Source organism: Cibotium barometz, chromosome 39, assembly GCF_041138505.1.
Source record: "Cibotium barometz isolate CiBa-2024 chromosome 39, ASM4113850v1, whole genome shotgun sequence".
Taxonomy (NCBI): Eukaryota; Viridiplantae; Streptophyta; class Polypodiopsida; order Cyatheales; family Cibotiaceae; genus Cibotium; species Cibotium barometz.
Window position 1 is genome coordinate 39827827 of NC_141084.1, and position 72089 is coordinate 39899915.

Genomic DNA, 72089 nt, shown 5'->3' on the forward strand with positions numbered 1-72089 from the left:
AAATCCTTTAAAAGGACCACACTCCCCGTGCTGCGAGATAGAGCTAGGTCATACCTACTAATCGTATCCTTGTATCTTACATGGTCAAGGTGTCGACAAGTAGGAAATTATCCCAAGTTAGACTTAATAAACTATCTTAAAGGTTTCCCCTATTTAGGAAGGGGGGACCTTACAATTCGTATTAGAGCCGATCTTAGTTCCTAGGACTTGTTAATTAAGATTATTTTGGAATATTTATTTTACCTAATGTTGATTGATAAAATGACTTACTAGAACAACTTGAATTGGTGATTGAATGATTGTATGAAGAGGGTGATGCCTACTGGAGATTCTTAGTCTTCCACTGCTTCTTCCAGATGGCTTGTCACTCTTCAAATTTTGAGTTCGGTGATACTATGGTGTAGATACTTGAGAGATTGTCCTTCCCTCATACCTCTCGTATCCAAAGAGGGTGGGGAAGAGATTACCTTTGGAATCATGGGCCGAGGTATTTTTTCATCAGAGCAGACCAAACTGGGAACATCACCACCGATTTAAAGTGGATTCGTTGGATCGAAAAGTTGAAGATTGTCCATTTATTTTGGTTCGTGGATACTCCCAGGCCTAATAGTTATGTGACCATAGATAATGGTGCCGACAAAGGAGTCACTCAACATTCCCAAACATGGAACGATAACTCCCACCATCTCATGAATCCATCAAGATGAATGAATTTTTTAGTCTCTTGAAGCTCAGTTTAACCTTGGAAGAATACTATTCTAAATTCATCACTCTCCACACAGAAGTGCCCCTGCCATGACGATTTCCCAGCAAGTGGCTTGTTTCTGGCAAAGCTTGAATGAACCCTTGGATTCCCGCCTCAAAGCAATGAGGCCAAGCACCTTGCAAGATGCTCTTATACGAGCAAAGCCTCTTGGTGAAAGAGCTAAAGTCTAGTAAAGCTAAGCCTCAAAAGAGATCTTACCCTGAAGTAAATTCTAAAGATTAATCTTACAAGAAACCCCAGCAAAATGCTCCCTACTACAATCGAGGGTGGCAAACCAACTGTTTTGTTCCCCCCTCATATCTTCTAGAGAGGCCCCTCTCTATTTCGAATGCAATGAGCTGGGACACTTTAGGGCCAACTGTCCCAAGCTAGCATCATCATTACCTCAAAGTGGTAGATCAAATCAAGGCCGTGGAACCCCCATCCATCAAGGTGCAAGAGGTGGTGGACGTGCAGAGGCCGCGGAGCAGTTGCTCACACCGCTTGTGCTATAAGCAAAGAACCAACTCTGGAGATAGCTGAAGAAGAACGTGCCACCGTCCATGCGGCGGTAGAACATCAAGGTCCAAATCAACAATTTGGTGTTATTTAAACCCCAGCCACTCATCACGGTAAGCCATTCCACCTATTAATTGATTGTTTGCAGTACCCATTCATTTCTTTCTCCAAGGTGCTTACAAAAATTAAACTTAGGTCAAAAACTAGCTAGAAGAATGGTTGTAGAACTAGCTAGTTGGGAAGGAAGTAGTGTCTCAACATTCTGTAGGAAACTTTGATTTTGAATTGGGTAGTGAGAAAACTCATGGTCATTTTAGAGTCCTACCATTAGTAATTTATGATGGGATCCTTGGAATGGATTGGTTAATTTTGCAAACAATGCTAGTATTCATTGTAACCAGGGGAGTATCACTTTTAAAAATGAGCATGGCCAAGTAGTATTAGTTCAGGGAAAGAAAAATGGGGTTGATTATCCCATGATATCTTAGAGCATAGCAGTACTCTTTTTAACACTTGACCTTGAGAAGGTAAGGTCGATGCACCACATAGGTTGCTCCCCCATGAGGGCATGTGCTATTGGGGTAGGTCTAGCCTATGGTCATTTGTATCCCCCATGGTCCCACTTTACGATGAGATTTGGATCACGAATTGAACTTTTTTTCTAGATAAAGATTGAAAAGGTAAAGATCAAGGCAATTAGTGATCTTATTAGTGTTGGGGGTAGGGTTAGGGCGTTGCCAATGGTCTAGGATTTGGAGAGCTTTGTCGAGAAGATCACACCAATCGAATGGGTAATTACGGGGGTGCATCTCACTGCTACTCTTTGATGGGGGGTTCTAGGATTTTCCCTTCTTCTAAGAATTATGATGGGAGCAAGGGGTGATCGGTTTGCAAGGTTGAGGCCTTGGTGAGTCCATTGAGAATGTCCCCGAGTGAGGTAGGTGGTGGGGGGTGGTTGGGAAGATGAGAGAGGGAAGGGTGTGCTAGAGAGGCCAGGTGGGGTAACCCAAGGAGGAGTGGCAGGTGGTGAGGTGAAGGCAAGGAGAGGGGGAGCTGATGTAGAGGGTTGGTTAAAGGGACGGGGTGTTGGAATGATCTTTCTCCTTGCCTTTGGTAGAAGTTCCTAGAGCAAGTGTAGCTAAAGAGGGGCCTGACATTAAAGGACCTTAGTGAGTTTCCTAGGGGCCATCCACCAAAGATCTTGTCTTGTGTTAAGCTTAACATCTCAACAAGTTTTACGCATAACCGGAGCCCCATTTGATCCCTGTAAGATGTTAGAAGTTCAAGGTTGGGAAGAACCAATGTTGCATGCACATAAGCCTTCATGTACTTGATCCAACCCTATGCCTATTAATTAGAAACATTAATGCCAAAATAAATGAATAGACAATAGAGAGGAGAAAGAGATAAACTGTATATGATATGGTACAAAAAGATGTATATGATTGTGGCCTTTGGCCTTCCAAAAGAGGACTCAATTAGGAATTAATGGAATGACTGATGATTGACTAGGAATTAATTGACTGACTGATGATTGACTAGGAATTGCCCCATAAGGGATGCAAATAACTATGGCGATGCTAGCCTAGCCTTATATAGGCTCAATACATGCCTTGTATTTTCCTTGGCAGTGTTTGTGGTGTCCTCTTTGTCTTCCTTTACCTCGAGTGCTAGCTTCATGGATTGATAAAATTAGAGGGCCTCCTTGTATTTCTCCTCAGTGTCTTGGGGGTAGGCCACATGCACCATGATGAGGAGGTGGCACTTGCATGTGTGCATCATTTGTAATCGCTTCCAAATTTTATGGTATAAAACAAGGATGCTGATGGGGGCATAGGCAACACTAGCCTCTATGGTTAGATGGCGATAGTCTCATCCATGGTGTGCCATGGATGATAGTCTCATCCATGGTGTGCCATGTGTCTACATCCACTGAATGGCCATGTTAATGATATTAGTGGAATGAGGGTACGGGCATAACCCAGTGGGAATGAAAAGGTCAATGAAGTCACCTTCGTTCTGGTGGTTGGAGAAGGTAAATACTCGGCACCAGGACTAGAGGTTGAGGTGAAGGATCTGGTGAGGGAAGTGATAGATGGTGGTGGATAGCTCGGTGAAGGAGATGGTGGATAGCTCGGTGAAGGAGATGGTGGGTGGCTTAGTGAAGGAAATGGAAATAATAGTGAGGGTGGTGTGGGAGGCATAAGAGACTTTGGAGAGGCATAAGAGACTTTGGAGAGGTTGGTCGAGAAGGCGGAGGTGGGAATCTCGTCATCGAGGAAGATGTTGTATTGGAGGAGGTCAAGCTAGAGGGTCCTATGCTTTACAGTTCAAGGAGGAGGTTAAGTTGGAGGGTCCTATTCTCTACAGTTCAAGGAGGTCAGAGGATGGTTGGGGAGGGATGGCAAGGTTTGGTAGGTTGACAAGGGAATCCATAAGGCTATTGGGGAGGGATGGTTGGGGAGGGATGGCAAGGTTTGATAGGTTGACAAGGGAATCCATAAGGCTATTGGTCTTTTGTTTGGTTTTTTAGGAGATTGGCATGCGGGTTGGGGGTTTGCCTTCATTTCTGTCATGGTTTATTTGAGCCGAGCAATGGTTTGGTCCTTGGCTTCAAGTACCCTCTGAAAATCATTTTGTTGCTCAAACATCTTGTTGTGGACCTCATCCACAACAAGATGGTTTGGTCCTTGGCTTCAAGCACCCTCTGAAAATCATCCTGCTACTCAAACATATGGTTGTGGACCTCATCCACTCGTCCACACCACAAGTTACTGCCTGTTGCATGCCATGGTCTCAGCCTTCTAGAGTGCAGCGTAGCCAGGGTAAGTTCTTCCCATGTTTGCAATCTGGCTACCCAAGCTTCCTCTCCTTCCATGTGGAGGACCTCTAATCATTGAGGGCGATGGGTAGCATTCTTGTGAGTCTCCAGATGGGTGATGTTCATGCCACAAGGAGTGCTTTACTACTGTCGCATATGTTTGCTCCTTTTGTCTAGCAATGTATGTGGTCATGTGATTGGTAAGGTTTTGGATTGGCAAGAAAAAGGCGACTAAAAAGTTTGGAAGGCATCCTTGATGAGAGTGGAAGAGGACTTGCAAGAAGCTTTCGACATAGGAGAGGTGTCACTAATCGGTTTTAGTAATATTTTTCTCCATGAAAACTGAAAAAAGCTATTACTTTTGAAATTGACTATCCGAGTGGCACTTTCTGGTATTTTATACGAATGGAGCTGTGGGAGGGGCCATTGAAGTGTGCTATCTCTTCTGGGTCTTGGCTATCACTTGGTGCTTGCTAGTGCTAGCTGTGTGGGGGTGTCCATTAGGTTCATTTCCAAGGTAGCAAAGGAGGGAGCTACTAGGGTTTCTCTTTGGTTCGGGGTTGTGTAGCTCGAGGTAGGTGCAAGGCTTCATAGACTATATCGTCTATGAGGGCCAATGTCAAGTTGCCACCTAATCATCACGAATTGTGCTAGTAGAGAGGTAGGTCCACTTCACTTGGTTAGTCTTATGCTAGTGAGTGTTGTGTGTTTGGGCTTTCTAAATGTCATCACCACTATCACTTGTGTGACAATCAAGTCATCAACATAGATGACCACTAGAACAATCCTTTTGTTAGTCTTTCTCACATAACATGAGAAAGTAGCACTGGATATTTTGAATGATGGAGTGCCTTACTTAGTGGTGTTTTGATCACTAGGAAATCAAGGTGATGGGCCCTACCATGGACTAGGTTTTCACCCACCATCCCCCCCATCCTGAGATGTACCTAGAAGGCCAGTGATTAGAGAACCATTTTACATAAAGAGTGTTGGGGGCTTCCTTGTAGACTCTCCTTCACAAGTCTCCTTCCCTCTACTTTCTCATGTTTTTTCTTTCTTCTTTGCACCTTCTCACTGCTTTCCTTGACTCTTTTTTCTGCTTTCTTCAACATATTTGATGAGTTTTTTTAATTGGTATCCTTGTTTATTTGGCAAGGGTGAGGTACATATTTTTGGACCACTTAGTGAGGCTTGAGAGGGATGCGGCAGAGAAATGGGTGAAAAGATATAGGGGGGAAGAGAGCTTGAGCTCTTGCAAGCACACACACACAAACAAGAGAACACACACACACACAAACCCTAGAAGAGAACACACAAGGTGAGAGGCTGAAAATTCTTCTCCTTCTTCACACAACAAAAGAGGTCTACAAAGAAGATAAAGTGACACTAACACACATAATAGAGTATATACAAGTGGTCCATAATGTGAACACGCTAAGAGGAGTGGGTAGATGTGGACTAGTCAGTGTAGTCCAACTATATAATATGTAGGCGAAGATATGTCAGTGCCAGCTACCAAACCCACCAGTGATATAAATGTCGAACGGTCATGCAGGCGCCTTGTGAGTGTTAGCTCATGTTGAGCTTGACATCTCAACACCCCCCTCAAGCTCAACTCCAGCTCATGAACTCCAAGCATATCTCAAAATTTGTGAAGCTTCTCAGCTCCTAAGGCCTTCATGAAAATGTCAATGACCTGATCCTATGTGCTGACGTAGGCCAAGTTGATGTCACCTGCCACCACAAGACTCTCTCCATGATGAAGTGTAATGTACCTCAATGTGTTTCTTGCGCGCATGAAAAACTAGGTTCCTGGCCAACTATATACTGCTAAGATTGTGACAATATATGACAACCTTTCTCTCCACATGTAACGCCAAATCATCAAGCTTGTGTAACCAAGCTACCTCACATGCTGCCACCGTATCTCCTCTGTAGTACTCTGTCTCTGTACTTGACAAGGCAACTGTGGGTTGCTTCTTACTGCTCCATGTTATAGTAGCACTCCCCAATGAAAACATAAATCCACTGGTAGATCTCCTGTCTGAGATGCTACTTTCCCAATCTGCATATGTGTACCCATATAGCTCCAATTGCTGCATAAAACATTGTATAATCAACAGTGGCCCTTAAATACCAAAGCGTGCGTCGCACATTGTCAAGATGTGGTTTGCATGGAACCTATGCATAAACTGGCTCTCTAAGCCACCAATAGTGTAACTCAAATTTGGCTTGTTGATCAGTGACATAGATTAAACTCTGCATAATCTTCCTGTACATAGTGGGATCCTCCAACACATAATCTACATCTACACTAAGCTTGCCATTTTGATCTAATGGCATCGAGATTGTCTTACAATCAGCCATCCCATACTTGGACAACATATCCAATACATACTATCTCTGTGTTGACAACTAAATACCCTTAGGTGTGTGCGAAAGACCTCAATTCCCAAAAAGTAGCGCAGATCTCCTAAATCTTTCATCTCAAACATCCTTTTGAGAAGACTTTTCACATGCTCAATCTCATCCAAGTTGTCACCCCCAACAATAAGATCATCTACATAAATAGTGATGATCACAATACCCTTATCGCTCTTGTGCACATACAAAGAGTGATTTGTATCTGCCATATGAAAACCAATAGTGACAAGATACTCCGCAATCTTGTCATGCCATGCTCGTGGAGCTTGCTTCAGCCCATAGAAAGCCTTATGAAGCTTACATACATACTCTATCCTTAAAACCTAGTGGCTGATCCATATACACCTCTTCTTGCAAGTCACCATATGCAAGAACACATTTTTTTATATCCATTTGATGTAAAAACCAGCCTTTAGTTGCAGCCACCACAATCACAACACTCAAAGTTGCCATCTTTGCAGCTAGGGAAAATATCTCCTCATAATCAATCCCATGTGTATGCGCATATCCTTTGGCTACCAATCTAATCTTATACCTGCTTATGCTACCATCACTGTTATGTTTCACCTTATACACCCACTTATAGTCGATAGCTTTCTTGCCTTCAGGCAATGGCACCAAATCCCAAGTCTCATTTCCATACAATGCGGATATCTCCTCATTCATAGCTTTCTCCCAACACACATTTCCAATAGCCTCATCAAAACATGTGGGTTCTACAACCTGCACAACTTTTGCCATATAAGCATATTGATGTGCCACATAACCATCATTAGTTAACATCTGCATAGGGTTTTTGACACTTCCAGATCTTTGTAACTTTGCATTCATGGCTTCCATAGCCTTCTTCACACTAGGTGTCCTCATTTGCTGGAATCCCAAGCCGAGATGGAGGAATGGGTTTTGGTGGCAACAATAAAAAATGTTTGATGAAAAGCTCAAAGAAACACAGAAGTGGGCTCACCTTACCAAGAAAAATTCAATTGTTTGGGACGGAAACCATACACTTGTGTCATGGCTTCATAGCATTGAAACAAGTAAGTTAAATTCACACTTCTTTTCTTAAATGTTTTTTAATTTTCTTGAAAGCTCCCATATAATTTTCTTCATTTTCTTAGCTACATAGAATGGTTACATTTGAAGGATATGTATCCTCAAGTTTGGTGTCGCGTCATTTCCTTCACAAAGGAAGAAGAGGCAGAGTTTTTTTAATGAACCTTGCAAACCTCAACAAGTATATAAATATTTCGTAATACAGATGTTCAATGTCTTGTATGTAAGCATTCTTTCTAAAGTTATTTTTTTTTCATCAGAGGGGTGACTCGTGTGCATTATCTCCATCAATAAGAGAATGCCCTACAGAAATATCAGGCATACCAAGGGGCTCAACCACTTTCTCTTTTCCTTTATATGATGTATCAACTACATTTTCAAGACTGGTATTATGATGCAGCCTGCCACTCCATGGTCTATCAACAGAACCATTGGATGAGGACTCTCCTGGTCCACTCAATGACTGTGGTTACTGACTTGCATTCTGTGCAATCACATTTCCACTTACATCAGTCCCAACATCTTTTTCAACAGCAGCTACTCATCTCATCAAATACAACATCCCTGCTTACCCTCAATTCATGTGTAGCAAGATTATAACATCTATATCCCTTTTTCTCAAGGGAATATCCAATAAAAACACATTTTTTTGCTTTAAATAGATCCAGCTTAGTACGCAACTCATCTGGCACACGCACATATGCAATACATCCAAAAACTTTCAAGTGAGACAAATTAGGTTTCTTGCCAGTAAACTTCTCCTCTGGTGTTACATCATGTATGGCATGATATAAACTGCTATAGACATAGCCTCAGCCCAATATCTATGCAGCATATTCTTCTCTGCTTAGAGAATTACTTTTGGTACCCACCATTTATCACCCTTATCATGGAAACATTGGTGTTGTTAGGGATTGATTGGGTGGTCCTGATTCTGCAAGGTTAAGAATGCTAGTAGTGTTGGTGTTAGTTGGGTTAGTTTTTGGAGAGTTCACTTGTGTCGGGGGGGGTATTTGACAATAGAGCTTAATCCTAATTAGGTGAGTTTTGTAATGGATCTTGGTCACTTACTCCTATGTGGTCAAGTATAGAATATGCCTCTTTATAAGTGGGGCATGGCTGGAGTGTGGGGAACCTTTGGATGTTCAATGGATCGAATCATTTCTTTGATGGGAGAATGGTTTTTGGTATTGAAGATTGACAAGAAATGGGCTCCTAATCTATCATTAGGAAATTTTATTTAGTATCGAACTGCAAGGTAGCCGTCCGAAGTTCATGAGTCCCAATCTATTTAGCATCGATTGTGCCCCATCTGTCATTAGGACAATGATCCGATGGCTAGTTGCAAGGTAGCAGTTCACGAGTCCTAGTCTAGTTAGCTAGTTAGCATCGATTGTGCCCCATCCATCCTCGTTTGAGGGCATGGTACCTTGTTGTTTGCTAATAGGCATAACCTAGAAATTCCCTTCCAAGGGGTTATTTCCAATGTGAAACATAGTAGTAAATAATCCTATGCATGAGGTTTTGAATGTATCTACTCCTTTAACTCTTGCTTTTGTGGGTGTCAATAACAACGGTTGTTATAATGCACACCAAGTTGCTTGGGACATTAGGTTATATCTAGCACTAGTGTCATTGAGGAGGTCATCATCGAAGAATTTTAGGACCAATAATAGTGTATGGAATGTGTATAGCCCCTTTGAGTGTGGTACTCTTTGGTTACATCACCCAAGACTTTGGTGGCCATGACCTTAAAACTTTGGTGGTACTCTTTGGTTACATCACTCAAGACTTTGGTGGCCATGACCTTAAAACTTTGAGTGTGGTACTCTTTGGTTACATCACTCAAGACTTTGAGTGTGGTACTCTTTGGTTACATCACCCAAGACTTTGGTGGCCATGAACTTATCCCCCTAATCCATATTTTGTGTTTTCTTAGGTTCTGGAACGGATTGGTTCTTTCCCTGGTCTTCTTTTGAGCAAGTTGAAATTGGTCTCTATAATGGTGTCCTCTCCAACCTTGTGGGGACTACTGGATGTTTAGCATCTATTTGTGCTTAGCATACCCTTACCAGTTCTTAGGGTACTTCTAGCGTGCTTTTTTCCTTAATAGGATTGGGATATTCTACCAGATCCTTTGGCAGGTTGCTAGGGTCTATGACTAGTTCTTCCACGTCTTTAGTAGGCTGGGATTCAATTCTTCCTCTGAAAAGGATGAAGAGATGTTGGAAATTGTGTCCTCACTTGATCCATCTTAAACTATCACTCGGTCTTCCCCTTATCCTATCATCTTGGACCTTCATTTTCTAGTCTTAGGAGTAGCTCTAGCATGTTTCAAAATTTCATCAACTAGTAGGACTCGAGCTAGTTTTCTTGCCCTTTAAGTACAGGAATCTGAAGTCTTTGTGGATTCATGAGCGGCGGCTCTCCTCCTAGTCACGATGTTGAGAGGAACCATATAGCCACGATGTTGAGAGAAACCGTTTGTAATAGCCCATTCCTGCTGACACACAGCAAATTAAGGCTTATACTTGGTTTGTACTCTCAAGCTAGGTCTAGAATGGATGCTCTTGATGGGTAATCCTTATACATGTGGTCAATGCCACAACATAAGTGGTAGCAATTGTGGGTTGGTCGGTATGGCTATGATAGTCTTCTTGATGATGGGGCAGTCTATCATCCAATAAGGTCCAATACAATGATGACAACATTGTAGTGGCATACGAGATCCTAAAGCATTATAGTGGCATACGAGATCCTAAAGCATTGTGTGAATGTGTTTCTAGTAAAGACTTGAACATGCCATAACATTTTTGGTGCCACTACTAGGAGCATGATCGTTCTTCTATAGTTTTGCTTCTTGTTTTGGTCTTTGGATCATTCCATAGCAGTGTGGTGAGTAATGTGTTCACTTCCCGCACACGGTTGGAAAGGTGAATGAAGAAGAAGACAAAAAGAAAAAAAAATATGTGTTTTTGCCTTAGTTTTCTTGGATTTGTTGTGAATATTTTTATTTAGTTATTTTTTGTTCTTAGAGCTTGATACTATGCATTTAGAATGCATAGTTGCATACACAATAGTTACAAGTCTAAGAGATTTGTGTATTTATGTAGAGCCTACTACTTTATGCATTTAGAATGCATAGTTGCTACTCTATGCATTTAAAGCAGCAACTATGCATTTAGAATGCATAGGGTAGCAACTATGCATTTATGCAGAGCTTGCTACTCTATGCATTTAGAATCCATAGTTGCATACACAATAGTTACAATAAGAGATTTGTGCATTTATGTTAAAAAAAAAATTGGATAAGCCTAGAGCTTAGATCTACTTTTTTGTTAGATTTGTATTGTTTTTCTTGTAATAGAGCTCAAAGAAAGGGCATGGTATTAGGGAAGACTAATCAACCAAAACACCATAAAAAAAATAAAAGAAATTCTTATTTATTCTTATTTTCACTAATCCACTGGTTTTCACACTTAGTAGAGTGAAGAGATAAGAAATTTAAAAAAATGATATAGTTGGATCTCACTAAATTTAGAATCATAATCCCCATGTTTAGAAGAGCCAAGTTGGAAGTCTAGGGCTTAAAAAATAATCAAAAACTCTAAAAATGATCAAATCTATAAATTCACTAGTTTTTCACACTATTTGGCTTCCATGCACATGAAAAACCAAAGAGACCTTCACATTATCTAGCTTTTATGCCCGTGATGGAAAACCAGAGAGACTTTCATGCAATGTGAAAATCCTCTTGAGATTCTTATCACGATTGTAGGGATTACATGGCCAATAAGGTGTTGATGTGACCAGATAAGCTTATCAAAATTTTAAAGTTTTTTACACCACTTTTTAGTTTTCCACGGTCCTAAAAATGACTTTTTTTCATGGTACATAGCCATTTCACGGTCTATGATTTTTCAAGATATACATTGCGTAGCACAACCGTAATAGTAATGTCTACATAAAAAACCTCAACAAAACTAAAAATATTGATTTTTAAGCATGTAAGGAAAAAGTTAAGCACTCTAAGAAGAAGGAAGAAGAAAGATTGTATCCTCAACAGTGGTGCCAAAAATATTATGGTCCATTTCTACCGTTTCAAGAACTCTCTGTCATTCATGCATGTTAAAATTAGGGTTGTAGAAGCTGAGGTGGATGGAAGTGAAAATAAATCAACATGATTAATAAGATAATTAACATTAATGATGATGTGGTTATGACGTGGTTAACACGAGAGAGAGAGAGAGAGAGAGAGAGAGAGAGAGAGAGAGAGAGAGAGAGAGAGAGAGAGAGAGAGAGAGAGAGAGAGAGAGAGTTGCACACAAGTGAGCATATGTAAATGACCAAAAGACTTAGTTATTTCTCCATTAAAAAATTGGCCTTTATATAGGCACCAAAAGGTTACATCAAAGAAAAGACTCCGTATGTTATGTGAATTTGTTATGTTGAAAGTGGCTTGTTGTTGTGATTGGAGCTAAGATGTAAAAGTTATAAGTATTTTAAGGACATACTTTCCTATAATCCAAATTTGTGATATGAAGTACGTGCTAAGAGTATGCACAAGGAAATGTGTACTTACAGATGTCCAATTCTTAATCGGATTACATCATTAGGTGCTCAACTTTATGTGTGACGTTTCATTAGAAGATCTTGTAAATGAAATTCCTTTTGTAGCTAAGGTTGATTAGAAGAAAGGCATGTTTTCAACCTATTTTAATGACGCCCAAGTGAACAAAGGTGAGCACCCTTACCATGCAACTACCCTTCTATATAGTGGTCAATACAGTAAACATCCACAATATTTGAAGAGTCGGGAATCTTCTTGAATTTTCATTCTCCTCTTACTTTTAAAATGACTTCTATACAAGAGCTCATAATTACAATGGCCGGCCGCCCATTTACAATTGGGGGCTCAAAAGTAGTCTTCCTAGTTTCTCTAGCTCTATGTATAATAGATTACAAAGAGTGTAGCCACGCAAAAGGTTATGTTATCTAGAGTGATTAACATACCCCCCTCCCTAATGCAGGTCCGTCCCTCAGAGCTAGCTGGATCTATCTGTAGTAGATCGAATAGGTTTGGATGAAGTCGCAGCGCGAGGTTGGAGTAGGGGGGGCTCGATGGAAGACCTTGTAGCTTGTCCAGAAGGTGGTCTCCATCATGTCTTCGAAGGTCTGCAGGCACTAGGTGGGCATCCACATGATGCGCTCATATTAGCCAAAGATCTAAGGTTGGGCCTTTGTTGATGTTGAAGGCCAACCCCCTCGCGCCTTCAATGTAGTGGCCCCAATCTGGAAAGGACTCCAGCAACATGATGATCAAGTGTAAGAAGCGGATCGTTGTGATCACAGCTAGGTCTAGGACTTGGTCGTAGTGGGCAGATGAAGCTGTTGAAGCGCCAGATCATCGTGTCTTTAGTACATGGCTGCTGCACTGACGGAGGAGCAAACCAAGGAAAGTTGAATTTAAGCTTAGGGTTCAATTTCTTCTCCTCATGGAAAACATGCCACCCCCACCGGCTTCGTATGGGGAGGTAGTCCGGGCTGATGCGGAGTGCGTGAGGTGCATTGTAGTAAGTCTCCCAGATGAAAGGTTTGAAGAGGAAAGGGCACCTCGAGGTTGGCTACTTGCCCATAAGTTTGAATGTGTTTTGGTGAGCAACGATAGGTGGCCGGTGGTATCCTCCGCGCGCCCTTGGGGGGTGTTCTCACCGCCACTGGTGATGCTTGGCTTCAAGGTAAGGACGCAGGACATGGATGTCCACGTGGTCCGTGATGCGGGTGATGGGATCGGCCTGGAGTTGTCGACCAAGTAGGATGGTAAATCACCTGCCCAAACTCTGTATGGTCAAGTGGGTCCCGCCAATTAAGAGGGTTGGAGCGGAGGGTCGACCTCCGCACGCTCCCGTGGTGGTGGCGGTAGAATCTCTCCCTCTTCAAGGTTTTGTGGGGAGGGCTATTGTGTTGGTGATGGGGGTGGAGGGGTTGTCGAGGTGGAAGCTCCCGTGGAGAGGCTTACGTCAAAGAGGGGTGGGGGTTTTGTGGAGGTGGATGGAATGTAACAGAAGGTGGTGTGCATTCCCAGCCGTAGTGATAAAAGGGGGGTGAAGGTGGTGTGGGAAAATTGATGGGGGGAGAAGAAGGTTGTGGATGGAAGAGTGGGAGGGTGGATGTGCCAGAGGGGGGTGGGGATGGTGGGGGTTGGGGTTGGGGTTGGGTGTTGGAAGAGGGGGGAGAGGAACCGTGTGGTGGAGGGGGAAGTGGGGGAGAAGAAGAGCGTGGAGGTGGTAGATTGCCATGGCAGGCCGGCTTCACTGGCATCCATGGGGCCATGTGCATGGAAGAAGGCTTCGACAGCTGTAGCTTCTTTGGAGGAGAACTCAAGAGGGAAGGCGATGTGAGAGTTTTGGGTATGGAAGGAGGGTTCTCAATGTGGCACACCTCATCTTCCTCCTCTTCAATTTTAGTTGTGTGGGCACTTAGATTTCCATTTATATAACTAGATAAGTCTTTCCAAATTTGAGAATTTCCTTGCAAAAGAGAACTTATCGAGACTTCCATGCACAAGAAGGTTGTGAGGCTAGCTATGTCCCACATGTAATATCTGCACTCATTTGTGTGGGCTAAGTGATTGTAGTAGTGAATGCTAGCAAATTGAGACATTGTTCTCACATTATGGGTCCCATTTGAGGATTTGTTATAGCAAAGCTTGAGTATTTTGGGAAAATAGAGACACATGAAGGAGGTGGGTTCTAAATAATTTATCATTTTGTAACTTGATGAGTTGTGGTTGAAGATACCATGTAGAGTTCTTGTTGTGACTTTAAAGACAAGTGATTTCTTCGCCACCATCAACCTACAATAGTATGGATCAACTAAAGAAACACCCTTTTTTACCCAAATAATAAGAGAAGTACTGGGGTATCCTATCAAAAAATCTATTTACCATGCTTCACTACTATGTATGATATTTTTTAATGATGTAGTTAGTGATCATTGCCAATCATAAGGGAAGTACTAGGTTATCCTTGGTAAAACAAAACTATTTACCATCTGTCATTACTATGTATGATAATCTTTTATGATGCTATAGTTGGTAATATAATTGGTCTTGAGTGTGGCATTATAGTTTTATGTTACTTTACATCCAGACGGTTGTGAGCCAAAATGGTGGCATGTTTCTCAAGTTTCTGCCAAAGATCAAACACATATGCAAGCATAGATGTTGAGGAGGATATGCCAAAGGGATAATTGAAAGTGAACCAAAACAATGAACATTAACCTTGGAAAAAAAGGCAATCAAGATGGTGTACAAGAGAGTATGATTACTAAGCACTTCAAAGATTCAATGATGAGATCAATATATGACTATGATGGGAAATTTTAGCACATTATCTTCACATTGTAATGATGAGTTGTCCTTGAGTGCCTCAATTATAGAACAAACTATAAAACAATAGGCTTAAATATTATAGCATATGATAGAGAACAACATTGATAATCATTGTTTTTTATAATGCTTTTATTACCATGTAACGTTATCCCTTATACTAATTTTATATTATCATATACCGTTACTTTTTTTTGCATTCTATGTTTGTAGCCTTGGAAATTCATATTGTTACTATTACCCTCATTATTTCTTGCATAATAACCCATGTTATTCCCTAGGTGTTTCCAAGGGTTATATACTTTGAGAACATCATCTTGACATGGTAGTGATGAGTTGTCCTCTTGAGTAACCTAACTTTAAAACAAGCTATAGATTTGCAGATATGCAATATAGGCTTAAAAGATCAACAAATAATAGAGAGGATGTATCATGAATGGTTGTTATCTTTTACCAACAAAAGGTGTTACATTTCCTTTCTATTTCTCTTATATTATCATGTACAAAGATCATAGGCATACTAAGCAATGCTTATTATGTTCATCATGCATAGCCTTTATATATGTATCATGATGATGGGTGCAGTAGTATTTCTCCCTCAAACATTGTACTATGTATGAAAGAGATCATACACCATCATTATGAAAGTTAAGTGCTCCAAGGATTTACCCTTGATTTCTTATTAGTTGCTTAATTTCTTACTAAATCATGGGCATACCAGTAAATGCTTATGCTCATCATACATGTCCTTACACATATATATCATGGTGGATGGGTGCATTAGTATTTCTCACTTAGACATTGTACTATTATGAAAGAGATCCTACGTCATCATTATGAAAGTTGAGTGCTCCACGGAATATTTAACCTTAGGTTATTAGTAGCTCCTTTATTTAATATATTTATTTACTTTATAGCCTTTTAAAGAGCCTATTTTTTGCTTTATTTTGTAAGCTCATTTAATACATTAAATAATTAATTTTCTTGTTCCAGTTAAAGGAGGATTATGGAATGCACTCTATAGTTGTATTATGGAGTTTATTCTATAGTTGTATTTGATTGTAAAACCGCACGTGCATGTGTATACACACACGCATGCATGCACACACACACACACACACACACACACACACACACACACACACACACACACACACATGCATGCACACAAACACACATGCTTGACACAGACAAACATTCAATGATAAAAATCATAGTATTTTTTAAATTGTAGAAAGAAAGCTTATACATGTCAACAAGGTCGAATTTCATATTTTTTGCATGTAGTGAATTTTAAAAAATGTAAATATAAATTTGGCCCAATTTTATTGATTATTGAACAATTATCCAATATACACCCATTTTTCATAATTGATATCTCAATGCTAAAGTGTGGCAAACACTTTGAGCCAGCCCAAGATCTTGATACTTACAATCTTTACACTCATGTCACATGATAGTCTTAGAATTTTCTTTATGATATAGAAATGAGCCCACCAACTATGTAAGGAAGGTAAAAAAGATGTTATCCATAAAATTGACAAATCCGCATATCTTTATTATCTTTCAATTAGGGATACATCAAACACAACTCTCTCTCTCTCTCTCTCTCTCTCTCTCTCTCTCTATATATATATATATATATATATATATATATATATATATATATATATATATATATATATCACTTAGGGATATATATATATATATATATATATATATATATATATATATATATATATATATATATCACTTAGGGATATATATAGAGAGAGTTGTTTGATATATAGGAATGTTTAAATGTTTAATTATAAATATTAACACACTTCATGGTATAGAGGTTAACATACAATAATGTGTGAGACAAAATGACACATGTGATTTAAAAAATGTGTATCAACAATGAAAAGTACATGTGTTTACCCTTCCCAAAGGATCAAAATAAGATGAATTCTCACTTATACGAGAAGAAATCTAGTAACTTTTCTTTTGTTATAAAGAAACATTTTAATGAAGAATAAAGACAAAAGGTCACACGTGATTGATTTGCTACTAACAAATGTTTGATGTATTATTTTGATATATGGATAAGGGTGCACAGTGCTCCAAATCATTGGTGGTAAAATGGTGTCTAGTCAAATTTTATGTACAAACAAGGAAAGGAACATGAGAAGATGAGAGCACCATATGTGATGAGAGTGTACAACAATAATATTTGAAAAAGAGTTGTTTTCATGGAGGACTACATATTTTTAAAAATAAAATAGTTCTAAGGTGAACATCATGTAAACCATGAACCCTCGTAAATGGCAATACGAACAAAAGAACTTACATATTGAAAACACCAAAAAATCATAAGGGAACATTATCCAATAACACAATGGGATTTGTAGGTGAAAGCTTTCCTCCAAAATCTTCAAAATGGGATGGTTCAGGATTTAAAATAAAAACTATTTACACTTCTTTTTATGCCTAAAATGGATGGTGTAGCATGTGTGCGAACATTAATGTTGCTAGGTCAACAAAGGCATAGATTTCTCTATTACTTAAAAGGGATTAATGAGAATCTAGCTTCAAGATCTTATGTAATCATGGGCACATATTCCCAAGACATTGGGATTTCTTGAAAAGCAATTTCAAATAAAGGACATAGTCTCTAGATATTTGTTCACGTATTTACTTGTTGCCTTCAATTTTTTAAATAATGCGCGTGAGCATCGAAATGTTAAGCATATGTGGCGCAATAATAATACCTTAACATATAACAATACAACGATCATATGGTCATGTAAAGAAAGCGAATGCAAAATCTCACATGCTCATGCAATCTCCTCAAGGAAACAAAAATCTAAGAATCTACAAAGTGAAAATCATGTTATTATGAGTGTGAGATCCCCAAAACTTTGGCTCCAAAGTTTAAGGAAGGACTTGGTTGAAACTTTTGCTTGTGTTATGATGAGTTTTTTTCCTCTTCATGCTTATTCGCACTTTGCATAATCTTTTCCCAAGCATGTAGGCCATAAATTAATGTGTGCAAGTGCCTTGTTAACGTACATATGCAATGGAATAAATGCAAATTGATTCGATATTATTGGCATCTTCCACAAAGAGTTTAGCATCAAAGTCAATGGATTTAAAAACATTATTTTTGTAAAAATATTATCACTTTTATGTCACTTTAACACTTTAACAAAAGTAAACTCTACAAGGGGGGGGGGGGGAAGCAAGCGATTCACAAGCTTTTCCATCCTTTTAAATGAATTTTGTAATTTAGTAACATATGGAATGAAAGTGCCTACAAGGAAAAAGGTGGAGGTGAGAACTTGGAAGTGAAGGGGGCTTGTGTCTTTAAAGAGATTCAAGGGTGAAAACCATTGTTTTGGCGAGACTAAGGTGAGACATATTGAGCATCTAACTACACCTAATGCAATGAGGCATAACTTAATGACACATGGTGGCCTACACCTCCCCCTCTAATTGGAATATGGGTTTGTTCCCATTTTAAATCATTTCTTGCCATGTGACGCAATGTGGTCCTTACTCTCCTTTCATTTTTTCCTCTTCTTAAACTACATGCACACAAATATATATAATGCTCTTCTCAATCACACACCATCACACAACTACATAGCTTGTTTGGTTCTTAGAAGCTCTAAGAAAAAACTCCATGTGAAAGTTCTAAGAACTTTGCAGTGTTAGCTTGCACACTCTCCTCCCAATTTCCTCTCTTCCATTGCCAAGAATATGGTTAGCAACTTCCTACAAAGCCAAAGATTGACTCTCTTGAACTACATGCACAAAAAATATATATAATGCTTTTGTCAACCACACACCATCACACAAAGACCACTACATGGCTTGTTTGGTTCTTAGAAGCTCTAAGAAAAAACTCCATGTGATATTTCTAAGAACTTTGCAATGTCAGGCTTCCACACTCTCCTCCCATTTTCCTCTCATCCTTGCCAAGAATATGGTTAGCAACTTCCTACAAAGCTAAAGATTGACTCTCTCTCTCTCTCTCTCTCTCTCTCTCTCTCTCTCTCTCTCTCTCTCTCTCTCTCTCGTGTGTATGTGTGTGTGCGCGCGCACGTGCATACACATAGATGTGTGCATGTGACAACAAGGAGATGCAAAAGTTGTAATGGAATGAGGTGTGGAGGGGTATAAGTGGGAGGGTGTCCTACCATTTGGAGAGCCCGTGGAGGAGCCTCTTACCATCTACTAGAGGGTGTTGTCACACAAAGCTAGGCAGCAAACGAGAGAGAGAGAGAGAGAGAGAGAGAGAGAGAGAGAGAGAGAGAGAGAGAGAGAGAGAGATGTGTGCAAGCACGGGAGCCTATGTGTACCATCACTAAGTAAGTCTTAAAGGCCTTCTTAGTTATATGTGAGAGATTATATCCTTCAAAGAAAATGAAATGGTAAGGGTAGCTTGTCTAAGTTAAGGGGCTCATGTTGGTGTGCTAACATAAAAGAGCTTGTTAGAGTAAGGAATATTCAGAGCTAAACAAAAGCGGTACAAATTATAATATCAAGAAATAGGTGTCTTGTTTCTTCAAATGTTTAATTGGCCTCGATAAGTATAATTGCATGTTGGAACTTACATCATTGGTGATAATGTGATTTGGAACTTTCAAACATGGAAAGCTACTAGTAGCAAACGCTTCACTAGGGATTAGTGTAATTGGTGAAAAGGGATTAATGTATATTACTCCTCTTAGTATGCTCATAATTATGAAATATGAGCAAATATCAAGGAGATTTTCAAAGAGACACACTATTTGGAAGCATGCTCTAGCATGAGTGGTATGTGCCAGTGCTCGAAAAAAACATATTTTTTAACCAATCAAAATAAGGACAACTCATAAATCTATCTGGTTTTTGTTTTTGAAATCTCGGCTATATGCCAGTTTTATAACCAAAATATATGAAAAATGATTCCTTAAAATAAGGGCTACTTAAAATCTCAGCACCAGTTTTCCTTAATTCTAGTTGATACAAATACACTATAGTGCCTTTTTTTTAAAGCACTGCTAGTATGGGCATGTAAGTCTTAACTGTAACTCAAAAGAGTCCCATAGCATGTAAGTCTTAACTATAACTCAAAGAGTCGTAAAATAGAAGGTGGCCATACTAGCCGTAATCATTTATAATATAAAAAAACTTTGATGAATCCTACGGATAGTGCATTTTATGTATAAATTTATAGATCAGTAGGCCAAATTACGGTAAATTTTTTTTGTCTATGCCTTTTAAAGAGCAAAGTTAGAGCATGCAATTTCCATTTTATATCAATATGGGTGCCAAATTCTTTTTCGCTATTAATTAATTAGTGAGAGGGGCTCGAACCTTTGAGGTGAAAGCTTTAGATTAATTTGTATTTAAAAAAAATCCTTATGATGCTTTCGAAGGCAGTGGGATTTTTAAAGATGTTTTTGGCTTGATCGTACGTCTGTATACTTTTTCCAGATGTTTCAGGCATGCCTCTTCAGGTGTCTATAAAAAAGGCATGCCTCTTCAGGTGTCTATAAAAAAGGCATGCTATTTGGAATTCACCTCTCTACTAGGCGAATGCCTCCTTCCTCACCTCCTTTTTGTCGTGTGAGAGAGATGTGTAATGCATGTTGTTTAAAATCAAGAAAACTTCTGTTAAAAAATTAAAAACAAAACTTCGATACCCGTTGTCTGAGAGAGTTATGTTGAAGCGAAGACGAACGTAAGAGATGCTATAGCGAAGATGAATGTAGAGAGACACATGTTGAACCTTCAGCGTGATCTTCTAGCATTCAGAATGTTAGGATGCTAAGGTTTAAGGTTTAAAATTTACAATTCAATTAATTAATTAGTGTTCGTTGGACACTAATTAATTACTTGAAGGCATGCCTGTCTATACATATATATGTTTGGAGCTTGGAGGGTTCAAATTTGGACACTAATTAATTATGTTTGGAGCCTGGAGGGTTCAAATTTTCTCAAAGTCTCAACTCTAAAGCATTGTTTGAAAAAAACATATTTTCAACCAATCAAAATAAGGACAACTTAAACTAAAATATATAAAAAATCATTCCTTAAAATAAGGGCTACTTAAAGTCTTCTTAATTCTGTCTGGTTTAGGGTTTAGGGGTTAGGGTTTTTTTGAGCACTCATGAGTAGTGACTACTCTCAAGATAAGAGAGCATATAGAATAATGCTATTCTATATATATAACTATTTTTGTTCCAAAAGAAGAATAATGTTATTCTAGTGTATAAAATAGTAGATACATCAATTTGATATTTTGATATTTTACAGGAACACGAGTAAAGAGCTTTTATGAGAGGGGTCAGATTGAGAGAATGTAAAGAAGCATTGAAGTCTGAAAGGAGAAGCTCCTGGCTCCACGGTCCACCTCTTGTTTCAAATATCTCGATTTAAATAAAGCCAAGCCTACAATTTACAAATTACGAAAAGCATGTGCTCCACTTTTCCAAATTTTCATTTTCATTTCCATTAGAAGAAAATCTAAGCTTCAGTCAACGTGTCAACAGGTAAATTTGCCACGTCAGGGAGAATAAAAAATGAGAATACCCGTATAGGTGTCTGCCACGTGGCCGGACGGCAAGGCATTTAGAAAAGCATTATTTTGTCGTTTACGGCCGCCGTAAAAAGGAATTCCCTCCGAAGTTTTCCGCCTACAAATAAAGGTGGGCCAGCTAGGAGCGTGAGATTCCTTCATCAACTGTACGCGTGTACGGCTGTTGCCAAGCCACGTTGGGCGGCAAATAAACTGCTACGACGAAGAGGCCACGTATTCGATATATTGTTTATGAATTTTCCGAAAAATCAATAATTTTCGCTGAAAAATGCAAAAATTGGGGTGATTTAAATCTTGACCCATCTAATAGGAAAAAAAATTAATCCTACCTCTCTCTAGAGGCTCTCTAGGACGGTGAGGAAGGAGGTGCCCACTGTGTGTGTTTTTTTGTTTTCAAACTTCACTCCTATCTTCTCTCTCATCTTGCTCCCCCTTTTTGTGTGCACTGTGGTGGGCGTAGCGGGAGGGGCCTTCCTTTATTCGCAAACAACAGAATCACATGTTCCGCAAGTGACAAGACCCACTTTTGCTTGCTTTTAAACTATCACGCCATAGTCCGCAACCACACCACACTCTCCCTCTCACCTTCTTGGCACCCATCACCCATCCCTTCCTTTCCACAGCTCCAACTGTCTTTCGGTTCCATAGTCAAGCTTTCCCCACCTCTCTCTCCCCCCTTTACGTTTTCTCTCTCGTCCGGATCGAAATAGAATCCACCATAGCCAGATTCCCTCTCTCAGCTCTTTGTGATCCTGATTGATTGGGTGATAGATTCCCATCTCCTTGCTCTTTTGCAAGCCCGTGACCCTTGGCAATTGCTAGTGGGCGATGTACCCTTGATGCATTGAGGCTGAGCGCTCCGTCCTACTGTCGCCTACACGCACTGTTTTGGGCGAGGTGAGGTAGCGGGCACGCTCTTTTTGCTCATTACATGAAGCCCGCCCGGACATTGGCTTTTTTCATGAAGCATAATTTGTGAGCTCGCGCAGCGATGGATTTTAAGAAGCCCAAATTCAAGAGGATTTGTGTCTTCTGCGGGAGCAGCAGTGGCAGCAAGCGGGTGTACAGCGACGCCGCCCTGGAGCTCGGCAGAGAACTGGTAAAAGAAAACACATTCTCTCTCTCTCTCTCTCTCACTCACTCACTCACTCACTCACTCTCTCACACACACACACACACACACACGCATTCTGAGTATCTGTCGGACAATGAATACCCGTCCTCTGCGTTGAATCCACCAATGCGGTCTATGTTAAGTCCAGTGTTTATTTTTGCAAGTAGGGTATCCTTTTTAAAAAAATACAGAAGGCCTCTTTCAAATTTGTCTTTCAGTCTGAAGGGCATATTTTTTTCTTTGCCCTTTAAGAGAGGGCCAACATAAAAGTTATCTTTCAAGTTCCTCTGTAAAACATTTACAATGAAATGAAATTGTTAAGTCATTGACCCATTATCGTAACAATATATTCATTGATCCATTATCAGATTAGCTTATTATGATCCCTTTGTTTATGAAGTTTGTTTTTCTTGATCATCATGGGTGTGCTATAAAACTTCATCAGCTTTCTCAATAACCTATTAATGAATATCTTAAAAAATAGAACTAATTAATGTGTAATGTGTATCTAAAGAAGCAACAAATTAATACCTACATGCCCTTCATGTGCAAGGTTCAATTTCTTTCGCCCGTCCATGTGAAGGGCAAATTTTGTTTTATAGCATTTCAAGAGCAATACTCCACTCTTTCTCATACTTCTTTAGCAATACTCCACTCTTTCTCATACTTCTTTAGCAGGTCAAACTGTCCCTAGAAAGGCTCTGCAACCTTCAAAAATAAACACTGGTTAAGTCCTTCATCCATTCATTTATTCACGCCTGCTTAGGTCATCTTTATCATTGTTATGTAAAGCATGCATTGATACAGGATGCATACACCCTGCATTTTTAGTTTAAATTCACGCTGTCTGCATTATTTGTCTTGCATTGATGTTGCAGTTGTAGGCCCTATATATATACACACAAATATAAGGGCACTTTGGGTACGCTGCCTTGAGTATGCATAAAACACCCATTTTAGGGGTTTACATTGAGCTCCCTGGTCCCGATTTTTGGTGGTTAACCTTTCTGATAGCCACCATTTTTGGTGGTTATCATTCTGATAACCACCATTTTGCAATGCCTGGTCTTGAGTGCAAACAAGTCAGGTGGTCTACTTGGTCAGATATTGACACATTTTCAAAGCCTTAGATCATGACTTGCATGTGCATGAGACTTTGTCAGTGGAGTATTTTTCCTGGCCCACATTGCTACACTTAAGCCAAAAGTAAATACCTCCTTGCAGTCTCTTGCGGCCATCGTTCAGGGTTGTTATGTGTCATTGCTTGTCTGAGAATGACTTAATGGCACACAAGGAAGTGTGCTCAGGGATAATGTGGAGGAATTGTGTTTATGCAGGTGGAGAGAAAAATCAACCTTATCTATGGGGGCGGTAGTGTTGGTCTCATGGGGCTAGTCTCTAAAACAGTTCATGAGGGTGGATGCCATGTAATTGGGTAAGAAGTGAACTTCATTCGTCCTTAATGTCTTGTGCTAGTAATACAGTATAGCTGTGCTGATGGTACAGCGGCGAGCATTTTCTGTGTACTTATTTGATTCTCAGTGTGGAAGATTTATTATAATGTTGGTGCTGTCATAGCTCTGAGTACATGTTTTTGGTGGATGACAGGGTAATTCCGAAGGCTCTTATGCCTTGTGAGGTACAACTCAAGCTATTAAATCTCTACATTTCCGCACTAAGAGCAAACATGTAATGTTCTAAAACAGTCAAGTCTTATTATTTAGTGCTCTCTTACTCTAAAACCTTCCTCTCCCAAAGTTTCAACCTCGCCAGGAGGATATGCCATGTGCTGGCCTTCATTGTCCACACAGCAGGCAAGCTACATGCAGGTAGGATGGCATAAATATAATGCCTATAATGCTCAGCCCATGTGCATTGTAATATGTATGTCATAGACCGGGCTCTTGGTTCAGGGAGTCTCAGGCATTTGTTCTGGATTTGGATGTTCTTACCAAGCTTATGTTTTAGTCTCTGAGCCATAAAGAACTTTACATGCAAGGTTCAGCTGTGGCCATTTTTAAGATACACGCATGTGTCTGTGGTTAACAGATTTCTGGTGAAACAGTGGGCGAGTTAAGGGTTGTCACAGATATGCACCAACGAAAGGCAGAGATGGCACGCCAAGCTGATGCCTTTATAGCTCTACCAGGTGCTTTCGGTTTCATGTGTAGTAGAATGCTGTTTGGGAATTCCCCCTGAGGTTTTAGAAGCATTTTTTCTCAAATCTTTGTATGTGTGGACAGGTGGCTACGGAACGCTAGAAGAGCTGCTCGAAATGACAACGTGGTCTCAGCTTGGGATACATGATAAGCCGGTGTGTTGCAGTGACCTGTATAGCTGGTCATTATGGATCTTTGTGCCATATTGCAGTTTGTAGCTGGTCATATTAGATCATCACACAGCTCCACAATGTCGATGCAAGTCTTTATCACGAGATGGTCTGATGGGTGGACGGTTTTCGCAGGTCGGGCTTTTGAACGTAGATGGGTATTACAATGCGTTGCTTGCCTTGTTTGATAAAGGGGTGGAAGAAGGATTCATTAAACCTGCAGCTCGACATATTGTTGTCTCAGCCCCAAGTGCACGAGAAGTCATTCGCAAAATGGAGGTAGGGGCAGGTCTACATGTAAATCCAGCTAGATTTTTAGGGCTTGGGGAGATGCCATACTTGACAGGTCTGTAGCTAAATATTGCCTGCTTTAATGTCAAATATGCCGTGTGCTCACCACCACCTGAAGATATGGGCCAGCAAAGTGTTGGGTGAGTAGTATTGGAGGGGTTTTGGGTGCAGGTTCTTGTGTACCGAGGTAAGTGTTGTGTGAGGGCATCATCTGAGGGATCAAACGAAGCATCTACAATTCTGTCAGCACTGCCACCCAAAGGGTAGAGCTTAGGCAATTGGGTTTGAGACATACATAAAATTCATAAGAAGTCCAGTTTTGCTTTTTGCATTGGGTTTATCTCTAATTCTGAAACTTTGTCCTTTTACTGATTACAGGAATTTGAGCCAGTGCATGATAAGGTTGCCCCCAGACAAAGTTGGGAGCTGGAAAAGCTTGGATACTCCACAGGCATCAACCTACGATGAGGACCCCAATGACTTCAAGAAGCAGGAAAAGCAAAAAAGCAGAAAGCAGAAAGCTACGAACAATTTGCGCACCCCGGCACATCTCACAATTTCTTTGGTTTTGAGATGAGCAGAGAGTATATTCTTGTATCGCACAAGAGGTGTGGTAGCCATGGTCCCTGCCCTCTTATTTTCTGTAGCGAGAGAGAGAATAAAATTGAATTTGAAATTTAAAAGAACGGCAATAAAATCGAGTTTCGTCAATTTTCAAAAAAATAAATAAATCCTGCTGCAGCTGCTGTTCCTCCAAGCTCCTCTCTCTCTCTCTCTCTCTCTCTCTTTCTCTTTCTCTTTGTCTCTCTAGGTAGGTAGAGTCTTGAGAGTGGGCGCCTACACCTGCACCGGTTTTACAAGCTGTCATTTTGCTTTTTGTATATATTTTTTTCAATGGGTCCACCTCGCAGAAAGAAGTGCTTGTTATTTCAACCTGCTGTGACAATTTCCAATAATGCGCAGGGAGAAAAAGTAGGCGCCCGCATACTGTTCTTTCACACACCTTTGTTGTCCGCCGTGACAGCCTGCATGTCGCTTGGCTTCGCTAGTGGGCGGTGGCCTCGTGCGATGGTAATGGCTGGGGCCATTCAGCAGTCTTATTTTCTCTTTTCCTATTTTGCTTCGTGCCAAAAAGGCAGTGTTCTGTATAAATGAATAAGCATTTTCTCTTCGTACTTTTATCCTATTACTACTATTTTTTGGAAAATTGGAGATCTTCACTTTTCCTTTTTCTTTTAAAATGAGGGAGATTTTTCCAAAAGTTGAGCCAAACTCCATGATAAAGCAAACCTGTCTTCTTAAGGGATGCTCTTTTTCCAAGGTATTTTTGGCCCCCCTCCAACACTACAATAAAGTTGAAATGTTTGTATTATTGTGTGTTGTGGAACAAGTATTGCTTCTCAATAGCTCTCCCCAGGCCTTATAGTCACTAGGTGATATGGGCCTGTTAGTCCTACATAGGGGAGTTTGTTTAACATGATCAATAAGGGGGTGGATATTGATAGAGCTAGGTGGTTGGAGAGGTGGAGGTGGACGAATGTTGGATTGCCCTACAGAAATTTAGGAAAGAGAAATTTCTTCGGTGGGATGGTTTGACTGTGGAGTTCTTCATTGCATTTTGGAGATCCTTAAAAGATCTGGTATGGGTCACATGTAAGGAGGCATTTGCTACAAGAAGGGATTGTGGAATTAATTCCTAAGCAAGAGAAGCTTGTCTCACAGGTTTAATCATTGGAGACCTATCCCTTTACTCACTATGGTATATGAGATCTTGGCCAAGGCCATTGCCCTTAGGATTAGCCTTGTTTTGCAACAAGAGGTAATCTCCAGCAGGCAATATGGTTATATTAAAGGGATGTCCATCTATGATAACATATTTGCTGCCTTGATGGGTAAAGAAGTGGCTTAGAGGACTAGGTAGAATTGTGTAATCCTCCAATTGGATATGGGGAAAGCTATGTGACAGGGTTCACTGGTCCTTTGTGACTAGAATTATAGAGAAGTTGAAGTAGAATGGCCACAAGCATCTACATTCTCACTGTTCTTTAGGGACTCCCTCTAAGTTGCTGTTGCATGGAAGACTAGTGGGGGGGTTTGAGATCAATAGATCTATAGGATATGGCTCCCTTGTTATTTGCCATTGCATCACAGCCTTTGATAGTGGCTCTAGAAGGTGCATGTGGGAAAGAGTTGGTGACAAGCTTGAGAATGCAAAATGGAGAGCATCTTGTCGTACAATGTTTTGTAGATGACTTATTACTTTTCTTTTGAAGCCTGATAATGATAATGTAAGACATGCTTTGCAGATAGTTCAATTATTTGCTAATGCTTCTGGATCTAGATGCAACGTTCATAAATCCAGAATTATTAGCGTGATTGAAGATGATGATTTTGACATGGAAACATGGAGGTGTGAGGTGATAAGGAAGGGACAGATTAATAGGCATTTGGGAATTCCTTTTGTAGTGGGGGTGACCAGTAAAGATAGAGCTGATTGGGTAATTGAGAGGTTTTTGCATAAGATGAAGAAATAGTTAGTGTGTCTTTTCATGGCAGGGTGGCCATTGTCAATTCAGTTTTGAATGCATATATCATGTTTTTATGTCTAGTGGTTGATTTCATAAAATGTCAATGGAAGAGGATCATGGCTCCAGTTAGGTGGAAAAACAACAGGGATGGCATGAAATATCTAGCCTGGTTGGTTTGGGAGAAAGTTAGCTTGCCTAAAAGCTTGGGATGACTTGGAATTTTGCACGTGCCCACTTATGCCAAAGCCAAGGGTGGCAGCTGGAAAGACAAGTTGTTCTCTCATGCTCCATTGAGAATTAGAGCTCCCCCTTTTGTAAGTTTCTTTGTCTTAACTGGAAGGAGGTGATGGGATTGATGATACAAGGTGGCCATTGTCAATTGAGTTTTGAATGCATGTATCGTGTTTTTGTGTCCAGTGGTATATCTCAGAAAATGTCACTGGAAGAGGATCATGGCTTCAGTTAGGATGTTTATTTGGAAAAATAGCAGGATAACATGAAATATATAGCTTGGTTGGCTTTGGAGAAAGTTAGCTTGCCTAAAAGCTTGAGAGAACTTGGAATTCTGCACGTGCCCACTCTTGCCAAAGCCAGGGTGATAACTAGCATAATTACCTCAGTGCTTTTGCAGGAGAAAATTTGGTCTAGAATGGTAAGAGAGGTGATTGAGGAATCCATGTGCAATGCAAAGGAAGGTGGATTGCATTAGATTGGAAAGCCAAGTTGTTCTCTCATGCCCCATTGAGAATTCAGAGCTCCCCCTTTTGTAAGTTTCTTTGTCTTAACTGGAAGAAGGTGATGGCATTGATGATGTGGGATGGATGTACGAGGGCCACATGAAATTATCTGTTTAGGATTGATGATCATAAATTTAGCCCCCCTCCCCTTTAGCTTAGTTGGATGTAAGAATAATGTTAACCACTTTGGTTAACATTACCTTTTGCATGGCTACACTCTTTGTAATCTATCTTTTGTAACCGTGCAATGCGCTGATTGTATAAGAGACATGGGATGACCGAGCTTACGGCTTGAGGAATAGTTGTACATAGAGCTAGAGAGACTAGGAAGACTAGTTCTGGCCCCCAATTGTAAATGGGCGGCCGACCATTGTAATTATGAGCTCTTGTATATGTCATTTTATGAAATATGAGAAGGGACAATCCCATTTGTCTCATTTGAGCTTGCCTTCTCTCTCTCTCTCTCTCTCTCTCTCTCACACACACACACACACACACACACACACACACACATTTGAGCTTGTGTTCTTGCTTGCATGTTTGATTGTCGGTGTATGTAAGTAGGGATGGTAATGCTCTCATTTCTCTTCTTCTCTACCCTCTCCTTACTATCTACCAAGTCCCTTTTGCATGCTAGTTGCATGAGGTGAAGGTTGAGTCTCTACCTAGCCATTGGATCTCTTCTTGGGTGACACAAGAAGAGGTGGAATGAGCCCCTAGCAGCTTCACATCGAGTAACCCTCTTAGGGTTGGCCAAGTGCAACTCTCCGGATTTGACCCTTGCATGTATCTCTCTTCTGTTCTCTTTCCTTCTTGTGTGCAAGGTAGCATGTTATCCTAAACATCTTTGGCACGACTGTCGAGGAATGCATTTGGCTTAAGGTCCTCCATTTTATTCATTTTCTAGTGTCTTTGATTAGCCCGGTTGGAGTGCAAATCCACCAGCAGTTGGTTGTTTGATTTTTTTGTTTGTTTTTGTTTTTGATGGTGATTACTCGGAGCATTAAAGGTTAATCGAGCATCGGAGCATTGAAATCTTCATCGAGCGAGGGAGGAGCAAGTAAGTGCTCTCGCATTGCCCCTGTTTTCATGCAAAACCTTGATTTTCTGTTCTTTTTTCTTCAAGTTTTCATCTTAGTTTAATCTATAATTAATCTTAATTAGTAAGTTTTAATTATGCATTGCAGGCACCAATAGATAGCTAGAGACTAGCTCTAGCTCTCTATTGAATCAAAAACATAAAAAATCAATGGGAAAACACCTAAATTAGCAAGAATTTGAGAAAAAAACTAGGCGAAACTGCATTTTGCTAGCTGTTCTGAGAAGTGAACGTTCGTTCGCATTACAAGCCACGGCCATGGCACATCTACCACGTCCGTGCCCTTCCTTAGTTGATCAAATCCAATAAGATTTTCTGGCTAAATGTGGTAGTTGCATTAAAATTGGAATAATTACATTAATTAAGCATTAAGTGCATTTAACTGCATTCAATCAAGTGGGTGTAACTGAATTGTGAGAGAATATACTGGGTGGTTGTCAGACTTGCAACCTTAAATTCTCAGACAAATTGAAAAAATTCCCAAATTTGATAGTGCCACGACTGTTCCAAAAGTGCCATGGCCGTTCCGAACGTGCCATGCCCTTGCCATTCCCTCTGCCACCTAATTTACGAAGTGAACGCCCGTTCCTTTCCATACTTGAGCGAACGGCTGTCGCAACCCAAGTGAATGTCCATTCCATCTTTCTCTGTGAGGGAACACGTGTTCCATTTACATACATCTCTCCAAGAGCAAGCTCCTATCGCTCCCAGACATTCGCAGAGAAGCCTTGCTTCGAGGCTATCAAGGGAAATACATAGTCGGAAGAACCGAAACCCAGGGCGAGAGGTATGGACCAACCACAAGAAGCGAGCCCACTCCGTCTCTCTACATCCTAGAGCAGAAGTAGGGCAAAGTGATAGGGCAAAGTGAAAGCCAACAAACCCAGTCTGGAGAGCCGCGCTTGTCTTAGGTGTGGTTGATTCTTATAGGGCCCAACGACCTGTACAAAACCTAGGGCTAGGTCCATTATCCCAAGGACCAGAAATGTCTCACCAAAGGAAAAGGGTCTACCTAGGCCCTTCACATCAACCCAGTCTACCTGTATATCAGCAGTACCCACCACAAGGAGTCTACCCTGGGTACCACATGGGACCACAAGGGGCACATGCTAACCCACCTATCAAACAAGGGCCTCTAATGGTATATTGTTCTCCTAGCCCCGTTCCTCCACCAACCCTTCCTCAAACTACACCCGCTCTAGCCATGGCAGGGTTGACACCAAAATTGAGATTAGCCATGGAAATAGAGAGAGGAGTGGTTGCAGGCATCACACCCCTAGCACCGATACAACTTGCACCTGCACCAAGATTAGAGCGGAAAAAACCCTCTAACATCTCGAAGCTTATCACTAAGTTTGATGGGACTGGAAATCCTATCCCACACCTGGAGATGTTTAATTAGATTTACGAAGCCTTTGGCCATGTAGAAGATCAAGTCAAGGTGAGTGCCTTCGGCCTCACCCTTGATGGCAAAGTAGGCCAATGGTTAAGGTTCTTGAAAGCTGAGGACAAGGCCACCTTTGAAGCTTTGAAAGAGGCCTTCAAGGTAGGATATTCTTGCCAAGTCACCAGGTGGAGCTCCGTGGAGCTCGGTGGAGCATATGCATAATGTCAAACACAAGGAAGAAGAAACCATCAGAGATTGCATCAATAAAGTCAGATATCTTCACTCACGTTGTAGTGCTAGAGACAAGTTCTCTGGACAAAAGATTAATAGGGAGATTTCTAGAGGGTCTTGATGACCTGCCCTTACACAACTCATTGTATGCCTTGGGCTATACCTCCTTTGAGCCAGGAGTGCTATGGATTTCTAGAGGGTCTTGATGACCTGCCCTTACACAACTCATTGTATGCCTTGGGCTATACCTCCTTTGAGCTAGGAGTGCTATGGATTTTGAGGACAACTTTAAGGGAACATGTTCCCGAGAACTTCATGAGGGCACATCAGAAGCTTCTTTTAAGACTACTAGCACTAAGTCAGAGGGGAAAGGCAAGGAGTCCACATCAAGACAACATGTAGAGCAATTGGCCACCACTGCACTAATGCAGCAAATGACCCAACAAAACGGAGAGCCGACCAAGGTCGGGATTGGGGAGGTCAACATCATCTTTATCCTAAGAGGGATCTTGTATGGTGCTTGGTCTGTCGAGCTAACCATACTGGGGTGTACGGAGTGTCCACATCTGAGACCCCGTCCTAGCCTCTACTATACATATTGCATAAAATGGGGAAATCATGAAGTCTCCAACTGCTATTATCAAAGAGCTACCTTAGCTCGAGCTCTACCTTAGGCCTTGCCAGCCAACCCCAAGAAACCACTGGCTTTGCCATCACCAACGCTCCATAATTGTTACAGGTATATATTTTATCATATTTTTGATAAATTAATAATCGTAGAAAAATATGGGCGGTTGCAAGATGAGGGTACTCACTTTCGTTCACTCTCTCTAAAATTGGGACATCCATGCATCTTGGGCGGAGTACCTCGATCGTGATATCGCGCAACATATCTCGAACGAGATACCAACTAATGCCACGCTAGAGCAGGTTTGGGTTTCCAATCATCATCCATGTCACCAATACAGGTCACCACCACCACACTATCTCAATCGAGATATTCATGCCACTCGGATCCACATCAATGCCACGCTGTATCCCCCTAGGCATATTTGACTAGCCCATCTCCATCGTCCATGTATCTCGAATGAGATATTGAAATAAAATCTCAACCATTCATTGAAATACCTCGTTTGAGGTATAGAGATACAATCTCCACGTCCACATATCTCGAACGAGATATTGAAATAAAATCTTGACCATTGAAATACCTCGTTCGAGGTAAAGAGATGCAATCTTCATCGTCCACATATCTCCTTCGAGGTATAGAGATGCAATCTCCACCGCGTCCATTCACGCACATTGGAAGATGCGATCCCAACCGTTTAAATATCTCGACGATCGAGGTATTTAATATATCTCGACCGTCAAACCGGTCGAGATATATCTCGACCGAGGTATTTAATATATCTCGACCGTCAAACATACCTCGGTCGTGGTAATGACTTAAAATCCAAGCCGTCCATGTACCTCGAACGAGATACTAATTTCAAATCTCAGTCGTCGATCCTTCACCAACCCTAAAATTAGGTGTGTATCTTGGCCGTTTGTCTCACTAACCCTAAAATCCAGAGCGTACATCTTGCAAACCCTAAAGTGCATGATGCTACCGAACCTCGTTCGAGGTTATAAAACTGAAAAACTTTTTTTTTGCCTCATTGTCAGAAGTCATTTTCACTCTCCTTACTCTCTTGATTTGGATTAGCATTAGTGGGCCCATTATCATTGTTTTATAGCTTCATTAGTGCTACTTAGCACTAAGCATTGGACCCTTCACATTGGACCTTTGTGTTAGGCTTAGGTTTTAGCATGGAATCACACGAGGAGGGCCACGAGGAGGGCCGCTTGTCTATTGTGGACCTCATCGTGGAGATAGACTGCGAGTTAGCGGCTATCCGTAGGAGTGCTAGAGACACACCGTCTACATTACATATCATGGCAGACTTGGAGGCGATGTTTTCGTCCCTTCGTAGCCTTCACGATATTGTTTATATAGATGAGTGGATAGCCCACCATCGCACTGCTCCTATGTCACATGGCCTGACATATCATCAGGTCTGTGATCTTGGTTTGATTAGGGATGGAGCCTACTTAGAACTTTTCCTCGATAGTTGTGGGATGAGGCCTGGGGCGGGATAGTTGTGGGATGAGGCCTGGGGCGGGCAAGCCCCTTATTATTTCGCGGTGTTTGCATCCTTGTATGGCGGCACATATCTATAGTTGATATGTTGCCACATATAGGAGGATGCCGGACAATCGCCAGATTCCCATATACTTCGCAAAGCAATTATATGCAGAGTTTGTCTTAGGGGAGGAGGTGGATTACACTAGCCATCGGCCGGGTGGTGGTGCTGGCTGAGGCCGTCTCTAGGACTAGGGTAGGCGGCCTCCACCAGCCCTTCGTGTAGCTCCTACAGATCCTTCATTTGTGCCTATCTCGACAGTCGAGGCTCTTGGCACCCAAGTTGGCATCGACGTACGGAGTACCACGGAGAGCATCCAGCACGTGGTGCGCTTGTTCTCACGATCGATACCCGACGACAGATATTGAGGTATTTATATATTTATTACTTAAGTTTTTTTAGTCATTTATTTACATGTTTATATGTACTTTTCTATATTTTTACATGAGCGACGGTTGATTGTGTCACGTAGGGTCCCACACCTACCACTGAGAGACTCACTCCTCAGGAGTTGGTAGAAGCGAGAGTGGAGATTGACCGTCTTATAGTTGCATTACAGACGGGCAGAGGCAGCTACTACTACAGAGGCACGGCATGTGAGAGTCTGACATCCAGCAGGTAGGTTTCTCTTGCACGTAAAAGGGTTATAATTAAGGTCCTAAGTTATAAATTTCTTTAAGTAATACCTGATGAGAGAGACTAATCAATTATTTTCATGCTTACTTTTTTGCGTAGGCTCGGACTGAGGTAGAGAGTTATAGAGCTGAGGTGTAGCATCACATGATTATGGAGCGGATTGCACAGCATAGGGCAGAGCAGTTGATGCTGCATGTTCGAGAGTTCCGCAGATCCTCAGACGTGATAGTGCCCTACTTGCCTTTATTATCCAACCACGGCCTCAAGATAGAGATCTAGTCAGCAACACCCTCTCTAGCTCTCAACTGCTCTAGAATGCTCTCATGGTCATCCACTCGAAGCTGAAAATGAGGGTGAGAACTGTGTTTTCGGGGCTCTGTACTCGATCAAGAGTGAGCCTGGTACAACCACTAGATGAGAGAACTAAAATGCCAACTCCCACTTCCACTGTTGGAACTCAAGACTCCCCCGATGAAGTCGAATCTGCTGGCAGAACCGGCCTGCCACAATCATGCTATGGGCGTCAAAAGAAAACCCATTATCATCCACTGTATCCTGGTCAAGGATGCACTTTGGCCTAGTGCAACTCATCAGATAGTAGTCTACTCCCTCGCTATTTCCCTCACCGGCAATAACAGCAAATATAGCACCCTCCTGTAGCAAATCTGTCAGGTCATCATAACTGACAAATGAACGCAGGACCTGTGTGCTCATCAGACAACACTAGATGTGAAGGATGCTCGAGGGAGAGGAATGTCTGTATCCATTTATCTGCCCATCCTCTCGAGGCACAATGTGACCAATCGCCATCCATACATGCTCCACAGAAGCATGCAAACCGTCGTGTAAATCGTGGGGAGGCCACCATGCACGTGCTCCTGATGGAATGTAAGCCCAAGGTGCCAGGTACTCTGTCACAATCATGGGAGGCTCTACGGCCAATCATGCCACCATCCACATGCCAAAAAAATCTCCTGACAATCCGAGCATCATGTTTGGTATACGATGATGCTCCACTCCCACACAAATGTTGGGAGCACCGCTCGACTACGTGGCCCGCATCTCTGAACTGCTCATCAGCATCCTGCCAGAGCTGATGACGCCTCTCAGGGCACGTTTCACACACATGCCCGCACCTAGACTGCACATGCCACCTATAAATTCATAAAACAAAGTCTTAGTTATTGTTTTCTTTAAGATGTTCTAGTGAATTGTTGGAATTAGGGTTGCAGGAATGCACACACAACTTCAAGAAGATGAGGAAGCTTGAGCACAACACAGTAGTGTATTATGAGTGCCAAAAATGAAAGATAACAAGCCCTAGAAGATAATGGGCGTATATACAATGCACGGGGGAAAAAACCTCCTAGTGAGGGAAAAAGTGCCCCGGCGGTCCTAAGTGTGTTCACACACATCACTACTATAATATGGTAACAAATCCCCCCTGGAGTGATGCGGTGAACAAGAGCTAGCACTCATGTATAGGGAAGTGTCTAGCTATGTGGACGAATCCACAAAAGGGAGTAAGCCCAAAGCTTTGCGAAAAGCTTCGAACTTCTCACGAGGCAGAGCCTTTGTGAAAAGGTCTGCAAGGTTATCCTGTGTTGGCACATAAGCCAAACTGATCTCTCCTGCAGAGAGTCTCTCCCTGACATAATGGTAGTGCACCTCAATGTGCTTCGTACGAGCATGGAACACTGGGTTCCGCGCAACTGCCAATGCGCTCTGACTGTCAGTGAAGATGGTGGTGGCAGATGGCTGCCCAACACCCAAATCAGCCATAAGGCGTCTGAGCCACACACACTCAACCGTAGCTGTGAAAGCTGCCCTGTACTCAGCTTCACAACTAGAAGTGGCCACAGTAGGCTGCTTCTTGCTCAACCATGATATGCATGAGCTTCCAAGCATGAAGCAAAAACCACTCGTGGACACGCGTGTGTCATAACAACCAGCCCAGTCAGAATCTGAAAAAGCATGTAAATCTGGCGGCAATGATCCCCCCTTGGGATAAAACAACCCAAGATGCCGAGTACCACTCAAATAGCGAAAGATACGCTTCACTGCCTGCCAATGCTTAATGCCTGGGCTATGCATAAATCTGCTCACCTGTGAGACTGCAAACTGAATGTCTGGCCTCGTAATGCATACATAAATGAGGCAACCAACAGCTGTCTGATAGAGTGTGACATCAAAGTGATCTCCAGCATCATGAAGACTCAACTTCAAACCTGTCTCCATTGGAGTAGCAATAGGTTTGCAGTCTTCAAGGCCAAATCTCCGCAACAATGTCTCAATATACTTTGTCTGACACAAAGCAATACCTCCATCACACTGCTTAAATTGTATTCCCAAATAATGATGCAAATGCCCCAAATCTGACATCTCAAAAGAGGCATTCAAATCAGCCTTAAAATCAGCAATATGACTCTCATTTGGTCCTGTGAGCAGCATGTCATCGACATAGAGAGCAATGATTAGATGTACACCATCCACACGTTTAACATACAAAGTGCTTTCTGTTGGACTATTCTGAAACCCATGTGCAGTCAAATATGCATGTATCTTTTCATACCAAGCTCGTGGAGCTTGCTTTAAACCATATAAAGCCTTTTTCAACCTGCACACTTTGTTTTCCTGCCCTCTTTGAACAAAACCACGAGGCTGCGATACATACACTTCCTCATGCAAATCTCCATTCAAGAACGCAGTCTTTATGTCCAACTGATGTACATTCCATCCATTATGAGCTGCCAATGCACAAATGCTACGAATGGTAGTCATACGACAAGTGGGAGCAAAGGTCTCATCAAAATCAATGCCCTTCTCTTGAGCATAACCTTTTGCAACAAGCCTAGCCTTATGGCGATCCACTGTGCCATCAGGCTTACGCTTCAATTTGTATACCCACTTAGTGCCAATGGCCTTCTTGCCAGGGGGCAAGTCACATAAAGACCATGTACCATTCTTCATAATAGCATCGTATTCTGCTTGCATAGCAGCCATCCAATTTTCTGAACTTTGTGCCTCATCAAATGAAACAGGCTCACTTTCATCGCACATACTAGAAACAGCCAATGCATAACAATCTGACGCATAAGAGGCACCATGAGAGCCAGAACGAGTGCGACTAGACAAAGGGGCATCCAACTTGCTGTCACGCAAAGTCTGCACCAGCCATCTAGGCATATTCCTAGAGCCCTCAATCTCTTGTCTCTCATCCTCAAGTGCATCATGCACATCTGCATCAGATATAGGCTGATGTGTGCCATCATTTAAAACCTGCATAGGCTGAAAAACTGCCTCATGAGGTATTGCACTTGACTGTGCACCACTGAAAAGAGGCAACAATGTATCATAGACATCACGTGAGCTGATATCTGTCTCCTTAGTACATGAAACCAAGGGCTGAACTGCATCTTCCACAAATACAACATCACGGCTAACCAAAATGCGCTTTGTCTGTGGATGATACAAACGATAGCCTTTGCTCTCAGCACTATATCCAACAAAAATACATTTGACAGCTTTGTCATCCAATTTTCTGCGATGTTGCACAGGCACTAATGCATATGCCAGGCAACCAAAAACACGTAAATGGCCAACAGATGGCTTGCGGCTATGCCAAGCCTCATATGGAGTGACAACCTGTAATGCTTTGGTGGGACACCTGTTTAGTACATAAGTGGCACACATGACAGCCTCAAGCCAAAAACCATGTGGTAGACTTTGACTCTTAACCATACATCTTGCCATTTCCATGAGAGACCTGTTTTTTCTCTCAGCCACACCATTTTGCTGTGGTGTATACGGCACTGTACATTGGTGTTTTATCCCACGCTCAGCCAGAAATGCATTAAATTCTGAAGACATATACTCCCCCCCTCGATCTGAACGGAGGGTGCGCATCTTACTTTCTGACACATTTTCAGCCATAACCAAAAACTGTTTGAAGCACAAAAACACTTCGGACTTTGCCTTCAAAGGATATACCCATGCATGCCTGGTAAAATCATCAATGAAAGTCACGAAGTAAAGGTAGTTTCCAAATGATGGAGTTTGCATGGGACCACAAACATCACTGTGAACAAGCTGCAATCTGCGTTCAGCTCTCACTGATCCATCTTTGGGAAAGGAAGCACGCTGCATTTTACCCAATATGCAGCCCTCACAAACATGCTTGACAGGTGCCTCAAGCTTAGGCAAAGAAGACACCATTTCAGATTTCTGCAGGCGCAGCAAACTTGCAAAATTCAGATGACCAAAACGTGCATGCCACAGTTTTGCATCTGAAATAGCCTGCGTATCCATAATAGCACATGCTGAATCCTCTACACATTTTCCATCCATATTGAGCTTATACAGCCCTCGACATAGTGAACCAGATGCTACAATGATGTCACCACAAGAGAGATCATGAACAGTACATCTGTCATCCACAAATTTTACAACCAAACCTGTTTTGGCAAATGCGGAGACTGATAGCAGATTCTTTTTGATCCCTGGCACATACAATGCATCAAAAAGTGTAAAGGTGTTGCCATTTGCAACATTCAGCACAATCTGTCCAACTCCTTCAACGGGATAAGAGGAGTTATTGGCACAAGTGACAGTATTCCCTGTGGGAGCAGACTCAAGGAAAGTGAATAAACTGCGCTGCGAGGTGATATGCTTAGTGGCACCACTGTCAAAGTACCATACATCTGAATCTACTGCAGACATACATGTGTCATGCAAAGATGGGTCATAACTGCACTGCGCATTGAATGCCCATTCTGTATCTAGCACAACATTAGCAGATTCATTGTTAGAAGGAGAGGCATCTGCAACAGCCATACCAGCCTCTTTCTTCTTAGCCTCTTTCGCAGCCAGCTTAGGACACGCTTTGATGACATGATCATTTCCCTTACAGTACTTGCAAAATGTCTTCTGTTTGTCACCCTTCTTCTCATCTTTGTCTTCCTTCTTTGGTTACGCAGCATTTGCAGATTTCTGCTTACTAGAAGAAAAGCCAGCTTTACCTTTCCCGCTTCTCTGACTAGCAACGAAAGCTTGATCTGCGACACGCATAATATTCCTGTTTTGCCTTGACTGGTCTTCTTGCAGCAAAACAGAAACTAACTCCTCAAATGATAAGGCATTGGGATTGCCTTTCATCATCAAGCGAAGAGTGGAAGCAAAACCCTGATAAGAATCTGGTAGACCATTCAAAACAGTCTGCACAAGTGAACTGTCTGACAGGATTTCATCTGCAGAAATGAGCTGCTCTTTGAAATCCTTGATCTTTGTCAAAAAGCTATCCATAGAATCACCTTCGTTCATATGCTCACTCTCCAACTGTTTTCGGAGATAAGCAACACGAGCCTCATTTCTTGCCTGATACAATGTGGCAAGTACATCCCAAGCATCCTTAGAAGTCCTGCAGGAGCGAATATGTGGGATAATGGTACGTTTGACAGACAGCGCAATCAAGGCATGAGCCTGCGCATCTCTACCATCCCAACGAATCTGCTCTGCTGAAAGTGGTGGTTCTCGAACAGCTGCTACAGCACTTGTGCCTGCACCATCATCAACAGTACCTGTTTCTGATGTGTTTGCAGCATTCCCAGCCACAATAGGACGTGCATCAATACCCTGCACAATGTTCCATAACCCCTTTGCTACCAATACATGTCGCATCATATATGCCCACAATGGATAGTTGGTGCCATCCAACTTATCCTCAGCAGCCAACATGCGGAATACATCATTGTTGTCAGCCATGGCCAATGACTGTACTACTAGATATAAATGCTGTCTGTAAGAGGTAAACCTGTATAAAATCGACCTGTGCTATGTAGCACAGCCCAAAACAGACGAATGGGCACCTGTCCTGCAGATTTTAATCTTGACAAAAAATCTGCACAGTAGGACGATTTTGCCTGCGCAGTACTTGGAATGCAAAAACGGAGGGCGAAATGACTTCAGATCAAAATTCTGAAACGAACGAGCCCTACGGGCTCGCCCACGGCATATACTAACCTGCAGACGCTCGTGAAACCTCGTCGCAATCGGAGGAGATGAAGCGGCAGGTGCCGGTGATGCTGCCCGGGAGGAGGAAGCCTGCTCTGATACCAATTGTTGGAATTAGGGTTGCAGGAATGCACACACAACTTCAAGAAGATGAGGAAGCTTGAGCACAACACAGTAGTGTATTATGAGTGCCAAAAATGAAAGATAACAAGCCCTAGAAGATAATGGGCGTATATACAATGCACGGGGGAAAAAACCTCCTAGTGAGGGAAAAAGTGCCCCGGCGGTCCTAAGTGTGTTCACACACATCACTACTATAATATGGTAACATGAATTTAGTTTGCGAATATAAGAGAACCATAAGTACTACCTATAGAGCCAATTCTAGTGGATTTAGTTTAATTGTGAATATAAGAGAACCATAAGTACTACCTGTAGAGCCAATAGAATTGTCGTGAACGACTTGAACTGTGCGCCACAACCATCCGACCAAACCCATCGCTGGCCACGTATGATCCCACAATCTCGTAAAAAATTGTCATGGTGGAGATGAAAATAGTGTTGCACAAAATGTGCATTATGTGAACGATCATCCACTGATATAGAAATGATACTCTCGAAATGACATGGGTCTCGGGGGTACTCGCTATCCCATCTACATGAGCCTCTGCATGTCGATAGCTAATGTGGACCATAATAGCAACCTGGTGAGGTAAGCAATACAGACGTTTACGACACAAAAAATCAAATAAGTAATATAGCTCAAACACAAAACAAATATTATGAAATATAACCATTACCTGCTCTCAAAAGTAATACTCAGATTGTATCTCCTAAAAAGGTGTGAAGGTGTAGTTCTCTGCAAAATCAATCACAGAGACGACCACACCAATAGGAAACTCTGCCAGGCATGCTCGGAACTGACGATCCTACCACTTTGGCACAATGACTGTGTCGTATATAGGGGTAGATCTGCTCCCTAAATGTGGCTGTGAAGTGACAACATGGTGTATGTTTGTCCACGAGCTACAACTTCCTGGACTGTCCACAACTTTGGAGCTGGTGTGTCACATACTCATAACGTTGCCATGGGGCTATCTCTTGGTCACTATCTGATGAACCCAAAATACTCTAAGATGGTCCGCAAAGAGATCAATAGACTCATTGATGCCAGACTCATCTACGAGATTGAGCATACGGAATGGGTATCACCCATTGTGATAGTGCCCAAGAAGAACATAAAAGTCAAAGTGTGTGTAGACCTTAAAAAGGTCAATGTCGCCACCATTACCTTGCATAGAACACGTGCTAGAATGAGTAGCAGGAAAGGAAGCCTATATCTTCCTTGATGGATTCTCTAGGTACAATCAGGTGCTTATTGATCCCAAGGATCAGCACAAAACAACCTTTGCCACCGAATGCATATCGTGTTATGCCCTTTGGGCTGACCAACACCCCTGGTACCTCCCAACGTCTCATGTGCACGACTTATAAGGAATATCTTTAGAAATTCCTTGAGGTCTTGTGTCAATTCCTTCTGGAAAGGAGTACCTCGCATGTTTGCATAAAGTGTGAGAAAGGTGTAGGCTATATCGCATCTCATTGAACCCACTTAAATATTAATTTTGGGATCGCAACATTGTTCTCTTCTTGTTTTGTACTCTTTATCTAGCTGGAAGTGTATACTTCTCTTCTTAGAGCTTCTTGCTTCCTAAAACATCAAAAAACTAGAAACACTTAGATACATCACTATCTCATGATTATTAATACATATGTGTAACTTAACACCAACTTTAACACATATTATTATTATTAACCAATAGTAATGCACATATTATTATTATTAACCCGTAGTACAATATATCTTACTATTAACTTTATTATTTACGAATAGTAATACACATAACCAACAGGGAAACATAACTTATAGAACTCAATTGAACATAAGTTATAACCAACATGAAAACATTGCTAACCTCCATTTTTGTTCTATGTTGCTTCTCTATGTTGGCTCTGTGTTGTCTCTTTGTTGCTTCTTTGCTTGATAGAAAGATTAATGAAGAGAGAAATGGTTTGTTGGCTCCAAGAAAATGGCACCAAAAAATTAAATCACTCTTCATTCTCCAGCTTTGTAGATTGAACAAGTGTAATATAATAGGAGAGAAATACAAACTGTTTGGAGATGGAGGAAAATACGAACTGTTTGGAGATGCAAATTTGAAAGTAGAAGAAGAAATGAGCTATGGAAAGAAGAAATGACCTAAAGAGAAGAAGAAGCTCTATCACAAAAAAGGAAAATTCATAATGCACTATTCTCTAAAATAATAAATCTAAACACATTCTTAAAATCTTAAAAAATGTCTATCCTCTTTAAATCTCTATAAAAAAAATTAAAAAATGCACCAGAATGTAGATAAAGCATGAATCTATGTACTTGTAAAAAACATTTATGAAATACAAAGTACAAATCAAGATATTCCATTTTTAAGATAAAATCCTTGTAGAATCATGAAATGATTGTTTCTTCGGTCATAAATGAATCTGGGCATTTAAGAATGTCATATCTTTTGAGATATCCGAAACCAGCTCAAAGAAAAAAATAGTTTTTGAGATATTCGAGTTTTGAGAGCAATTCTAGTACAGTTCTTGGACAATTAATAAAATAATAAGTGAATCTATTATAAAACTAATATTTTGAGATGTACAAGATTCAAAAAGAGCAAAGAGAGAACCATGCATGAAGAAATACTCCTTGGAAGGAGTTGGATGGGACATATTAGGTGCAATATCGAGGACTAGGACACGCACAGACGACGACAACCTTACAACAACAACTGGCCTTCGGCCAAGTTACTGTCCTTATAAACAGATGAAGAGCCTATACCCACTGCTCCCCTAGGCCAAGAACTCACTTCACCACCCACCATCATTCTATCACCACACTCCCACACAAATCCGTCCCCCTAAAAAGAGGCCCCTCATCATTCCAACCCCATTAATGCCTCTCACTCCCTCCCTACCACCATGCTCGACAACAACCCACTCTCATGTCACTGTTTCACCAGTTGGCTGACCCACCAACCCACACTAACCCAACTAACATTTCTAACAAAACTAACAAAACTCCACTAGGTCTGCCATCTCCTCGTTGGGTACCTAAGAAGCTACTTGCGCAGCACAAGGCTATTATAAGGGTGAATCTATAATGTGGGGATCCCCTAATGATCCAATCCTCCCCTTTGTCCACAAGCACCCAAAGCTCCTCGTCCCCCACATCGAACAAATTTTCCAACCACGAGCCTACACGGTGGTACATGACAAATGCAAGCCTAAATCCTCTCCATGGAACTCTAATCCTCAATCAAGCCTCAACCATTCCTAAAACCAATCCCTCGGTGGATCCCCAAACCTCTCCTACAAGCCCAACACTTCTACAAGGGCAATCATCATATTTGGATCCCCAAACCTCCCCAACCTCAACTTCCACCCCGTGTCACTCAGCAGTCGCCTACCTTTCAATGGAAACCAAAGGTGACCCCGCCATAAAGACTGCCCAGGGAAAAGGGAAGCATAAGCTTCACAGTGACACTATAACCCCCATTCTGCCCCACTGACAGAGCTAACTAATGATATACCCTCAATGTTAACAACTCCCCCACTTATCATTGTGAGGCTACAATGGAATACTACAATGCCATCTCATCAACTCCTTCAGTCTCAGGTATTTCCCTACCACCCGCCTTAGAATCCCTCAAGGAAGTAATACCCCACCTCACCATCGCCAAATTGGTGGACTTGACTTGTCACCTTAGCAAATTGGGCACGTGGTTAGTACAAAACGTAGCCACAATGGGGTGTTGGCAGCATGGCCTTTGGGTACAAAACCTGATTCAAGGTGCCCAGAAAAAAAGATGAATGATGCCATGGGCGTTCTGAATTTGCCACAGCCGTACTCTTTACACATTATGACTTGCCATGGATGTTCCAACCCACGCAGTGAAATGCCCCAACTGTTCCATCCCGAACCATTTGCCGCCATAGTTATTCCGAATTTGCCACGGCCATACCAACTTCTATTCTTGAAGCAAACACCTGTTTCTTTCAAATTTTGGAAGCGAACGCCCATTCCCTTCTCCATTTCAAAAGGCCCCGCCCGTTCCTTCCAAATTTTGTAAGCAAACGTCCGTTCCCTTCACATTTTTTAAAAGCCCGCGCCTGTTCACACCTATTTTACATTTGCCCCACGGCCATTTGCTTGGGTTGCCATGACCGTTTGTTTGTAATCCTGCGACCGTTCATTTCAACTGCCATGGCCATTCACTAGTAATGCCATGGCCGTACCCTTTGAAACTTATAAATATGGGCCCCACCCCCTCATTTCCTCACTTTCAGCTCTCACTCTAGCCAAACTCTTGCAGTTTTTTTCCCTTGAGCTCTCACACCCTCACACCTTCTCTGCACCATGTCTGATACTTTAGACTCATTCGAGAGGTCCTCCACCATACCTCCATCATGAGGAAATGACTGAAAGGGGGCATATTTGAGGTGTATGCCCTGCATCCCACACATCTATCTCATCTAGGAGAGGCCCTAATGAAGCAGGTCAACAGCCACATAGTGCACTCCCTCGTGAAGAATAACCACCACAAGGTGGAGCATAAGCTCCTATATTTCACAGGGCCATGTTACAGGGTAGTAGCAGTGGCCCTCTCGAAGCTTGAATCCTCCAAGGAATGGGAATATGAGTGATCAAGCTCCCTCCCAAAACTTGACCATTCTGAGGACTGGATTCATGTTTTGGAAACCATGGACACTCCTTCACATAAGCTTGGGACAAGGTTTACACAATTCGACAGTTATAAATCACATCCCTATATATATGCTAGAGGCATTTCAAATAGAACCAACAGTGGAACCTACTCATAGAGTTCCCAAAATCTAGCTATGTGGCTAGATTTTGATTGAGTTTCCAAAATCTAACTATGTGGCTAGATTTTGACAGTTATAAATCACATCCCTATATATGCTAGAGGCATTTCAAATAGAACCAATAGTGGAACATACTCATAGAGTTCCCAAAATCTAGCTATGTGGCTAGATTTTGATTGAGTTCCCAAAATCTAGCTATGTGGCTAGATTTTGACAATTATAAATCACATCCCTATATATGCTAGAGGCATTTCAAATAGAACCAACAGTGGAACCTACTCATAGAGTTCCCAAAATCTAGCTATGTGGCTAGAGGCATTTCAAATAGAACCAACAGTGGAACCCAAAATCTAGCTATGTGGCTAGCCTTGGTTGTTGACACCGGTCCTAGCCCCCACCATAACGTTTTGTCTTAGTTAGGAGATGTTAGGTCCACCCCCCCCTCACACCATCCTACAAAAAAGTAGCTAACCATCAACATGGTAAACAATTCCCAATTTATAACCACCAATTGTTTTAAATTAGAGTTTTATATATTGGGTTTTATATTGGATCTAAACTTGCATCTTGCCAGTTTTATGTAATCCATGCCGGTACAATGGAAGAGCACATCAACCTTGAGAGGGATGGATTGCAACCATTGATGATTATGTAGTTAGTTGGTGAAGAAGGATTGCGACACTCAATCTTTCCCACAAGATGGTTAGCGTACCCTCATTGGGACGAGGAAACCCCAAACCTATCAAAATCCCAAGCCTTGTTCTCAAAATTAATTCCAACACCTCAGGTAACCCCTAACACTCAACACTCCTCTTGTCTTGCCATGTCGATGACTCCCTCAAACCATTATAGAGATCTAAAACCTTGCTATATAATGAATACAAAGAATACCCTTCAAATGCCATCCTCAATAAAACTTCAGGGAGGTCTTAGGCACCCAGTATCCCAGCTAGCTAAGGAAAAGATATGGTAGCTAATAAATTAACCACCATATTATGCATCAAAGAGCACAAATGGACACACCTAAAGGATGTACAATCAAGCTATGAAGCAACAATGTCTAAATCTACAACTTGGACATGTACTCGTTGACAAAAATTTATGGCGATTCCTTTACTTTCTTCCAAATCTAGCAATTTCCTCTTATGCCTCAGCATTAGACCTCCATGCCTCGTCTATTCTCTTTTCAATGAATCAAAGTAAGGGATATTTAGGAGTTGCTGATCCTTGAAAGACTCGTGACCTTAAAGGCATCTCTTATCTTATCATCACCCTCCTTCTGAGGTACCAATGGTTTTCGCAGTAGTGAGACATGGAAAGATCGCGAGAACCAAAGTTTATTAGGGACGCTTTCATACCCTTGCTCTCTATTTTGAATCATTGAGATTTCAAAAGGCAATAGACCTCCATGCCTCGTCTATTCTCTTTTCAATGAATCAAAGTAAGGGATATTTAGGAGTTGCTGATCCTTGAAAGACTCGTGACCTTAAAGGCATCTCTTATCTTATCATCACCCTCCTTCTGAGGTACCAATGGTTTTCGCAGTAGTGAGACATGGAAAGATCTCGAGAACCAAAGTTTATTAGGGACACTTTTATACCCTTGCTCTCTATTTTGAATCATTGAGATTTCAAAAGGCAATAGTGTTTGTGAAAATATAAGAGAGTAGTGAAATTCCCTTATAGTATGTACTCATCTCTTTATGTTATGTGGCTGTAGACAAGAGAAGAGAACATAAGAAATTCAACCATCTATCTCGCTTATGTGCTTATCTACCCTTGTGTGTGTATGTTTTCTTACAAGGAGCTCATGCTCACCCTCCCTTGCATTCTTCTCATGATATTAGATGTGAAGAGCTCAAGAGGCAAGCAAGGAAGCTATACATGGATAAAGGTAATTCTATCTCTTTCCCTCTTTGATTTTGGAGCAACACCTATAGACAGTTATAAGAGCTATCCAAATTGAGACATCCTTCTATGTGAAGAAATAAATCCTTGTTGTTAATTGAAATTTTACAAGTTTCACGGTGATTCAGATGGATTTCGGGCCCCATTTTGGCTCTTCAAGGTTTTTTCAGTCACTCTATGAAAGTATCGATTTTGATTGTGTATGCCCAATTTCTGGTTCAGTGAAAAATTGTGGCAAAACTTGGGTTGTAGGATAGCCTGTGCAAAGAATCTCAGATTTACAAGTTATTGGTGGTGGATGTATGTTTGTGTGACTATTCCATATGCAATTATGTATAGTATGTCTATGATATCGCTATAAGTTGAAGACTATAGGCTTGCTATAAAAGCAAAGGTTTTAAAGCACTTGTTGGCAAGTTGTTGTAGGTAATCATGTCTAATAGTCTATCCAAGGTTATGAGCAAGAAGTTAGAAAATAATAACTTCCAAGCATGGAAGTTCAAAATGACCAATTTCCTCATGGGAATGGATATTGGGAGTTTATCACGTGTTGAAAAGGAGCCAATAGCCAAAGATTGTTGAAAAAAATCCCACCCCACATAGTAGTAGGTGGTACACGCATATTAAGCATGGCATGAAAATACTAGAAAGGTGACAAACTCTATGATTCTATATATACAGGATGTACTGTGACACGAAGTTGGGGTTTGGACTTCGTTCACTTCTTAGAATCAAAACACACTTGTATGAAACCTCACAGCCTCCTCACCTCCCTTTCTCTCCCTAGGTTAAGATAAAGATATACACATCAAAGGTGAGATCATAATTCATGGAAGGAAAGATGAAAGGCTCCGAAGAAGCAAGAATTTCAGCCAGTCTTGAAGCTCCAAACAAGAGGGCAATTCTTTGTTGGAAGAAAATCTTCCGACTCAAGATTATGTGAACGGAAACATACGGGGAATATTGGTAAGGTTTATCCGTTCGAATTGGACGATTTGGTCGGAACATATTAAAGCAAATAAATATAGCAATCACTTACAAGAGGATAAGACACATGGGGTTTGCCTTTTGATAAGAGATTAGGAAGAATTAATCATTATTAAGAAGAAAGAATGAACAAAAGTCTATAAAAATAGAGATACACAGAGAATTGCAGTTTTAAATCCATATAGACTATGCAAAAGAGGATTACATAGGTGCGTAGAGCTTGAAGAGAGCTTCGTGCCTATATAAAAACTTTCAAAAACGGGCAACCAAGCGAAAAGTTATGAGCATTTTACTACAAGACTATAAAACTGCCAAAATTCGCCTAAAAGTTAGCAACTTTGGGAGAAATTCTGATCATCAATGAAGTAAGGGATTAAGAAATTAGTTACATGAGTGGAAAGAGCATATAAAGAGCTTCCTAGCCATATGATCAATTTAAGAAACCAATACCCGAGTGATGAGTAATTATCGATTGAAATTTGGGTATTGGACCACAAAAACTGCTCTTCCCTCTCTTTGCATGAAACCTCAATTTTCACATAGCCTCTTGCCTTTCATCTCCTTCATGATTCAAGCTAGAGGGTAAGAGTTAACATTGCTCAGCAGACAATCGTAAAGATTTAACTATGGTCTCCAAAGTCTTTCCGTATGCTCATTACCACTAAAACCATTGGTACCTCCAAAGGAGGGCGGCAATAAGACAAGGGCTACCTTGAGAAGTCACAGGCCCACCAAGATAATAACTCCTTATCCCACTTATCATGAATCATCAAAGAGGTCCAAAATTGGGTTAAGCATGAGGAGCTAATGCTAAATGAGATATTCACATGTAAAGAGAGTGGTTGAATAAGGGTTTGAAAGATAAGAGAATGGCAATGACACAAAATGCTCAATTGAGGAGGCTTCATTCATTGATTTGAAAGGGAGACCATCAATTGTCCTCTTAGGCTAAGTCTTCTATTGATTATTAAATTGAAGACTTTTTGACTTTGAAAGTGTGATGAGATAATAGCCAAGTCTAAGTGGCATGTAGGTGGAGATTCCACTTACACATGGCAGAATTCTCCTCTTCCATGTAGGCATTTTAGAATCTTTTCCAATTATGCACCTACCGCACACTCCTCCACATGCCTTCCACACTCCCCAACTTGTAGCCTTATGGTGTCATGTGAGCATGAAGGCCCACTTTTATTTTCCACATCACTAGCCTATCTACCATACCAAAGTATTTATCAAGCATACTTGTGGCATTTACAATGTGTGCACCCTAAATCAAGTAACCCTGTTCCTTCTTCCTCTTCCTTCCTTGTAAGAAATTTTGCAAGAGAGGCCCTACTGGTGTTTTCTCTCCTCGGCATCAGTGAGTTGTCGGCTTGCATAATACACTGGTTGCATACATCCTTGCTCTCCCTTTTGCAAGAGTATAGCAGCCACTGAGAATGTGATGAGACACTTGGGTTCACATAAAGTCCTCCCCCCACACCTAGGAGGCTGCACAATTGGACTTTGACTCATGCATTCCTTGAGCAAACAAAAAGATTGAATTTGATCAGGCCCCCATTGGAAAGAAACATTCTTCTTTGTTAACAGATTTATAGGATACATCTTCTCAGAGAACATGTCAACAAAGCGTTGGTAATACTTTGTTTTACCCAAAATCGTCCTTACCTCTCGTACATTGGTAGGTGGTGGGAGGGCCACAATTGCCTGCACCTTCTCAGGATCCATCTCTATGCCTTCTTCTGAGATAACATGTCCCAAGAGAACCACCTTCCTTTGTGCCAAGCGGCATTTTCCAGGATTAAGACACCCTTTTGCATCATCAATACTTTGCAAGGCCAACCTCAACTTTTCCAAGTGATCCATGCGGCTTGAATAAATGCAAAAATCATCCAGAAAGACCCTTACAAACTTTCCCAAGTAAGGTGCAAATACCTGACTCATGAAGCGTTGAAAAGTTGCTGGTGCATTGGTCAAGCCAAATGGCATCACCCTATAGGCATATACTCCCCAAGGGGTGATAAATGAGGTTTTTCTTTGATCTTCTTCACTCACAAATCCGGATTTGAAAGTATCCAGAGTATCCATCATACACTGTGTAAGATTCCTCCCCCAACCCCTTTTTGATGTCTAGTATCTTCCCCTGTAATCAATCCCTCTTCAGAAATATAAAGACCTTGCTTCTAACTGTTTTAGCCTAGAGAGAGAAAATTATTCTAGAGAGAGAATATTCAGATTATGAATATTTTTGGATAGAAAAATAACTCATCTTATTAAAATAAGTTCCCCTGAAACAAAAATTCAAAAAGAATTTTCCAATGTGCAATTGGAATTAATTGGAAATAGGTATAAAGAACCTTAGTCTAAGGGTCTAGATTTTCAGAAATTTTTGGATTATGGTCCAATTAAGGTTCCTATGGGCCAATAGCATCAATCCATGTGTAGGGAGGAGATAAATCTAAATTGTAAAAGAAGATACCCAAAAATGAGTAAATGCTCACATAAGATGAAGAGTTGAAAATGTACAAGGTTTATTAGTAAAAAACTATGAGCAATATTAAAAATATGAGATATTTTGGGTATCCAAAAATGAGTAAATGCTCACATAAGATGAAGAGTTGAAAATGTACAAGGTTTATTAGTAAAAAACTATGAACAATAAAATTTTGACACATATGTAAGGAAGGAGAGTTCTTTAAAGAAGGTGCATATTTCACATAAGATGAAGAGTTGAAAATGTACAAGGTTTATTAGTAAAAAACTATGAGCAATAAAATTTTGACACATATGTAAGGAAGGGGAGTTCTTTAAAGAAGGTGCATATTTCACATAAGACGAAGAATTGAAAATGTACAAGGTTTATTAGTAAAAAAACTATGAGCAATAGAATTTTGACACATATGTAAGGAAGGGGAGTTCTTTAAAGGAGGTGCATATTTCACATGCTTGAATGAGTTTTAAACTCAAAAATAATGTGATATTTTTATCTCTCATATCTCTTGAACCAAACCAAATCAAAATGGAACCAAATCGAATCAAAAAGTAACCAAATCGAATAAAAAAGTAACCAAACTAGGTCCAAATCTAGTCCAAATTCAACCAAAATGACTTGGAAAATTCTAGAATCAGTTTGTTTGGTTAGGAGCTCAATTTTTCCTATAAATAGAAGCCTTCCCTTGTTGAAAAAGATATAGTGTCTTATGCATTGTTACTCTACTCTACCTAAGCCAAGAACTGTGAATTCTTTAATAATTCACTAGTTTTTGATACTTCTCTCTTTCTTCAATCCCCATTGGTGGCTCCATCAACATACTAAACAAATTGATTGGTTGGGGGCCTCTACAATGATCAAAGAATCAAGCAAATTATAAGATAAGTATAGTGAATTTTGATCTTTTCTATAATTTCTCAATGATTCTCTCTTCTCAACCCCTCTCAAGCTTGAGAAGCTTAATTGATATGGTTTTTGCAATGCTATTGAAGTTAATTAATGATAGTAAAGAATTACATAAAATTCTACTTATATTTAATTCTAATGGTCTTTCTCTCTCTCACTTAAGAAATGGTCATACTCATCACCCTTTTCAATCCAAATGAAGCTTTTCATAAGGCTTTTTCTTAATCCAAGATTAAGCTATGCTTGAGGCCAAATTAATGGCTTTTTTCTATGCTTTTAGTTTATGTATATTGATGATTCAATCCATTATGGATTGATGATCCAATTAGAGACCATTCTAATTATTTCCTTAATGATAAGCCTTATCCCTTAGAAAAAAATTGAGATTTATCAGTCATAGTAGCGGAGCTATGGCAAAATTTTTATAGAAATTATGCATAAAATAATTTCATTCAAAGCATAAAAAGAGGACTTCCTACCATATTCTAGGAACTATCATCCTAGATTAATTAAAAGAATTTTATTATGAATGGAGATGTGGATGTATGCATGTAGATGTAGATGTATAGATGTAGATGTGGATGTGGAGGTGGATGGATGCATGTAGATGTAGATGTATAGATGTAGATGTGAATGGAGATGTGGATGGATGCATGTATAGATGTAGATGTGAATGGAGATGTGGATGTATGCATGTAGATGTAGATGTATAGATGTAGATGTGGAGGTGGAGGTGGATGTATGCATGTAGATGTGGATGTGGAGGTGGATGTATGCATGTAGATGTAGATGTGGATGTAGATGTGGAGGTGGATGTATGCATGTAGATGTAGATGTATAGATGTGGATGTGAATGTGGAGGTGGATGTATGCATGGAGATGTGGATGTATGCATGGAGATGTGGATGTATGCATGTAGAAGTAGATGTATAGATGAGGATGTAAATGGAGATGTGGATGGATGCATGTAGATGTAGATGTATAGATGTAGATGTGAATGGAGATGTGGATGTATGCATGTAGATGTAGATGTATAGATGTAGATGTGGATGTGGAGGTGGATGGATGCATGTAGATGTAGATGTATAGATGTAGATGTGAATGGAGATGTGGATGTATGCATGTAGATGTAGATGTATAGATGTAGATGTGGATGTGGAGGTGGATGTATGCATGTAGATGTAGATGTGGATGTAGATGCGGAGGTGGATGTATGCATGTAGATGTAGATGTATAGATGTGGATGTGAATGTGGAGGTGGATGTATGCATGTAGATGTAGATGTATAGATGAGGATGTGAATGTGGAGGTGGATGTATGCATGTAGATGTAGATGTATGGAGGTGAATGTGGATGTGGATGTGGATGTGGATGTATGCATAGAGATGTGGATGTATGCATGTAGATGTGAATGTACGCATATAGATGTGGATGTATGGATGTGAATGTGCATGTAGATGCGGATGTATGGATGTGGATGCATGAATGTGCATGTAGATGTGGATGTGAAAATAGATGTATGGATGTAGATATGGATGTATGGATGTGAATATATGATATGTGATGTGAAGGAATTTGAAGTGATGAGATGAAAAATGATGTGATGGGATGAGTATACATATAAATGGAATATGGAATAAGTAATGTAGATTGATGAGGGATAATGTGAAAAAATGAAAGTTAAAATAGAAATTGTATTGTAAACTGTTTGTAAATGCTGTTTGTAAATGACTGTTTTATGTCAAGAATGCTGGGGGAGCATTTTGACCATCTTGTGATTAAGGTCGTGGAGACCTAACTGATAAAGTTGCAACTGCTGAGACGGAGAGTCAATGAAGGACGTCTCGCGTAGCAAGGTCGGCCGAGGTCTTGACCAGCCTCGGTGCGATTAAAATGGTGAGCTTCCGGTACGATGGATGAGGGGCCAAGGAAGCGGCCTATGAGTGAAGCGCTAGGTCACCTGCGAAGGATCCTAGAGGGTGCTGACCATACGGTGCTCGGGCTCTCGGTCGCCTAGGATACCCACGCGTGCGTCGAGGAAGATATTGAAACAAGAGTAGGAGTTGTTTTCTGAAATCGGGCATGGATCTGGTTGATTGACCTTGCTAGTCTTCAATGGATGAGTCCATGGCTCTTTATATGGACCTGTTGGTTGATCTTGCTGATCTTCAACGAGAGTCCATCTTGATAAGAGATTATATTGTCGAGTATTATGGGCTAGGGATTAGGAAACGGCCCCTGTGTGGACAGGTGGTGAGCGTCCTAGTTGCCAATGATGCCATAGATACTCTGATGAAGGAATGATGGGAAATTTAAGAATCAACCGGATATTGGAAGATTGTGATCACTGATAATATGGTTTTATTAAAGGATTGTTTTAAACTGGTTGAATCTGTGAAAAGGCAATTTCATATTGGGTGTGTGAGTGGTGTGACTAGTTTTATTTTTGCATGAACATCCGGCTAGGGGGCCTTGGAACTCTTTTCCTTGGTACCCGTGTGACAAAACCTAACCAAATTCTTAATTGGATCCCATCACTACAGTGTTTGGGCGGTTGGCTACTAACCCATGGGACTGGATGGGGTTAGGATGGACTGATGGATCCGTAAATCGAGACTCAAACTTTTGTTTTTACGATAGATAAAATAAATCCCGGACAGTAACTGTTCTATGGATAGGAATCAACGGCTGTGCCTCTTGAATGGGGAAAAAAGCGTTGATCCCAATGATCCAAGTGCAAGTTTCTCCCTTGATCTGACCAAGTATCTTATAGATGTAATTGGATCAGCTCGATCAGAAATGATCTTGACTACGTTAGAGTAAAAAGTTATCCTGGTGGAATCGCCCTTGCTTTTCGGTAAAGGAAGTTTTTCTGGGTTCGGTTTTGGAACAACCGACGGATTAGTCTCTTATCCGGATATCCGTGGGTGAGGCCCCGAATGTGGGACCCCTGTCCCGCGCGAGAAGTGCTACTTCCACTGCTAGTATCCCGAATCTGTTGCTCGGTGGGAACAGGGATCTTACAGTTGGTATCAGAGCATTTGGTTAAGAAAGATCAACTGAGAAGACAAATATATCAAAAATTTATCAAGAAACACAAAAAGGTTATAATTATGTGAGATAATTCATACAATTTGATATTCAAATTGAAATTCGTGATTTTTGGTAATTGGGTCTTCAAATGGAAGTGCCGCAATTATATAGAATCCCTGACTTGCTTGAGGCCTAGACATGATAGTATTTACCTTATAATTCCAAGGGTCGTGACTACCCGTATATACCGAGAGTATACTGCAGCTCTTTACTGACAGTATATACGAGTAAATCTAAGACTTAAAATTATAAGCGTTAATGCTATCCAGATGATGATTTCGAATGTGATTGATATGATTTTTAATTCTGTTTGAGAATTGATGAATTGATTTGGATTCTGATTGAAAAATGTTGATTTTTTAAAATTAGTTGAAATATAATGAAACCACAATGAGAGGGAATGGGACGAGTCCCTGTGATGATATTCATAACTAGAATGATGATAACGAATTCAGCAAATCACTATGAGATTAGTGGGTTGTGCTGTCAGATTGCTACTGTTAATACTTGACCGGTAGATCAAGTTAAGGGATGTCAAATTGAGAACTTGCTTGACTGAAATTTCCGTGGAGGAATGTTCCGAAGGAAACTTTTCGGTCTAATGGACCATTATCATGTTAAAGATATGAATGATATGATCTGAATGAATTGTTATTTAATGATGAGTTCTATATAAGGGATATTTATCCCAGTGTTCTGTTGGGTTGACTAGAATATAAGGAATCCCAGAATAAAATTGGATCTTAAGAAAAAGAGCTGTCCTCTACCTTGCGAGATGAGGACATCTCGCACTTTTTAAGTGGGGTAGAATGTAAGATTCCTCCCCAACCTTCGAGGTATATTGGAGTAAGAATCTTCCTTTCTGATCTTATAATTATTCCCTCTCTAAAATAAAAGAAAGTTTCTGTTTAAAAAAGGAAGACCCTTTCCCTAGAATACTTCTCAGGAGTCCCACCTGTTTTAAAGATTTAGAACAATGAGTTCAGAAGTGAGAATCGGTGTTTTGGATACCAAGGTTTTGGTTTTCATTCGAGTACGGCCCAAAAGAAGTTCTTTATCTCTTGGGGAGTATAAGAAGTTATCCCCCAGATATTGTGACCCTTATATCTGAATTCAATGAAAGTAGGTGACTTCTTTTATCTCCTCATCTCAAAATTCTTAATACCTTCTATAGAAAAATGTGTCAAACACAAATCATGGAAGAGACGGTAAAACTTCAGTGGCAAGTTACCGTTGGCTTCTAGGTTACGCTAGCTCCTTCCTTTATATAAGTCGTAACTTTTACTTGTCGCTCACAGTAATCTTACTCCCATCAATCTCCTTTCTTTCTTAATCTCCTTCATGGCTTGGCAACATGAATTAGTTTTATCCCTGATGATTTCTCACCTTCAAGACGCAAGAGAGTCTGTGAAGAAAGACTTTATAGAACAGTATGAGCGCTCACTTTTTCCTCACCTAGGAACTTCTGTAGCTCAGACCAAATGGCGGACCTATCAAAACATAACTAGGGTAACACCCTGGGGTCAGCAGCACTTCGTAACAATGTCCGCTTGGCCATGGTTATTGAAGCTTTGGGTTTGGGTCCCCGATACTACTGCGTCATGAGATCAAGGCATCTTGGGTTTTCTGAGCGGGTCTTCTTTACTGGCGTGTTTTCTTCCTCATGAGAAGATATGCCTTTATCCCGTTTTTGGCTTGTCTCTCAGAGGTCCTTTTGTTAGATCACCTCATACCACTGAGATAGGTGCGGCAATAACCAGCAGAATCATTCCCATAGATGAGTTACCCTATACTTGTGCAGCTTGTGTGAGTGCTGCTTTTGTGACCATATGATGGACGTGCTTATGGAAGTGTAAAGAGTTCTATCTTTACTGTATAAGTTCCGAGAATGAATAAAGTTTAAATCTTGTTCTTATCTTGCTTTCTTTAAGACTTTTCTTGGTGGTTAATCTTGATTAAAATTTTTCTCTAAGTCTCATATTCGTGCATCTTGCGAAATTATCCCAGTTTGCGAGATGAGGACATCTCGCATTTTTTAAGTGGGGTAGAATGTAAGATTCCTCCCCCAACCCTTTTTGATGTCTAGTATCTTCCCCTGTAATCAATCCCTCTTCAAAAATATAAAGACCTTGCTTCTAACTGTTTTAGCTTAGAGAGAGAAAATTATTCTAGAGAGAGAATATTCAGATTATGAATATTTTTGGATAGAAAAATAACTCATCTTATTAAAATAAGTTCCCCTGAAACAGAAATTCAAAAAGAATTTTCCAATGTGCAATTGGAATTAATTGGAAATAGGCATAAAGAACCTTAGTCTAAGGGTCTAGATTTTCAGAAATTTTTGGATTATGGTCCAATTAAGGTTCCTATGGGCCAATAGCATCAATCCATGTGTAGGGAGGAGATAAATCCAAATTGTAAAAGAAGATACCCAAAAATGAGTAAATGCTCACATAAGATGAAGAGTTGAAAATGTACAAGGTTTATTAGTAAAAAACTATGAGCAATATTAAAAATATGAGATATTGGGTATCCAAAAATGAGTAAATGCTCACATAAGATGAAGAGTTGAAAATGTATAAGGTTTATTAGTAAAAAACTATGAGCAATATTAAAAATATGAGATATTTTGGGTATCCAAAAATGAGTAAATGCTTACATAAGATGAAGAGTTGAAAATGTACAACGTTTATTAGTAAAAAACTATGAACAATAAAATTTTGACACATATGTAAGGAAGGAGAGTTCTTTAAAGAAGGTGCATATTTCACATAAGATGAAGAGTTGAAAATGTACAAGGTTTATTAGTAAAAAAACTATGAGCAATAAAATTTTGACACATATGTAAGGAAGGGGAGTTCTTTAAAGAAGGTGCATATTTCACATAAGATGAAGAGTTGAAAATGTACAAGGTTTATTAGTAAAAAAACTATGAGCAATAGAATTTTGACACATATGTAAAGAGAGTTCTTTAAAGGAGGTGCATATTTCAGATGCTTGAATGAGTTTTAAACTCAAAAATAATGTGATATTTTTATCTCTCATATCTCTTGAACCAAACCAAATCAAAATGGAACCAAATTGAATCAAAAAGTAACCAAACTAGGTCCAAATCTAGTCCAAATTCAACCAAACTGACTTGGAAATTCTAGAATCAGTTTGTTTGGTTAGGAGCTCCATTTTTCCTATAAATAGAAGCCTTCCCTTGTTGAAAAAGATATAGTGTCTTATGCATTGTTACTGCATGGATCTGGTTGATTGACCTTGCTGGTCTTCAATGGATGAGTCCATGGCTCTTTATATGGATCTGTTGGTTGATCTTGCTGATCTTCAACGAGAGTCCATCTTGATAAGAGATTATATTGCCAAGTATTATGGGCTAGGGATTAGGAAACGGCCCCCATGTGGACAGGTGGTGAGCGTCCTAGTTGCCAATGATGCCATAGATACTCTGATGAAGGAATGATGGGAAATTTAAGAATCAACCGGATATTGGAAGATTGTGATCACTGATACTATGGTTTTATTAAAGGATTGTTTTAAACTGGTTGAATCTGTGAAACGGCAATTTCATATTGGGTGTGTGAGTGGTGTGACTAGTTTTATTTTTGCATGAACATCCGGCTAGGGGGCCTTGGAATCTTTTCCTTGTTGGTACCCGGGACAAAACCTAACCAAATTCTTAATTGGATCCCATCACTACAGTGGTTGGGCGGTTGGCTAACCCATGGGACTGGATGGGGTTAGGTTGGACTGATGGATCCATAAATCGAGACTCAAACTTTTGTTTTTACGATAGATAAAATAAATCCCGGACAGTAACTATTCTATGGATAGGAATCAACGGCTGTGCCTCTTGAATGGAGAAAAAAGCATTGATCCCAATGATCCAAGTGCAAGTTTCTCCCTTGATCTGACCAAGTATCTTATAGATGTAATTGGATCAGCTTGATCAGAAATGATCTTGACTACGTTAGAGTAAAAAGTTATCGTGGTGGAATCGCCCGTGCTTTCCGGTAAAGGAAGTTTTTCCGGGTTCGGTTTTGGAACAACCGACGGATTAGTCTCTTATCCAGATATCCGTGGTGGGTGAGACCCCGAATGTGGGACCCCTGTCCCGCGCGAGAAGTGCTACTTCCACTGCTAGTATCCCGAATCTGTTGCTCGGTAGGAACAGGGATCTTACACACTGAATACAACTCATGACCTGCAACTTGATCCAAAATCTCATCCTAAAAGGGTAGAGGATAATAATCCCTCTTTGTGCATGCATTCAAAGGGCGAAAGTCCACACACACATGCCATTTTCCACCCTTTTTGGGAGTGACTACAAGTGGGGAAATCCACTCTGAATTCTCTATTGGAAAAATAAATCCAACTTCAAGCAAATTAGTTACCTCCTTCTTAAGCATCTCCGCTTGCACTACTCCCAAACGCCTTAGCCGTCGCTGTACCACTGGCTTACTTTGGGGCTTGAGATCAATCTTGTGCTCTACTAAGGTAACTTGACGTACTTGTGAGTAGCTGTTTGCAAAAAGATTAGGAAATCCATCCAACATTTTTAAGTAATCCTCCCTTTCAGTACCTGCTATGGACTCATCAAGAAGAAGTTCATTCTGTTGGTGACGACTAGTGAGGTCCACATCTCCTTTCTTGCACATGGTTGAAGAAGCTTCCCCTTCCAAGGCTCCATTGTCTTCAGCATCCCCTCGATCCCGTCCCAGGGAAAGACCAAATGCAACTCCCTCCACCTTCCCTTCTGAGATGGAATCCTCGGAGCTACCACTTGTCTCCTCTTCATCGGATGACATCGGATGACTGACTCTGAACTTTCGAAAGTTGAAGGTTCACCCCTTACCACTTTCTTGCGAGACGACTCTTGATGTTGTAGTGGACCTTCTTATTCTCACCTTGTAGAATAAGATCACCTGTCTCCCACTTTTGAATTGCCTTCACTTGGCGAAGCCATGGCCTACCTAATATCAATGGGTAAGCCCTAGCATCAAGCTTTGTAGAAATGACCTGGAAAGTTGTAGGTACAGAAATACCACATACATCCACTCCCGAATTCCTGACAATTCCTAAGGTTTTCACCCTAGTATTATCAGCAAGTTTGATGCGATAGGGAGAGTTAGAAGAAGACAACTTTAAATCAGCATCTTTCATTGTTTTTTCACTCATGACATTGATTGATGCACCTCCATCAATGTATGCATTAGAAATTGTTTGCCTCTCAGTGATGACATCAATCATCATAGGCATATCATCTCCTACATCAATATCCACTTTTTGAACCATAGGAGTCCCATTATCCCTCTTCTTCTTTTTCTTAGATTCCCTTGTGCTAGCCAGCTTACCCCATTCCTTTCTAAGCTTTGAAGAGAGTGCCAAAAGCTGTCCAAATGTGATTTGTGCTATTTTCTCCCTAAGATCTATTAAGAGGTCATAACTAAGAGATCCTTGTCCAAGAGGAAAGTCAGATTGTCCAATTTTTCTCCTAGACGACTTCTTCTTCTTCTTCTTATTTTTCTCCTCTTCTTCAGATTTATCTTCTTGTTTTTCCTCTTCCTGGCTTCAAGTTTTACGACCCCTTTTTGCCATTAATGGCATCAATGTTTCCTGTTCTTCTTTTGAGCATGTTTCCTCTAAAAGTGCTAAACTTTTATCCTCTCTGTTCCTCAATTTCGGACACTCAGTGCGATAGCATGTGACACTACTTCTATCCCTAGGTTTATCCTCAACTCGTGGAACCCTAGGTGGCCTTGCATCTAAGTGTAACTTCAAATCAGCAAATTCTGCCATAAGTTGAGCAATGTTATGATCCAAGGATGGAGCTTGTACCTGAGATGTTGAGGCTATCTCTACTCGTGGTGGGGTTGGCACACTCGGAGATAATTGGAATGTGTACTCAATATGAAGAGTGGCCTCCTTCTTCAAAGCAATACAAATCTTTGCTAAGAACTTTTCCATGCAAGCGGGGACCCAAAGCCCTCAAAAACTTGCTCATCTTAAAAGGTGCTCTATTGCTAAAGAACTCTTTGAATCTTCCATAGAAGGTGAAGAAGAAGAAGTAACAACATGTAAAGCAGCTTGTTGATATTTGATGAATAAGGCTTCATACCTCACTACCTGAAAAGGAAGAAACTGACTCTCCTTCATTTTGGAAAATTTGATCCAATTGCAATAGTAAAGCATTTGGTGACTCCACTGTCCCAAATCTCTCCTTCATTGCTTTGGTCAACCTTTCCCAATCATTCTTGGATCCTCTGGCAAAGCCTCATGACAAGTTAAGGCCACACCCTCCAAGAAATCTAGAAGTATTTCTGCCCTCTCCTTCATAGACCAACTCGTCAAGCGGCATGCTCGGTTAAACTCTCGGAGATAACTCCCCGGGTCTTCTCCTTCCGATCCTTGGAACACTGGAATGTTGAACATCTTGCACCAAAAGATGAGTAGCAACAAGGAAAATTTTCTTATTTCAAAATATCTTTTCTTTAATCATACGAGATCTTAAGGTTAAAATAGAATAATTCTAAGTAAAACCTGCCCACCGTCTCCACCAAAAGATGTGACACGAAGTTGGGGTTTGGACTTCGGTCACTTCTTAGAATCAAAACACACTTGTATGAAACCTCACAGCCTCCTCACCTCCCTTTCTCTCCCTAGGTTAAGATAAAGATATACACATCAAAGGTGAGATCATAATTCATGGAAAGAAAGATGAAAGGCTCCGAAGAAGCAAGAATTTCAGCCAGTCTTGCAACTCCAAACAAGAGGGCGATTCTTTGTTAGAAGAAAATCTTTCGACTCGGGATTATGTGAACGGAAATATACGGGGAATATTGGTAAGGTTCATCCGTTCGAATTGGGCGATTTGGTCGGAACATATTAAAGAAAATGAATATATCAATCACTTACAAGAGGATAAGATACATGGGGTTTGCCTTTTGATAAGAGATTAGGAGGAATTAATCATTATTAAGAAGAAAGAATGGCCAAAAGTCTATAAAAACAAAGATACACAGAGAATTGCAGTTTTAAATCCATATAGACTATGCAAAAGAGGATTATATACGTGCGTAGATCTTGAAGAGAGCTTCGTGCCTATATAAAAACTTTCAAAAACGGGCAATCGAGCGAAAAGTTATGAGCATTTTACTACAAGACTATAAAACTGCCAAAATTCACCTAAAAGTTAGTAACTTTGGGAGAAATTCTGATCATCAATGAAGTAAGGGATTAAGAAATTAGTTACATGAGTGGAAAGAGCATATAAAGAGCTTCCTAGCCATATAATCAATTTAAGAAACCAATACTCGAGTGATCAATTTAAGAAACCAATACTCGATTGAAATTTGGGTATTTGACCACAAAAACTGCTCTTCCCTCTCTTTGCATGAAACCTCATCACATCTATTCAGCTCACACATCTCATCACCTCTATTCACATCACATCCATCCATTTATTCATTGACACTTATTCGATTCTCATCACATCTCGTTACATCTATTCATAGAATTTAAGAGAATTCTAATTTTTGATATAAAGATTCTTTACACATCTATTTATGCATAAAAATCAACTTCAGTGGTGGGAATAACACTTTTATAAAAATCCTTTTATGCATCTATTTATGTGTAAATTCAATTTTAAGAAAAATAACACTTTTGAAATAAAATTAAATTCTTTATGCATCTTTCTAGGCATAAAATCAATTTTAATAAAAATAACACTTGAAATAAAAATAAATCCTTTATGCATCTTTCTATGCATAAAAATAACTTTAATGAGAATAAAACTTTTGAAATAAAAATAAATTTATTACGCATGAAATTAATTTTAATGAGAATAACACTTTTGAAATAAAAATAAATCTTTTATGCATCTTTCTATGCATAAAAACAATTTTAATGAAAACAATACTTTTATAATAAAAATTTCCATTATGCATCTTTCCATGCATATAAATTAAATTCAATGAAAATAACACTTTTCTAATAAAAAATTTCCAATATGCATCTTTCTATGCATAGAATTTAAATTCAGTGAAAACAACACTTTTATAATAAAAAAATTTCCAATATGCATCTTTCTATGCATAGAATTTAAATTCAGCAAAAAAATATTTTTATAATAAAAAGATTTCCAATATGCATCTTTCTATGCATAGAAATTAATATCAATGATTAACTGACCACAAAAGTCTGAAGTGGATCTTCACCCAACATGCGGCAAAGGAGATGGATTGAAATTCTACAAGAACATGACTTCGACATCAAATTCCGCCCTGGGAAAGATAATGTGGTAGCAGATGCACTTAGCTGCAAATCTTTCTTGAGTGCAATTTCAGTGCCAAATAATCCCATACTGGTCAAAGTGGAAGAAGTCTCATCTCATGATCCAGATTATCAGAGGATGATGAAGTTAGTAGAAGAAGGGGGAAATTCAGAGAAAGAGAAGAATCTAATCAAGGGATACTGCCTCTACTTCAATCACAGGCTATGTATTCCTAAGGATCCTGCTTTAAAGAAACTAATCCTCCATGAAGCTCATGATAGTCCTACTGCAGAGGACACCCATGCTATGCAAAAACATTAAATGCCGTAACAAGGAGCTTTCATTGGGCAAGCTTGAAAAATGATGTCCTTTGGTCCAGATGACATAAAATGCCCTCGCATAGGCCAAACTGTAAGTTAATCTATCACTTGTCAATCTTTCATTTTCTCAATGGTCTAATGAACTGTGTAAACTATTCACGTATGTGGTTGTAGATGTGTACCCCTCATCATACGAGGAGTGGGAGCCAGTTCAGTGCATCATTGGAATTATGAATGTGGTTCACACACACATTGGTCGGCTAACTACAGTATGAGGGAAGGAGCAAAAAAAAGCCTTGTAAATGCAGGAATCTTTTTCTATGATCATTTCTATTGTCTTCTAAACAAGAAACACAAAAGAGCTACCTTTGCAAGCTGAGTGGAACTACATGGATTGGCCTACCCCAGACCCCTTAGTAATGGAGTCAGCAAAGAGCAAGCTCTTCAAGGATGTGCAACGCTCTCTACGAGGGAGCATTCCAACTCATGTAGTAAAAATTATTGTTTACCTACCAATTACTGTGTTCGTGGAACTTTTTAGCTTATTTCAGGTGAAGATAGCGAGAACCATGCTCGTCTGCAAAGATTTGGACACATTCCTCTAGCAAGACTTCTTGATGAGGGATGGCGGAGTAAAGTTTTTGACGATATCCATTGTAACATTGCACTGGAGACAGTAGTTGCGAAGTACAATATTGCAACTCAAACTTTTATCTTGTCCTTCTGGTATAGCAGGTCTCATTACATCAATGGAGAGTTGGTACCAATGGATCAGAAAGCCGCAAGTATAATGGACGACAAAGTCATAGACATTGAAGTGATTGATGAACCTTCAACACTGGTGACAATTATTTCTATGAGAGAAATGTAATTTACAATAGCTAAGGAAGGATATTGTCAAAGAATCCTTGCAAGACATGCCGGCACACTTTAATTTCAATCACAATGGAAGAAAGGTCCTCCTTAGAAGGGAGCGACTAATACAATGTAAAGAATTGGGTAACATAGTTAAGATCATTCCTACTTGACAATACCCACTCCAATGTACTCTTCTGACATAATTAATCAAGTCTATCTTGATAATGACACTCCTACTTGAGATTACAAATTTGAATGTACTTGACATTACAAATTTGAATGTACTCCTACTTGAGATTACAAATTTGAATGTACTCCTACTTCATCAAGTCTATCTTGATAATGACACTCCTACTTGACATTACAAATTTGAATGTACTCTTTTAACATAATTAATCAAGAGCCTTTTGTTCGATGGCAGTACTTTCAAAAAACAAGACAATGTATACTATTTTCCAAGACACATTACTTGAGTGAGAATAGAACAGTTGAAGACATTAGGATTTCTCATTACATAATCTTGATTTGTACAATCCATCTAAATATGGAATCAATTGTTCTTCCAAATAAACATCACCTGCATTACCTTCGAAAGGAAGGGGTAATATCCAGGTTCTAATGGGATTATACATAGCCTTCTCACGGGTATCATCAATTAATAATGTATTTGTGGGATTATACGGGTGTTGGATATCCACATAGCGCTTTATAAGTAAGGGCACCCCAAGTTTGTTGGGATGAAAAACACCTGGGTGAATGTAATAGTGCCTTTGGTTATAAGTAAAAACACCCCAGGTTTGTTGGGATGAAAAACACCTGGGTGAATGTAATAGTGCCTTCGGTCATATACAAAATACAATTCTATTTCCTCAATCTTAGATTCTCTCAAAACTAGCATGACAAGAGGCCTCAAATTATGCATCATCATTGAGGACCAAATGCCAATCTAAAGTGCTTAGTTACAAAGTTGATAAATTGATATAGCTTGGGCCTTAGCATGACATGCATTTCCCTGACTTTGTAATTCCCTGTAACACTTGGTCCAAAGCTCTTGGGTTGTCTTTTGAGTAGCAATCCATTAACATCCAAGATGATAAGCCTCCTCAGTGCATTGTAATCATGATTCATACTTCTAACCAGTCTTAATATGATTGAAACTTTTAATCATTGTTAAGGGACAAAAATAGCTAATAGAAACAATTCTTAAAATTGAGTTGGTTACATTACATCAGGTAAATTAGGCTTGGGATCTTCATCAAGCTTGGGATCCTCACTAGCCTTGGGATCCTCATCAAACTTAGGTTCTTCATTGTTCGCCTCCCTACTAGGTCCCAGCTCTCGGCCTCTATAGTCTGCTTCACGTCTGTCTTCTCTTCAGGCTTCGACTCTACTCCTTCAACTTGCTCTACCTCATCAGCCTCCTTGGGTTGTTCAAGGTTAACCTCCACATTGGACCTTGGCTCTGCCTCTATGTGCTCAGAGGGCTTTGGCTCACCCCCTTCAGCCTGAAGGAGCACCTCGACGTCTGCAGGATCAGGGAATTCCGACTGGTTCTCCTCAGACATCTCTGTGCTATTCTTTAGTATTAATCATATCATGGTCACTCTGTATCGCTCCACATAGTTCCTATCATAATTCTATAATGCGGTCTGAAAAAATAAAATTCACAATGTCAAACCGTAAATCTAGCTAAATCAATGTGCACCCGATGATTCTTCCACTTACCTTTGACATGAAGGGATTCATGGAGAAGAGACTCTAGAGAATATATTCTGCATGTATCATCGATATCCATCCACAAGAGTGTGGGTCTCCTTGCTTGGGCACTTGAATAGGCTTGATCTCTGATTTGTACAGTTCATAGTCTCCATTGTTGAGATATCGAGCTCATCTAGTGAGGCGATGGACACTGATGATGCGCTTGGGGGATAGGCCCCACACTTACACCACTGGCATGGTTGGTGAGATCATGGGTGATATGTGGCCAGTGGTGTAAGATTCCTCTCCATTCTCTCAAAATGTCCAGCATCTTCCCCTGTAGTCAAATCCCTCTTCAAAAATATAAAAGATCTTGTTTCTACCAGTTTTTACCTAGAGAGAGAAAATCTTTTAGAGAGTGGTAATTCAATTTTTAAATATTTTTGGATAGAAAAACACCTCATCTTATTAAAATAAGTTTTCCTAAAATAGAAGTTCAAAAAGAAAGGTGCATTAGAAAATTAAGTATAATCTGTTCAAGAGGCATTATCTTGGGGGTGAAGAATTTTTTCAAAATTTTAAATTAAGGTTCCTATGGACCAATAAGATTCATCCAAATGTAGGGAGGAGATAAATAGAAGAATAAAAGAAAAATCTCCCAAAAATGAGTAAATACTCACATAAGATGAAGGGTTGGCTAAGGACAAGGTTAATAGTTAAAAAAGAGAGATATTTAGGTGAAATGATACATTTTTGACACCTTTGCATGGGGGAATTCCCCTCATGAAGGAGGCACCTATTTCACATGCTTGAATGAGTTTTAAACTCTCAAATAATGAGATATTTTTATCTCCTCTCTCCTGTTTCAACTAGATCCAAAAAGTGAGCAAAACTGACCAAAAAATGGTCAAAAATTGACCAAACTGATCTGGAAAATTCTAGAACCAGTTGGCTTGGTTAAAAACTCACTTTTTCCTATAAATAGAAGCCTTACCCTTTGTTGAAACTCAATAGTGTTTTGCACTATTACCCTACCTCTCCCAAGTGCCAAAAACAGTGAATTTTACTCATAATTCATTAGTTTTTGACCTTTCCTCTTCCAAAAGATTGGTGGCCACTCTTGTTCCAAACAAGAGTAGAACCCTCAAACCATCAAGCCAAAGGAAAGCTCTCAAATTCATTAGTAAGTTGGAGATTCTTCTCTTTTCCATTCATTTTATGGTTTTTTATGATTTATGTCTTCTCTAAAATTAAATGATGTTATGCCTCATTGCAAAAAGGCATTCCCCTCTCTTCTTTAGCAAATCCAACCATTCTTTATCCTAGATGAATGATTAATGAAAAAAATCAAGTTTTTCATAATGTTTCTCTTTGATTGTTTACATATACGAATGATTTTAATACTCTTGGTAAACTTCTAATTAATTTTAGTAAGTTAAAAATTAAAAAATGGTCAGCCATACAAAGGAGGTTATGGAAAAATTTTCTAGAAATTAGTGAAATAAATTTTATCTTTTATTAATCAAAAAGAGTAATCCCCATCGTTAGAGTATTCTAAAAGTGTCATTTTTATTCATACATAGAAAGATGCATATTGATTAATTTTTATAAAAGAATGATTTTCAATAGAATTAAATTCTATGAAAGAAACTTATTAATTTTTTTAATGAAAGTGTTACTTTCTTCATTATGGATTTTTATGCATGAAAGTATATATATATATTTTTTACAAAAGTGTTACTTTCATCATATTGATTTTTATGCATAAAAGTATGCATAAAAGAATATTTTTTATTATAAAAGTGTCACTTTTATCATTATTGATTTTTATGCATAAAAGTATATTTTTTATTATAAAAGTGTTACTTTTATCATATTTGATTTTCATGCATAAAAGTATGCATAAAAGAATATTTTTTTATTATAAAAGTGTTACTTTTATCATAAATGATTTTTATGCATAAACATATGTATAAAAGATTTTTTTTATATTAAAAGTGTGATTTTGTCATAAATAATTTTTATGCATAAACCTATGCATAAAAGATATTTTTTTATATTAAAAGTGTGATTTTTATCATAAATGATTTTTATTCATAAAAGATATTTTTTTTATATTAAAAGTGTGATTTTCATCATAAATGATTTTATGCATAAACCTATGCATAAAAGATATTTTTTTATATTAAAAGTGTGATTTTCATCATAAATGATTTTTATGCATAAACCTATGCATAAAAGATATTTTTTTATATTAAAAGTGTGATTTTCATCATAAATGATTTTTATGCATAAAAGATATTTTTATATTGAAGTTCAAGATGCCAAATTTCATGATGGGAAGGAAAGGGCTACTCCGATTTCATCATAGGGTGATGAAAAGGAGCTAGAGGTTGATGAAGAGAATCCAACCCACAACTGTGTAGTAATTTAAGACATGGTTTAAAACATGTGCGATAATTTAAGACACGGTCTGAAAAGGTGAGGAAAGTCATGTACCTTCTTTTAATCAATGTATGTGATTCCATGATTGAACACATATAGGATGTATTTTAATACATGGTCCGAAACATGTGTAGTAAGTTAACACATGGTCTGAAACATGTGTAGTAAATTAAGACAATCATTTAAGACATGGTTTGAAAAGGTGAGGAAAGTCATGTACCTTCTTTTAATTAATGTATCTGATTCTACATGATTGGACACATATAGGATGTACACACACTTACTAAGGATATATGGGATACCTTGGTAAAGTCGTATAGCACAAACACCTAGTCACACAAAAGATGTAGTTAAAGTAGGAACTACATAATATCAAGAAGAACAACTTGACCATCGATGAGAAGATTGAAGGGATTGTGGATTTCATTAGCTCTATACAATCAAAATTGATGACATGGTTTCAATCACCTTGAAGGAACTCAGGAAGATTTAATTAAAGTAGGAACTACATAATGTCAAGAAGAACAACTTGGCCATCAATGAGAAGATTGAGGGGATTGTGGATTTCATTGGCTCTATACAATCAAAGTTGAAGATGACATGGTTTCAGTCGCCTTGAATGAACTCCGAAAGGAATATAAGCCCCTTAAAACATCATTACTACAACACGTCAAGGGCACAGTAGCATTTCAGCAGAGCTTTTTTTGTCAGGATGTCGTTGGGGATTACGTTCGTGCTGCTGCGCAACGAAATCTCGCTACTGGGTAGCAAAATTTTGCTGCTCAATAGTGCTTCTAGTAGCAAAATTTTGCTGCTAGAAATTTTGCTACTATACTGTGATTTCACTAAAACAGAGATGATAGCAGGGAGATTACGCTACTATTTTCACCCAAGAAATTCCAGAGAGTTGTTGGATGCTGAATTCTTAAAATACATGTCACATGCACCCAGAAAACGATATATAGTTTTAAAAATTAAAACCCTTGGAGCCATGTTTTGAGCCCAAAAAAAAAGGATAGTTGAAAACTTTTGAGAAGAGAAACAATGTCAAGATCATGAATCTGTCCGATCTTGTAATAAATCCATATGTGTTGCTTCATCAATGTCTATATTTAATGGAAGCTCAATGAAAAGATGGGGTTCTATATCAATATCAATATCACTATCATGATCCAATGAAGCATTGTCATGATTAATAGGTGACTGATCATCTTCTTCCAATTGATGTTCCTCATGCTCTTCATCGGTCCCTTCCAAAATGTTTTTTTCATTGTCTTTTCCAATGAGCTGATTTGAGGTAGTACTTACACCTCATCCAGTGATTCGGCCTCCACATCTTGATCTTGAAAGATATGTTTTGAACGAGGGGAAACTTGTATAACATACCACCATTTTGGATCAATTCGATCGGTGCAAAACATAATCTAATATCACAAAGCAAAGGGGTTAAACTTTTATTATACTACATCAAGATTTAATTTGGGATTGGTTGATGACACTGTTGAGGTAATACGAAGGTATCTTTCTCATCATTCCAAAACTTGGTGGAATCAATTCAGAAGAACCCATTTGGATGTTTCTTCATGGTTGCTTGAGCACCTCTATATATCACCTTGAACCATTTGACATCAAAGATAAATAGACTAAATGCTCTAGATCCAACCTCAAGAATATCCTGAATAGCTCCACAATAATCAAGATTTTCCTCTATGACATTGGTATCATGTCTACTGGCTCAACTTTCTTGCTCAAAAGTTTCCATCACACCACAATCAAATGTGTTTCTTTTTTTAGAATCCACACGCTCAGTGCGAAAGTGCCTTCCCTCGCTAATCATATTGCATTATATAGTTTGTAATAAGATTAAACAAAAGCATGACATTTAGTATATATAGTGCATTAAACAAGATATATACATGAGATAGAGATGAAGAATGTACTTACTTGAGATAGTGCATTAAACAAGGTATATACATGAGATAGAGATGAAGAATGTACTTACTTGAGGGTCACATCCTCTTGCATACTCATGCTCTTCTCTTGTGATCATCTCTCCATTTTGCGATGCCATTGATATTGTCATATGAAGCCATTCTATATTGATCACATTTGGTAGAGGTTCCAAGCTAGGCAAAAATAGCAAGCATCTATTTGCTCTTCTGAAAGCTCTTCTCTCATCCTTTCGTCTATTGATTACATCCTTATATCTTCCAATCCACTGATGGGACTATTTAGAATGCAAAATGTATTCACCTTGTGGCATAATGCTTCATCCAATCTTCGTTGCCTTCCTTTTCCCTGAGGCACATTAGTGATTAGTCGGTCATCCTCCTTATTGCTCCATAATCGTGGTAGGGAAGGATCTATGCGAGATAGATGTTTTGAGATATATACAAGAGACTCTTGCATTATCAACCATCCCTCTACCATGCTTGCTTCTAGCCTTGCTCTTTGTCTCACAAAGTCCTTCAAGGTTTTCACATGAACCTTTCAAGGAAAAACATCCATTGAACATGAACAATTCCACACAACACCACTTCATTAACCAAATGCACCACAAGATGCAATTGGCTAGTGAGATTTGTTCTAGGGAAGTTTTTCTTGATCATACACACTGTCGTAGAGTAGCATTAAGATGAGCCATCTCAATGGATGTAGGATCTATCTCCTTTAAGGATATGTACCTGCATACATAGCAATTACGTATACTATTTTACCAATACATAACTTGTGAGCACATAAGAATTCCAAATAAGCAATATAACTTAGTGAATTGAAGAGAAGATTCATACCTCACCAAGCTTCCCATTTTTTAAATAGCCTCTCTCACCTTCTTGTCTCCACAACCAACTATAACAATAGAAAGAATAAACTATGCATAGAAAAAAATGGAAGTTAGTATATGAGCTTACAAATTATGTACCACAAAGAGAAAATGAAAAAGCGAATATTTATATACCTGTAGTATCTTGTGCCAATCATGTGCCTTGAGGCCATATAGAAATCGATGATGTTTGTTATACACCACCTTCTTAAGTGTAGAGGGTCTTTTCGAAACACGTGATGGTCCACAAATCAGACATGCATGATGTCCGGAGGTTGCCAAACCTATTTTAATCAAGATGATTGAGATAGAGATATAAACTTAAAGTTTAAAGGTTAAAACTTATGCATATAAGGTTCAAGTAAGTACCTGAGCACTCCAAGAACTCGGGATAGTCATGCATCATCCAAAGAAAAACTCCTTTCACCTCTGCCTCACGCCTATTTATTGGCCTCCTTAAAACATCATGTACTTTGATACCTCGCCATAGTGTCTCAAGATCCTCAATCAAAGGCTCTGTTAATCCCATTTTGGATTAACAAACATAATCCTCCAATTGAGGACATTAATAAGTGTCATGAAACGGCACTATAAAAGTTGTACATTATGAAATATTGGCCACCCAAGGCCTAGTAAAGTAAGTTTTGGGCACCTAAGTGTGAATAAGGGCCAAATGTATATAAGGCATTTTCTCATGTTATTGAAAAGACACAATCTCCTTTGTGCTATAAAGAACTCTTTCTTGTGTCTTGAGAGAGATTGAGAGAGAGAGAGAGAGAGAGCAATCTAGCATTGAACTCTTTCTTGTGTCTTGAGAGAGATTGAGAGAGAGAGAGAGAGAGAGAGAGAGAGAGCAATCTAGCATTGTTCCTTTTCTATGCTTGAGAGAGAGAGAGAGAGAGAGAGAGAGAGAGAGAGAGAGAGAGAGAGCAATCTAGCATTGTTCCTTTTCTATGCTTATGTGATTCATGCTTGTGTGGAGGAGTGAGAGAGAGTGATTGGCTTATGTGACGATGCGAGTGATTCTACACTGATAGCATGGAGGTGGATCTTAGAGGTTGGAGCTTAACAAGTGAGCTTGGAGGCCTCAAGGGACTCAAGAAGCATTGGTAAGTGCCCTTGCGGGGACGACAGTTGTGATCGATTGCTCATCCTTTAGGTGAATGCATTGAGTTTCCTCTTGGAGGTGTGGTAGCCCATAACATTTTTGGCACCGCTATACCGAGGAAACACCTTTGTTTCTTCCATCCTCTTGGAGTTTTAGCTCCCATTACATAAGATTTAAG

General features: G+C 39.9%; 1 protein-coding gene across 1 annotated transcript; it reads left to right on the forward strand.

Moving 5' to 3' along the window:
• Nucleotides 1-22094: 22094 nt before the first annotated feature.
• LOC147616086 (cytokinin riboside 5'-monophosphate phosphoribohydrolase LOG1-like) lies at nucleotides 22095-25988 on the forward strand. Its single transcript, XM_086778721.1, has 7 exons — nucleotides 22095-22622; nucleotides 23975-24072; nucleotides 24246-24276; nucleotides 24687-24786; nucleotides 24881-24951; nucleotides 25102-25245; nucleotides 25636-25988. The coding sequence occupies exons 1-7, from the start codon at nucleotides 22515-22517 to the stop codon at nucleotides 25723-25725; spliced, it is 642 nt and encodes a 213-aa protein (XP_086634847.1). The 5' UTR covers nucleotides 22095-22514; the 3' UTR covers nucleotides 25726-25988.
• Nucleotides 25989-72089: the final 46101 nt, after the last annotated feature.

Excerpts from the sequence above, each read along its gene's own strand:
- LOC147616086 (XM_086778721.1), top strand. The coding sequence starts at position 22,515 with ATGGATTTTAAGAAGCCCAAATTCAAGAGGATTTGTGTCTTCTGCGGG. Across the intron at positions 22,623-23,974 it reads TGGAGCTCGGCAGAGAACTG|GTGGAGAGAAAAATCAACCT; the intron begins GTAAAAGAAAAC and ends GTGTTTATGCAG. Across the intron at positions 25,246-25,635 it reads AAGTCATTCGCAAAATGGAG|GAATTTGAGCCAGTGCATGA; the intron begins GTAGGGGCAGGT and ends TACTGATTACAG.